The sequence below is a fragment of the Lissotriton vulgaris genome, chromosome 2_1, assembly GCF_964263255.1.
Source record: "Lissotriton vulgaris chromosome 2_1, aLisVul1.2, whole genome shotgun sequence".
NCBI lineage: Eukaryota > Metazoa > Chordata > Amphibia > Caudata > Salamandridae > Lissotriton > Lissotriton vulgaris.
The window spans coordinates 1,603,592,158-1,603,664,246 of record NC_141687.1 but is presented as its reverse complement, the minus strand read 5'-3'; positions in this window follow the sequence as shown (position 1 = coordinate 1,603,664,246).

Here is a 72,089-nt window from a genome sequence, read left to right as displayed (position 1 = left end):
ACACATGTTTAGCCTAGGGACAGCTTGTAGGTACATGTTTTGCAGCTTGCCTTGAGCTAATGCCCTCACTGAGGTGCGTTTACTGCCAGCAGAGCCACAGCACCACTTTGTACAGTTGGTTCAAGGCAACCTGCCTCTCGTATCTCCTTGCTTTGCCAGGATTAAGACTTCAGTGTTGTACACCTGTTCAACCATTTATACAATTATTTTTCCTTTCAATAAATGTGTTTTTTGTGGAAGAGCTGGAATTAGAATCATAATCACAGATATCATGCCCCAAAAAAGATTATTTATCCATGTGCTTTGTTTCTTTCTATTGAAAATATATCTCATTTGGCGGAGTATGACTTTTATTTGTAACTTGGGACCCATTCATGCAAAAGGTACTCGGAAAATATTTACATATACTATACTACAGGTTTGAACTATAAAGAATAAACAAAAAAAGAATAAACTTTTTTTATTTTTTAAATTTTTATATTTTTTGGGGGTTTTTATTTTTTATAACTGTTACTTACTCAACCTACAACTACTTCAAATAAACTGCAAACACTGAAATATTTAAAATAGTAATATAGTAATGATAATGTAAAATATTATGATAGTTATGAAGAAAAATGTAAGGCAACAAAAAGCTAGTTCTGTTCCTCCTGAACACTAGGAGAGCGATGACAGTGACTTAACTGGGGATAACATTGCTCATGAACACCAAGTTTACAGGCAGGGCACCAGTGGCGGGACCTTTTTCTCCCTCCAGGCTGACTCCTATCAGAGCACACAGCACAGTCTCTCTCTTTTCGCCCGGGCAACAGCGCAAAGCCGTGATCCTCACTACAAAGAGAAAGTAGTGGTGTTGTAGATATTTGTTCTTGAGAGACACCATCGTGCCGTAGACAAAGTGCCTCTACAAGACTCACTATAAAACTGTGGCGACTCTGAACATTGCATGGATCAGTATTCAATTTATACAATTCGTAAGCATTCATGATCGACACATCAATCAGATTACGCCAAACCTTGGACCAGTATCTGTCTCTCTGCTGCGAATTCGTATATTTTGCGGTCGCTTACATCAACCCCACCCATTCCTTTATTGTAGTCTAGAATGACTTGAGGTTTGATGATTGACTTCCCAGACCTTGTCTGTACAGTCACATCATCTGCTAGGCTAGAGGTGGACAGCAGTAGAACAGGCTTGCGTTGGCTTTTCTTTTCTCTAAAGGCGCATGCCAATACCCCTTTCTTTCTCATATACTTAGACATTTCTGCCTGCAATTTGGCCCTTGCAATCTCTGGAGGTAGCCCTTTAGAGTTTGCCCGCACTGTGCCTGTTAATAGAGTTTTGTTCTCTAGTAGCGCCTCCGCTAGACTGACACTTGTGTAATAGTTGTCAGTCATTAGATGATACCCTTTACCAAGTAAATCACATGAGCGGAGAAGACTCATCACCTTGTTGAACACAAACCCCTTTTCTGTTCCTATTGTTTTATCCTTCCCAGAATATAAATCTACATGAAGGACATAACTGTTACTGCTGTCACATACCTCAAATTTCTTAATGCCAAACCTAGCATGCCTTTTATTCGGCATGTATTGAATGTAAGCCACCCTATTTTTCATGCCAATCATTGATTCATCAATACAAATCACCTGATGTGGCACATAGTACCGCTTGAAAGCATGGTTCAATGAATCAAGTACTGGCCTAATCTTATGCCACGGGTCATAACCTTCAACTCCCCTCACCTTTGCAGTGGCATTGTCATTTATGTGAAGCATTCTTGTGACAATAAGGTATTGCCACAATGGCATGACTTGCCCAAAGAAAGGTGTGGCCTGAGAAGGGTGTGACAAATCCCAGTAATGTTTCACGTTACGTTTCTTTATGAGGCCCATGTTAATAGATAAACCAATCCATTTTTTCAAGAGGCCTACAGTCAAGCCCCCATTCGTCCATCGACGTAGCCGTGAATGGGGATGCTCACTGTTCCAGTTTGCCATTTTGTCCAGCAAATCTCTTGCATACTTGTTTGTTTCACGAACTATGTGTACAAGCAGTTCCATAGTTAAAAACAATTGCAAATATTGAACTGGGGGGGAATTTCTTGGTGGAACTTTCCGGACTCCTGGATTCCTCACAATAAAGTCAATACCATAATTGTTATTATCAATCCCTGGTACAATTTCATCCCAGACAGTCTCATACAGATCTTCTTGAGATAAATCTTCTTCTTCACCTCCACACTCACCAAAGTCCTCATCACCTTCACTCTCTTTCCCACTGCTGGACTCCAGACCCTCCCCAGAATCCACCTCAATGTCACTGTCACCCTCTGAATAAATATCTGGAGCTTCATCCAAACATTTGAACAAAGATTCCTCTGTGTCAATCTTAAATCGTTTGGTGTTCATGTTCTTAATTTGAAAAAATGCACGGGTGAAAAAATTAGCACCCTCCCTCACAAGCCTTAGTTGTGTAACTTCTGTGAGGTAAAAATGATTAACCAACACGTCCTACTCCCCAAAAATTGGTGAGGACTATGGTTAATGTAAAAAAAAACCAAACAGAAAAACAATCCAAACCCTCCTTCACACTGCCCAAGTTTTACTTAAAATAATTGAAAAATGAATTCTAACACACCCTATATATTCACAAAAAAAGAATCTGTAGCATTGAAAAAACAAAACAATTATAGATTAGTAATTCTCTCACAAGCTCCTAAAAACCCAACCACTCTCCAGCACACCCAAATCCCTGTCAGAGAAATTTCTGTCAGTGAGGGGGCTAATGTATCTTTTTGGCTGCTCATGGCAGGAGTACGCAGACAGAGAAGAAGGACAAGCAGACATAGTGCACCTTTCAGTGGAAAGAGTCGGCCATTTTGTATTAACTGTTTGAGGTAATTTTTCAAAAGCATCGCAGCCATACATATTTTTCTCAAACTGAAAAAGATAGCCTAAAACAAATTTGATATTACCAACATGACTTATTTTTCTTCTGCTAATTCTGCTTATAGCGAAATAGGTATTTACATATATTTTCACTGTTAGTTTTGAATAGCTGATAATACTTTCAATACTGGTGACTGAATTTGTTTGTAATGTTAACCTCTACTGTAATGATGATCTAATTTTCCAATTCCTGATAGTTAATCGCTTTGAATCTCTCCATTGTATCCAGCTTTACTTTTCTTTCTCTGACTGCACAGTGAGAGGAGTTTTTAAAGTGGCTGCATTTCTGTGGCTGGACTGGTGCAACCCATACATAGTAGTGATGGAGGCTAAAGACCGGTCTATTCTTGACATTTCAAGTGTAAGTGTAATTTTAATTGCACTTATTTGGCATTTACTATCCCTGACCAGACGTCAAATCACTTTTATTTTCCTCCGGAACCCAAAAAGGATTAGTGGTGAATTAGTATGGTGAAATGTGAAAGTAATTTGAGTGGTGGGCATGTTAGTCAGTTATTACAGCACCCCTTTGTACAGTTGGTTCTAGGTGCCCTGCCTCTCCTTTTTTCTCCTCGCTCTGCTATGAATGTTTTAAACAGGGACAGGTTGAGGGCACACTCCCTCTCTCTTTTTCTGCTTCTCGTGGACTAGAACTTTCCTTGAGCTAATGCCCTCACTGAGTTGCGTTTACTGCCAGCAGAGCCACAGCACCACTTTTACAGTTGGTTCAAGGCAACCTCGCTCTTGTTTTGTCTCTCCTGTATCTCTCCTGCCAAGAATGTTATTTTTTTAACATATCTTTATTTTACAAAATACATTCGAATCATATATTCATAGCACTTCACAAGGATTTAATCAATCACCTTACAGTTATCCCCAGTATTTCAACATGTGTCCATGGGATACTTAGTCTGCCTGTCTGAAGTATTCATCCAGATACCTTAATGGTAGTCATTTATTCTCCCTGTGTGCAGAATACCTCTAAGGGAGTTTCCAGGATACCAGGAAACTGTATAAGATGTTTAACCATTTTGCAGTGCTCCACATGTGTCTAAGATAGGAACTATTGCAGTGGCTGTTCAACAAAACAAAAAGTAAACTTATAACAACAAACCATCCCAGCAGTGTTCTTTCTGGGCTGTATAGTGGGTTCCCAGCTGTTTGTCGTATAAATCACTTACAACACTCCAGGACCACAGACAACAGAATCCCGTGCCGTGGAACATCAGCCTTTCAAGCCAGAAGCTTCTCTAGTAATGCTTCTTGAGGAGTAAATCTACCCGTCAGGCCTGTTTAGTCCTGGCTGGAACCAGCTGGCCACTGTGCCACCCACTGTAGTTTGTCAGATAAATAATAACATGCGAAGTCAGGGGCTCCCAAGTCTTCGTCAATAGGAGAGCATCGAAGAGTCTCCATTGGCAACCTGTGTTGACCACCATCCCACACCGGCTCACAAGAAATGTGCCAGGCCATACTGGTCTAACTAGTCTGGTCGTCCATATAAGGATTCATAGAATATTTGGAAAGGTCAGCTAGGGCAAAGGGTAAGGAGAGTTCCAAAACTGCACCACCAGTGGCACCGGGGCAGCTTGGTGCAGAGGTCAAAGTCGGAGGTTGGCCCAATGCTTTCAAATGGAGACTGGGAATGCCTAGAGCTACACTGCTTGCAGAGAAGTAGATTGGTTGCAGGTGCCAAGCTTTGGGGGTTAGCACAAGCACAGGGGGGGGGGGGCTTCAGAGCAGAAACAAACATACACCACCAGGGGCACAGGGGTGGCCAAGTGCAGGATGCCAATTAAGTTCCAGGCGCCCAATGCTTCTCAATAGAGTTCCTTCTTTTGCCAAAAAGTCTGCAGGCGTAGCACCGGAGGTTGCAGGCGAGAGACCAATGATAGCAGAGGTAAGTAGAGGTGTAGAGGGTAATATGGGCAGGAAGGATCCAGCCGTAATGCATTAATGACATTCAAAGACTTAGAAAAGTGTAATTAAAGGTCAAAGGTCAACAGACATGATCCCCAACACCAATGAAACCAATGAAAGCACAAGTATTTATCAAGACAATTACAATAATGCAACACTAGTAACACATTATGCAAGGGTAGTGTGCAATAACGACCTTGATACACCTAAACAAGTATAAATAGAGGTCAAAGGTCATAAAGCATAACCTCCTCCAACACAGTAACTAAGGAGGATACAGGTACTCATCATTACAATTCCAATAATGCCTCAATTGTAACAAATGATCTAACAGTAATGGATTAAAGACCATGAAACACTTAGAACAGTGTAAATAGAGGTCAAAGGTCAAACCACATGACCCCCCTCTCACCAATTTATTGAAAAAATGTAAGTAATTATCATTACAATTCAAACACTGCAACACTTGTAAACAATGGTCTCACCGTAATGGAATAAACTCCGTAAACATCAGACACTGAGGTAATATAAATTTTATGGTCAAGTTATGTTCCCTAGCGCGTACCCCACCGACTCCATGTACGAGTTAAGGTGCATGTAACTTCCCTCCTGTACCAGCTATGAAGACGCAAATACATTTGCGTCCAACGTTAACTTGTCCTCTTTCAGACCCACCATGAATGGGTTGGATGGTCCGTTCCTAAGTATGCTATGCCAACGTCTTTTTGAAGTGTACTCCTACGTTTTTCAGCCTGGCTGAAAGTAGGCCCTGAATCTCTGCCACCGAGCCTCTTTTCTGGCTTCTGACTGCGAGGGCCCCTGCCCAAGCAGCCCCCGTACCCGTGAACTCTGACTTACTTCTAGCGCGGCCCTCCGTGCTCAGCCTGCTGCCTGCCAAGATTGACTATAACCTTCGAGTTATCTGTTTCCCTCCCCGAAAATACATTCCAGCCTACTAGTTTCCGTAAACATCCTTCCTCAGCTGCAGGGCTAAAGGGCCGACCTGTCTCTATGCAAGTAATTCATAGCCTCCGTTGCCATGCTTTCATGGAAGGCCCCTCGCCCCACGCTTCTCATACAGACACTCAGGCGCTTATACACGCACTCACAGCAAGTATAGAATAGCTTCTGCTCTAGAGACCTTTCTGCCCAGATAGCTTAGTTCCTAAACATCAGATATCAGATATGATAGAAGCACGAGTTGATCTGACATGCCAGACTTCTGTCTCTTTCCGTCAGTACAAATGTCAAGCCCCCTGCACCCCGTCAATCACACGTCATGCAGCTGCGCGCGCATCCAAGCTTCCGATTTCTGCTGACATTGCAACATTCTGTTAGCACCACCCCTTGGTGCCACCCACTTGCGTCACCTATCAGTGACGTTTCTAGCACTCACCTCTAGTTCACGCCTAGTTTACGCCTAGTTTACGCCTCTTGATGATGTACTAGTACCACGTGTATACTGTTATCTCGTCTTCTCTCAGCTGTTACGCCTCTTACATTGAACATTATGATGTAAATCAAGTATATAAGCTATGTATTGTCAATAAACGAGAGCGCGCTCATCTATCCCTTCTGACACCCTGTGTGGTGGTCAGAACATGATATCCTGATTCCTTTATGAGGAATAAAACCCTTAGAAACTCTTACACCACGGACTCTGTTTTCCTTCATTCTGATTGAGTTATTATTGATTAAGTACTTATCTGCATAAAAATTAAGAGAGTAAATTAATTATTTACGTCATTTTGGCGCCCGAATAGGGACCCCTCCCCCACCTCACGCGCCGGTTGGCGCGTTGCATACTGTGTCCCCTGCCATCAGTTAGATGGAATACACGTGTACTGGCAGGATTTCCTGCATCTCCCTCTGACCCACGGAGGTGACGAAGACTGCAATCAGTGCCCAGACGAGGCGGTGAGGAGTGCGGAGGATCCCGACCAGAGCCCAGCCGAAAGAAGCAAGGTCCGAGGTGTGAAGAGGCCCACCAGTTTTCCGAAGTTTTCCGAAGTTTTCCGAAGTTCCGAGCCGAGTCCAGTCGAGTTTTCCGAGGCCTTCTGTTCTCCGTGCTTCCCGGTGAGTACCATTGCTGGGTCGTATCTAGACGGGTTTGGGTACGCAAGTCCGGTCTGCACTGTTTTTAGGCAGTGTATCTGTACTGTTTAGCAGTATATCTAGTATTCCGAATTTCTGAAATTCTGCACTGTCACAACAGTGTATCTGTACTGTTGAACAGTACATCTAGTATAGAGGGGTAGTCACCTATGTTTTAAATGTTTTTGTAATTAATGTCGTGGTATGAATGTGATTGTTTTTGTGCATTATTGTGTTTTCTTGTATAAATAGTTACAGTCGACATTGAGTATCAAGGATCAAGCATTTCAGTATCAAGTAGGCACAATGCCGTTTTTCAACAAGTTAAGGCAGATAGGGACTAGGAAAGGGATGTTAGAGGAAGAGATTCCAATCCCCCCTAGGGACACTCCAGGTAATTTTATGTACAATAAACATGGCATAGACGCCATTCTGTATCTAGAGTTATGGACCGATTATACCAAGCACCTAGAGGAAAGATACCGATGGCCAGTTAACGGAACATGGGATGCCGAGTGCATCATAAAGGTAGAAGAAATATTACGGAAAAAGAAAGCCAGACAATCTCAGAAAGACGCCATAGAATTTTGGCGTAAGGAATCACGTAAGCGTGCTGAAAGAGCACTCCGTAGAGAAGACAGACTTCAAGAATCAGAAAAGGCCCAAGAAAACAAATTAGTTACTGAGGGAATTCGAGTAAAATTAGAACAAATAGATCGTACCCAAAATAGCCAAGTGAACAACATGTATCTTTTGGCCGAAGGTACCCCTGACGCCATTTCAGAAATACCGAAAAATTTGCCGTCACCATTGGTTCCAACTAAAGTAATGCACAAGACTACTAAAGACATATTCCTAAATTCCTATCTAGATGATGTAGCACCAGCTTACACCAATCTGCCTGTTCGTGCCCTGCCTGCAGACAGGGACGGGGGTGGTACTCCACCCCCAGGTCACGTTCCGCCGGTACCGCAACAGACTTCTCCTGTTCCGCCAGCCCCGCCACTTCCCCTACTCAAAACTGACCTACCGAAACAACGTTTGCCTGATCCACCTAAACGACAAGTTCACGTTCAGATACAGACTCCGCGGAGAGATAATGCCCAAGCATCCGCCTCAGGAGGTGCGACAGCGGGTCTACAGACCCCGCCACCGACACACAGATTGCATTTAAAAGACACACAGAATCCTTTCCAGTATCCTTTCCAGTCTCCCCACTTCCAGTCTCCCCACTACTCATCCCGGCTTGAGGCATTGAAAGATAGGATGTCGTTCTGCAGATATGATCCAGTACCCGGAACAGACGATCTAATGGTATTAGCATCACTGCGCTTAAGATCTGCCACCGACAGCTTGTTATGTTGTGTGGGAATGCAGGAAGCCCTCGACAGACTATACAAATTCATACAGACAGGGAAAGACCCCGACAGTGTCCAAGCTGCCATGTATAAACAGAAAGTTGACATTCAAAAACAGATATTACGATTCTTCATTAATTGTGTAATAAGAGAACGAGACAGGCCCGGAACAGATCAGAGTGAATTAGACGTATTGAACAAGTGGGGCCAAAATATAGCAGAAGCAAAACATGACAAGGGGACTTGCATAGCCGCTATGTCCCAGAAAATAAGAAAGGCAGTATTAACTGCACACCAGGAAGAAACTGATAAAACTTCCTCCGAGGAAGAAAATGAAGATGAGACATCAGGAAAGTCTACAGACACTATAGCATATGTAGGTAGGGGAAACTACCTTAGGAAAGGTGTCCGTCCGGAGAGCAAGAGAGTTTTCTTCTCTGCCTTAACAAATCCGAATTCTGCTGAGCATCAGTTCCAGGAAACTGATAAACGGCTTCGAGATCGAGTTGGGTACCATGTACTCAATTCTATGGATGAACAAGAACTAGCCCGATCAGCTGTATCATGGGCCGAGAATGCAGACATATATAATGATGATACCGTAGCACAGACATTTTTGAACCTCTCCCCCGACGAACAGAAATTAGCAGGTGTATACATGATTCAGCACCTTCTCATTAAATACAGAAAACATTATTCCGATCCAGGTCCCTTACACGAGACACTAGAAGCACTACTGATGGATAGATGGAGAGGCTTAAGTACCAAATTAATTCAAATAATTCTAGAACAACGACGCAGATATGATACCTTTGTAAGTTCTGAATATGTTCCCGCCCCACCTCCAGAGAGGAAAATGTACCATATGCAGTGCGGGGGTGGTATTGAAAGTCAGAACCCCTTACGAGAAGTACACCCTGTAATGGGTGAGGATAAGGTTTTGAAACGCGTGTATGTACACACGCCTCTGACTAAATTAGAACTGTTAGAAATGAAGAAATTAGTCCCGTGCCATGATAAAGACCCTGCAGGTTTTCATAGAGAGCTCAAAGATATGTTACTGATGGGAGACTACACGTATGATGATATCATGAAAATGTTGAAGGTATTACTGCCCACGGGTATATTCGAGAAACTGAAGGAAAAGGAATGGGAGGTGGGAGACACAAAGATTGCCTGGGCAGAAATAGAAGAAGAAGAGAAAAAACGGGTTCCAGGGTTAGGCCTTGGGGACAAAACTAAAGCATTACCAGGTTTGATAGTACAGGTCTTGCCCAGATTATTGACAACTAGAAAAGAAGATTGGGACGCAATCTCGTCCTGTAAACAGAAACAAGATGAAGATACTAGCGACTTTTATTCAAGATTCGAGAAATGTTTTATTATCAATAGTGGCCTCCAGCCAAGTAGCGAGTCGTACCCACATCTTTTTGTATCAAAGTTAGTCGAGAATTCTCTACCGTTAGTTAAAAATAGAGTGTATAAAGTCGAGAGTACATGGCAAGCAAATACGCCATCCCAGATGTTACAAATGTTACAATATCACCAGAATAGAATTAGGGAAGAACAAGATCAGGAACAGAAACGTATGAAAGACACGAAAATGAAAATGTTAGTAGCTCAGACGGTCCCATCCGACAGTCACAGAAAAGGTACGACCCAGACAAGTCACACTGCAGCTCCTGTTAAAGGGACATGCAATTATTGCAAGCAGCCAGGTCACTACGTACACGAATGCCCAGTTCTGAAACATAACATAGCGACAGGTAAAACTAAAGAAAGACCGCATCCGCCTAGACAAGACCATAACCAGCATCAGTCTACACAGAATACACAGCCTATGCATGCATCCGCACAGACAGCACAGACCGTAGCAGTACCACAGCCACAGCCCATTGCTGCAACTCAGCAAGTCTCACAACATATGTACCAGTATGCCCAGTCTGCTTACCCCGAATACTCCCGATATACATGAAACAGCCTAGAGAGGGAAGGTGGCTTGCCTCTTATTGAGATTCCTGTAGATCAAGAAGGTCCTTATGTACACAGTCAAGTATTGGGGAAAGACAGAAAGTTTTTAATTGACACAGGGGCAAGTCGCACTACAATAAGTCATGACGAAGTTCCAGGGGCACCCCTCTCAGGCTCACAAAATGTTTCCCTTGGTTTTTCAGGACAGCCTATTGTGAATGAAGTATCAGAACCAGTTCCCCTGGCTGTGGGTCCATTATCACGCGTTACAGACCTGTTACTAACAAAATCATGTCCGGAAAATCTGTTAGGAATTAAAACATTGAAGGCTCTAGGAGCCATAATTTGCTGTTCCCCGGAGGGAGTCAGACTCTTTCTGCGGGATTTCAAGGGTCATTACGTTCTTCGTGAGTTTGACGTCAGATTGAAAAATGTACCTGATTACTTATGGGCAAAAGGCCCAACTGACGTAGGATGTATGCACATTACACCATACCGCGTTACACTCAAGGCAGGTGTTGTATTACCCAGAATCAGACAATACAAGTTACCACCCGATGCTGTAGTGGCTTTACTGAAAATCATTGAAGAGCTCATTGCCCAAGGAGTGGTCGTCGAAACCGACTCCAATATCTGTAATTCACCCATCATTACGATTCTTAAACGTACTGATCCCAATGCCCCGCCAGTATACCGGCTGGTGATTGATCTTCGAGAATTGAATAAATGCATTATCCCACAGTATCCTGTGGTCCCCGATATATCATCTCTATTGACTGCTATTGATTCAGAAGCAACGTTCTTTACTGTAATTGATCTCAAGAACGCCTTCTTCAGCGTGCCTATTGATCCAGAGAGCCAATATCTCTTCGGATTCTGTTTAAATGGACGCAGTTTCAAATTTTCGCGCGCACCTCAAGGATTCACAGAAAGCCCCAGCATCTATAGTCAAGCACTGAAGAGACAACTAGATTGTATTCAAATGCCAGTTAACACCGCTTTACTACAATACGTCGATGATCTGCTGATCACCGCACGAAGTGAGCCCGAATGTGAAAAAGCATCACTGACAGTTTTACATTTCCTGGCCGACAAGGGACACAAGGTGTCTCCTTCGAAGCTACAATTCTGTGTTCAGCAAGTTGTGTACTTGGGTCACTTGCTGTCCAAAGTGGGGAGACAGCTCACTCCCGATCGCATTCAGTTAATTGCAAATATGCCACAACCCCAGACACAAAAGGAAGTGCGGGCCTTAATAGGCCTCACCTCGTACTGCAGACAATGGATTCCCCAGTATGCATTTCTAGCTAAACCACTCATCCAGTTAACGACACAGGAGGCAGCGACTTCGACTGCCCTCCCTTGGACTCAGGAACATACACAAGCTTTTGAAGACTTAAAGAAAGCCTTATGCCAAGCACCAGTTTTAGCAACACCATGTTACAGCAAACCGTTTACACTTTTTGTTACAGAACGTGATGGCACAGCGTTGTCTGTCCTCACTCAAGATCAAGCAGGTTCACATAAGCCTTGTGCTTATTTTTCTAGTACATTGGATTCAGTAGCTCAAGCACTCCCTGCGTGCTTAAAGTCAGTAGCAGCAACAGCGTTAGCAATCAGACAGAGTGATTCAATTGTTTTAGGTCATCAGTTAACAGTACAAGTTCCACATTCTGTAGAGGTTTTGTTAAACAGAACCCAGACTCAACACTTAACTATAGCACGACTGACAGGTTATGAATTAACACTATTCCAGCCACACATAGAAATCAGACGTTGCAGCATCCTGAATCCAGCAACACTGTTACCTACAGTTATGACAGATCCAGCTCCACATGATTGTATAGAAATAATTAATGCAGTAACTAAGCCTAGACGAGACTTAACAGATGTCCCATTGACAAATCCAGACCTGACACTTTATGTGGACGGTTCATGCATGAGAACAAGTACAGGAGAATTAGTGGCCGCGTATGCCGTGACCACTGAAACTGAAATTAAAGAAACACATCGTATTGACACACTGTCTGCTCAAGCAGCAGAGCTCATCGCTCTGACCCGAGCTTGCATTCTAGCCAAGAACAGAAATGTTAACATATACACAGATTCCCGCTATGCCTTCGGAGTTGTACACGACTTCGGAGTCCTCTGGCAAGAACGAGGTTTTCTGACCTCTCATGGGGCCAAGATACAACATGGCCCCCTCATTCAAGCACTGTTAGAAGCAATACATTTGCCCTCGGGCATATCAGTCATGAAGTGTAAGGCACATACTAAAGTCACAGATTCTGTTTCCCAGGGTAACGACCTGGCAGACCAGACAGCAAAACATACAGCACTGACTCACACCCAGACTACTGATGTGACAAAGACAATAGTACAGACACAGTGTATGGCAGTTAGAGATCCCGCCCTAGACGTAATTGATATCCAGACACATGCTACTCCAGAGGAGATAAAGAAATGGACTGAACTAGGAGGGATTCAGACAGATCAAGGTTGGGTGACGAAGGGAAAATCTATATGGTTTCTCCCCGACTCAATGGTTCAGGTCATGATAAATACAGCACATAGCCCGGCCCATCTAGGAGAAAAGGCGATGTTAGACAGTTTACAGAATCTCTGGTACAACAAACACTTACGAGCAGCAGCAAAACAGAAAGTGCGTACTTGCATGATCTGTTGTCAGTTCAATCCAGGTAAAAGCGTCCCTGTTGAGCAAGGTGGATTCCATCCTCCCGATCACCCTTTTGAAGTCCTCCAGATGGATTATATCCAGATGAATAGCTGTAGAGGATTTAAGTATGTCCTTGTAATTGTTTGTGCTCTGTCCCGTTGGACCGAAGCATACCCAGTCCCAGACTACACTGCTCCGACCACTGCCAGACAGTTGGTTCGTGAATTCTTCCCACGGTACGGTTTGCCCCGTGTCGTGTATTCAGATAACGGACAGCCGTTCTCGTCCGAGTTGATGAGACAAGTTTCCCTCTTGCTAGGATATCAGTGGAGGTTCCACTGTGTCCGACATCCCGAAGCAGCTGGCCTTGTAGAAAGGCATAATCAGACACTAAAAATACGTCTTGCCAAGATCTGTCAGGAAAAAGGAGTCGACTGGATAGTCGCCCTGCCCGTGGCACTATTCTATATGAGAATGGTCGCCCACTCAAGATCAGGGCTATCCCCGTACGAAGTAGTTTTTGGTAGACCACCGAATATGTGGGGGACGCCCATTCCGAAAAAGATCACTGATGTTGATTGTAACATGTTGACAGATTACCTTGCCTCCTTGATGTCTGCACTCCAATCATGTCGTTCACAGGTTGCCGCAGCCTTCCCTGACAATACCGATGTAAAGGCGCATGAGGTCCGTCCAGGGGACCTGGTTCTCGTCCGGAATTTCGACCGGAAAAGTCCGCTGGAGCCCCGCTGGAAGTCTCCGAAGACCGTCCTCCTTACCACAAGGACCGCTGTGAAGATCGAGGGGAGAAAGGGGTGGGTCCACACGAGTCACATCAAACTATGCAATGAACTAAAAAACGGACTGAAACAGGACTCTGACTCGTCCACCCCCACCAAAGACTGTGTTGGAGCACAAGACGTTACCGTCCCTAAAAAGAGAAAAGACTCCCCAAGAACTCTACCGAATGAAACTCCGATCTAGCAAGTCAGACAGTTTAATTGTTTAAGTCCTCCCCTAGGTGAATCGGTTAAATAGTTTCTGACATGTATCCCCTAGATCGAGATAGAGAGAGAGAGAGAGAAGAAAAGAAACGTACATACTGTAAATCACTGCGTAGTCACTGCATAGTGACGTTGTTAATAATGTTTTTTCTAAGTATTCTAATTATTATTGCCAGCATTCTGCTACCTATATATTGGCCTATTTTCAGGCGTGAACAATCTGCTTACAATGTCTCTGCTGAACACACTTTTAGTGAACTTCCTGCACATGAACTCTCTTACAGACTTGCGCTGCGCAACAATACATTCATTAGTATGTTACACCACTCCCATCAGACAAACAATGCTACCGACTGCTGGATATGTGGCCGACTCCCTCCCTACCAGAATTACAAGGGAGCTCTGCCCCTCTTTCCGTACCCATTCACTCACAATGGCTCCTGTGGAGCATGGTTTAAAATAATTAATTCCTTAGATCCTGATATTGCTGTTTTCGATGGGGGCTGGGTTTGGGGAAACTTGAACTTAGTCCTGCTCCACGTCTGTTATCCTGATAAAGAAGGACTTCCCACTCGAATAGGAACTGATCTAGAAAACGAAGTATATGGATTAGGTAATTACACAATTAGCCTTATGATCCTTACTGTTGAATCTGAAGCTGCTCCAGTTTTGCCCCATATGTTAGTATTACCAGTCACAGGTGAATTATGTGTTAGCAAGAAAGGTTCAGTACACGTAGGTCATAGTAAATGCACTACTGTGGTCGAGTTCAGTGACCATGGTAAATCGTCCTTTAAAGCTACCAGTCATTCTTACTTTGTTTGTGGTCATACCGCATACATTAGCCTACCTCCAGATTGGGATGGTACCTGTTACATTGCATTCCTTCTGCCACCTGTTTTTCTAGCTCCCCCTGATTACCATAGAAATACGAATCTAGCACCGAATAGACCCAAAAGAGATATTCCCCTTGTCGACTACACAGAAACGGCATGGGAACAGTACACTGATTTTAATAAAGGATTCTTTTTCTTCCTAGGACCTGTCCAAAACAGTAAATTAATACGCAGATTAACGAGAACACTTGAAGCAGTAGTACATGAAACTGCCTCCGCTTTAGGTAACTTAACAGAGGAGCAATCTGCTATGCGGGTTGTTGTCCTTCAAAATCGTCTTGTGATTGACGTCATCTTGGCAGATAGAGGTGGAGCCTGTAAGGTCATCGGGTCAAGTTGCTGTGTTTTCATTCCACAAAATGCACCATCTGTCTATCAAGCTATTACCCGTCTACATAAAATTGCAAATCAGATACATCAGAATCCAGGCACCTGGACTTGGTCCGGTTGGTTCTGGACAACGTTAACCGCTTGGGGATGGAAGATCTTATCATTCCTAGGCATTGGCCTTGTTATAGTATTCAGTTGCTGCCTGTGCCTACAGTGTGGGCCAGCGATATGTGGACTGTGTGCCACATCCTGCATTGAGCATTCCAGTTGTCTCTCAAACAGTCAAAGAAAGAAAGATGAACATATAATGTTACAAGAACAGACTGATAGATTCATGAGGATTGATATATCATGAAGGGTCCGTAGGGAACAAGGAGGGAATGAGGTAATATAAATTTTATGGTCAAGTTATGTTCCCTAGCGCGTACCCCACCGACTCCATGTACGAGTTAAGGTGCATGTAACTTCCCTCCTGTACCAGCTATGAAGACGCAAATACATTTGCGTCCAACGTTAACTTGTCCTCTTTCAGACCCACCATGAATGGGTTGGATGGTCCGTTCCTAAGTATGCTATGCCAACGTCTTTTTGAAGTGTACTCCTACGTTTTTCAGCCTGGCTGAAAGTAGGCCCTGAATCTCTGCCACCGAGCCTCTTTTCTGGCTTCTGACTGCGAGGGCCCCTGCCCAAGCAGCCCCCGTACCCGTGAACTCTGACTTACTTCTAGCGCGGCCCTCCGTGCTCAGCTCAGCCTGCTGCCTGCCAAGATTGACTATAACCTTCGAGTTATCTGTTTCCCTCCCCGAAAATACATTCCAGCCTACTAGTTTCCGTAAACATCCTTCCTCAGCTGCAGGGCTAAAGGGCCGACCTGTCTCTATGCAAGTAATTCATAGCCTCCGTTGCCATGCTTTCATGGAAGGCCCCTCGCCCCACGCTTCTCATACAGACACTCAGGCGCTTATACACGCACTCACAGCAAGTATAGAATAGCTTCTGCTCTAGAGACCTTTCTGCCCAGATAGCTTAGTTCCTAAACATCAGATATCAGATATGATAGAAGCACGAGTTGATCTGACATGCCAGACTTCTGTCTCTTTCCGTCAGTACAAATGTCAAGCCCCCTGCACCCCGTCAATCACACGTCATGCAGCTGCGCGCGCATCCAAGCTTCCGATTTCTGCTGACATTGCAACATTCTGTTAGCACCACCCCTTGGTGCCACCCACTTGCGTCACCTATCAGTGACGTTTCTAGCACTCTCCTCTAGTTCACGCCTAGTTTACGCCTAGTTTACGCCTCTTGATGATGTACTAGTACCACGTGTATACTGTTATCTCGTCTTCTCTCAGCTGTTACGCCTCTTACATTGAACATTATGATGTAAATCAAGTATATAAGCTATGTATTGTCAATAAACGAGAGCGCGCTCATCTATCCCTTCTGACACCCTGTGTGGTGGTCAGAACATGATATCCTGATTCCTTTATGAGGAATAAAACCCTTAGAAACTCTTACACCACGGACTCTGTTTTCCTTCATTCTGATTGAGTTATTATTGATTAAGTACTTATCTGCATAGAAATTAAGAGAGTAAATTAATTATTTACGTCAGCAATAAGGGCAAATAGAGGTCAAAGGTCACATTTTATGACCTCTACAATAATTTGAACAAGGGAAAAAATGGTACTTTGCATGCCGAGTCCAATAATGCCACACTTGTTGAAATTGATCCAAGGGTAACAGAATAAACAGAAAAAAGGTTTAAAAAAATGTGTATTTAGGGGTCAAAGGTCACGTTCTTTTCACCTCTTATAAAATTTGACTAGTTGACCTGTGAGATCAGACAATGACCTTTACAAAGATACCTCACTTTGCAAAAACAATTTCACTGTTACAAAGATATATCCTTTGCACACTTCCAGTAGCTACCATTTAGGGTCAAAGGTCAAGGACTGTGACCTTCAGGAGTTATATGCATGAAATCATATGCCAACCATTCACAATATATGCATCACTACTGTGCATAAAAGTCAGAAAATATATTTTGAGATGTTGAACATATGTCCAATAACAAGACTGCGATCATTATATGAAAAACCCCAACAGACGAAACAGCATGTCGGCCATTTTGTAGCATGTAAAGTGCTGTCAAAAGCAGCAAAAATATGTATTTTCATAAATTTACTAATGGTAGTCTCTGAACCATCTAATTTACTTCTGTGAACCAATTCTGCTAGGCTTATAAGTTTAGATTCTGCACAACAATAGAAAAACATGACAAATGTTTGTGCCTTATATCTATGTCATAGTGTGACAAAGAGCCATAAAAAACACCAAAAAACAAAATCAAAATCAAAATCTGCCCTATTACCATTGAGCAAACGGACTAGTAAATATTTCTGAGTATCTGATTTTGGAAAACACTATTTTTTTTATTACCCTACCAACGCGGTCATTTACACTTATCATTTTCACAGTCACCTGGCGGCCATCTTGAATTGTGTCATGTGACTTCAGGGTGTTTTATAAATGTAAGTTTTATATGCAAAATAATAGGTCAAGAAGTACTGAAACCAAAAATGTATAGTTTCCCAACATTATAATCATAATTACACAAACTACAGCATGTTAAAGCAAAGCACTCCAAAAAGTCATTAAATGGCTTAGCACTGAAGGATTTTCAATGGGCACTAATAGGGTTAAAGTGATGCATCAGCTGCACAAGGCAATCATAAAAAAGGGCCAAATGCAAATACCAATCAATTGCACCCAAAAATCGTTTTTTGAATAACATTTAAGAAACACTGCGCAGAACCTATGTACAACCACTCAATATCAGCAAACAAAGTCAGGGCCTTATTTATGAAGGTCTTGCGCCACAAGAGTGTCACTTATTTCCCATGTATAAAGTGATGCACCAGTTGCATAAGGCAATCATAAATAAGGGCCAAATGAAAATACCATTCATTTGCACCCAAAATCGTTTTTTGAATAACATTTAAAAAACACTGCGCAGAACCTATGTACAAGCACAGAATATCACTTTTGAAACGTCACTGTCTCCCCAAATACAAATCCTCTATCTTTCAAATGTTGATATCAAGCATTATCAAAAATCCCAAAACAAATCAACAGCAAACAAAGTCAGGGCCTTATTTATGAAGGCCTTGCGCCACCAGTGCGTCACTTATTACCCATGTTTAAAGTGATGCATCAGCTGCACAAGGCAATCATAAAAAAGGGCCAAATGCAAATACCAATCAATTGCACCCAAAAATCGTTTTTTGAATAACATTTAAGAAACACTGCGCAGAACCTATGTACAACCACTCAATATCAGCAAACAAAGTCAGGGCCTTATTTATGAAGGTCTTGCGCCACAAGAGTGTCACTTATTTCCCATGTATAAAGTGATGCACCAGTTGCATAAGGCAATCATAAATAAGGGCCAAATGAAAATACCATTCATTTGCACCCAAAATCGTTTTTTGAATAACATTTAAAAAACACTGCGCAGAACCTATGTACAAGCACAGAATATCACTTTTGAAACGTCACTGTCTCCCCAAATACAAATCCTCTATCTTTCAAATGTTGATATCAAGCATTATCAAAAATCCCAAAACAAATCAACAGCAAACAAAGTCAGGGCCTTATTTATGAATGCCTTGCGCCACCAGTGCGTCACTTATTACCCTTGTTTAAAGTGATGCATCAGCTGCACAAGGCAATCATAAAAAAGGGCCAAATGCATATACCAATCAATTGCACCCAAAAATCGTTTTTTGAATAACATTTAAGAAACACTGCGCAGAACCTATGTACAACCACTCAATATCAGCAAACAAAGTCAGGGCCTTATTTATGAAGGTCTTGCGCCACAAGAGTGTCACTTATTTCCCATGTATAAAGTGATGCACCAGTTGCATAAGGCAATCATAAATAAGGGCCAAATGAAAATATCATTCATTTGCACCCAAAATCGTTTTTTGAATAACATTTAAAAAACACTGCGCAGAACCTATGTACAAGCACAGAATATCACTTTTGAAACGTCACTGTTTCCCCAAATACAAATCCTCTATCTTTCAAATGTTGATATCAAGCATTATCAAAAATCCAAAAACAAATCAACAGCAAACAAAGTCAGGGCCTTATTTATGAAGGCCTTGCGCCACCAGTGCGTCACTTATTACCCATGTTTAAAGTGATGCATCAGCTGCACAAGGCAATCATAAAAAAGGGCCAAATGCAAATACCAATCAATTGCATCCAAAAATCGTGTTTTGAATAACATGTAAGAAACACTGCGCAGAACCTATGTACAACCACTCAATATCAGCAAACAAAGTCATGGCCTTATTTATGAAGGTCTTGTGCCACAAGAGTGTCACTTATTTCCCATGTATAAAGTGGTGCACCAGTTGCATAAGGCAATCATAAATAAGGGCCAAATGAAAATACCATTCATTTGCACCCAAAATCGTTTTTTGAATAACATTTAAAAAACACTGCGCAGAACCTATGTACAAGCACAGAATATCACTTTTGAAACGTCACTGTTTCCCCAAATACAAATCCTCTATCTTTCAAATGTTGATATCAAGCATTATCAAAAATCCAAAAACAAATCAACAGCAAACAAAGTCAGGGCCTTATTTATGAAGGCCTTGCGCCACCAGTGCGTCACTTATTACCCATGTTTAAAGTGATGCATCAGCTGCACAAGGCAATCATAAAAAAGGGCCAAATGCAAATACCAATCAATTGCACCCAAATATCGTTTTTTGAATAACATTTAAGAAACACTGCGCAGAACCTATGTACAACCACTCAATATCAGCAAACAAAGTCAGGGCCTTATTTATGAAGGTCTTGCGCCACAAGAGTGTCACTTATTTCCCATGTATAAAGTGATGCACCAGTTGCATAAGGCAATCATAAATAAGGGCCAAATGAAAATACCATTCATTTGCACCCAAAATCGTTTTTTGAATAACATTTAAAAAACACTGCGCAGAACCTATGTACAAGCACAGAATATCACTTTTGAAACGTCACTGTTTCCCCAAATACAAATCCTCTATCTTTCAAATGTTGATATCAAGCATTATCAAAAATCCAAAAACAAATCAACAGCAAACAAAGTCAGGGCCTTATTTATGAAGGCCTTGCGCCACCAGTGCGTCACTTATTACCCATGTTTAAAGTAATGCATCAGCTGCACAAGGCAATCATAAAAAAGGGCCAAATGCAAATACCAATCAATTGCACCCAAAAATCGTTTTTTGAATAACATTTAAGAAACACTGCGCAGAACCTATGTACAACCACTCAATATCAGCAAACAAAGTCAGGGCCTTATTTATGAAGGTCTTGCGCCACAAGAGTGTCACTTATTTACATGTATAAAGTGATGCACCGTTGCATAAGGCAATCATAAATAAGGGTCAAATGAAAATACCATTCATTTGCACCCAAAAATCGTTTTTTGAATAACATTTAAGAAACACCGCGCAGAACCTATGTACAACCACTCAATATCAGCTTTGAAAGATCACTGTGTCCCAAAATACAAATCCACTATCTTGCATATGTTCATAATAAGTATTATCAAAAAGCAAATAACAAATCAACAGCCAACAAACTCAGGGTCTTATTTATGAAGGCCTTGCGCCACAAGAGCGTCACTTATTTCCCATGTACAAAGTGATGCACCAGTTGCACAAGGCAATCATAAAAAAGGGCCAAATGAAAATACCATTCATTTGCACCCAAAATCGTTTTTTGTATAACATTTTAGAAACACAACACAGGACTTATATACTAGCATACAATTTGACTTCTGAAACATAGCTATCTGCTTCCAAATATTCTCCATGGAGCAAACAAGTCTCTATCTAAATTAAATAAATCATTACTTACCTTTACAAATGCTTTGGGAGATTGAAAACAGTGTCAGACACACACACCAATTTCTCTTTAGCAGAGCAAAAAGTGTGCACTCAATACACTGAAACCAAGACTGGCATAGAAAATCTCTAACTTTGTACACATATGCCTTCATTCAACCAATCAAAAGTCTTCCCTCACTATTTTCAAACCAACACCCTTCCCCCTCTCAGATCTTTCTATCTGTTACCATAGCAACACCCTCCTAACTGAACTCTCAGGTTCAAAAGTTTATTGTACAATGTTGCAAATTAACTCAGCAAGGATGTTTGACCTCTCAATACACCAGCTTATCCAGGGTATTTTAGCTTTTAGTGACTTTTTTTAACCATTCAAATTGCTTCTTTCACACAACACAACCATGCACCCTAACTTTCAGTTTTCAACTATCTGAATCCACCAATCATTGCTTGTGATACAAGAGCAGTGAAACTCCACAATTATATTTTTGTAAACTCCTACTGTTCCAACTGCCATTTCATTCCTACCCTTCATCTGACTGCACCAGCACCTTCTCACATCATGTATTCTGTATGGATTATAGGACATAGCTACATCCACTGGGCTCAAAGGTATGCAGCAAGCAGAAATTATCACAACCTTGATTTATCAAATGTGGAAATCAAGTGGATTGGCCAGAGAGGATTAAAATGTCATCAATTGATACAATTGGTGAAAACCTTTTTCCATCTGCCAAGCCCTGACCTCTTAATAGTGCACTGTGGTGGAAATGATTTGGGCACCATGACTGGGGTTGGTCTGGAAATGCTCTTAAAGGACACCTTTCATCAATTGATGACACTTTTTCCACAAACTGCCTTGGTATATTCAAATATATGCCAAAGACAGAAATGGAACTGTTCAAACCAATTTTGTCCACAATTTGAGAAAGCACGGAAACATGTGAATAAATCTGTTTCTGCTTACATGAGAGACTGTGGAATGGGTTCAATATACAATAACAACTTGCGTTACAACATGCAAGACATCTACAGAGGAGATGGTGTGCACTTCTCAGATGAGGGAAATAGAATATTCCTCCTGAATTTAAGACTTGTAGGTACCTAACTCAACCACAGAACCCAAAAGCTCTTTTCAGAGCTACCCTACCTCTGATCATTCAAAACGTTTATCTTTTTCTAACTTTTTTCACTATTTTTCACCAAAGTACGCTTCCCGGTACGCATACCAGGCGCTTCCCCCGCGAAAAATTGCAGATTTTTTAAAATTTTTTTACGTTCATGAGCCTCCTAAGCCCCCCTCAGAAAACCTAGAGGGTCAAGAAGTCTCTACTGTGCCCCCTTCTAGCCATACCGAACATTGTTTGCCCTCCATCTTGTGTCTCGATTGTACCGAAACACAAAATGGAGGACTCCCGTTACGCTGCCGGTGCGCGTACCGGAGCGCACACCGGTAAGCGCACCATAAAAAAAGGTGGGAAAGTAATTTTCAGAAAAACCACTGGAGACACTTTCATCAAATGTAGAATAGGCCCTACTACATAGCAGTCCCTACCATTTGCCCAAATTTGGTGTAATTCCAAAGAGACATTTAGGCTACAGGCCTGTCTAAATATCCTGAGGTAAATTACATGACAAAAACACATATGAAATGTTAGAATTTACAACCAATTAAAAAGTTTCTTTCATTTTCTATGATTATTTCCTGACATTTGATTGGTTATGTACAAAAATATATATAAAAGAAGAGAGGGAAACACAGCCATTTTGACTACTGCTTCAAGAAGTACATTTGAAAACAAATAACACTGACAACTTCAACTGATTTCTCCAAGGTAAGTTGTTATTTTGGAAGTATGTTGTACACTTTAAGTTAATTTCAGAAAAAATATTCTGTTAGTTATATACTATCCCTCTGTAATAGTTATAGATTGAGATAGACTTCTCTGTAATAGTTATAGATTGAGTTACGCTTCTCTGGTATACAGTACCCTAACTCTACTAATATAGTTAATTTGTATGCAATTTTCAGAAAGAAAATGGAAGGAGAAAATCAAGCAAATGTTACTTCTATCGAAGTAAAGGTGGAAAAACCAGAAGAGCAAAAAGATGAAGTTGATTTCATGGATGACTCTTTGGATCAACAGTTTATAGAATGTTTGGAACAAATGGAATCATGTACTTATAATTATGAGGAAATACCGGACAATATTATGTTACAAGTTTTATTAAATCATGAAAAAGAATCAGAGGAATAAATTTATATTTAATAATTTTAAATTGTTTGAGACAATATTCATTTTTATATGTAATTCATAAAGTATTACCAAAATAATTATATTATAAAATGAGACTTATAGTATACGGTGCAACTTTTTTTCTGTTACATACTAAGTTTACTCATAGTTACTACCTTTCTCCCACTATATTATCTCCTATGTATATTTTACACCTCTTTTTCATCAAAAGGGATCAGGATAGACTACCCATGATCCCCTAGAAAATCTCACGGAGTGCTTAAAAGATCTGTTTCTGCTTTCCTGACAGACTATGTTATGGATTCCATATACCACAAAAACTTCAATAACAACATGCAAGATATCTACAGAAGAGATGGTATACATTAAATTTAAGTCTCTGCATTGGTACCTACATGTAGGTACTTACATAAGATAAAAAAAACAAACAAAAAAAAATTGATAAACATAAAAAAAATTTAAAGTGATTATTTTTCCCATAGTACGCTCTCCGGTGCGCTCCCCGGTGCGCGTACCGGGCGCTTCCCCCGCGAAAATCTAAAAAAAAATAAAAAATGAGACCCCGCGGGGCCCTTTAATGGCCCCCACATCAAACCTAGGGGGACAGGGGGTGTCCACTCTTCCCCCTTATGGTCTTTTACCCCTTTGTTTTGGCCACCTCTCATGTCTCGATCCTACCGAGACACAAGATGGCGGCCGTTCCGGACTGTTTAGAATGTTTACAGACAACCGACAGCCAATCAGCTTTCCGTGCGCAAGTCGCGTGTCGCGCCCGGTGCGCTCTCCGGTGCGCGCACCGGAGCGCGCCTATAGATATATATATTTTTTTTAACCTAAATTACTCAAAATCCACTGGAGCACATATCTTGAGACATAGCAAAGGCACATCGGGCTACCAGTCCCTACAATTTTGCCAAGTTTGGTGGAAATCCATTCAGCCGTTCGGGCTAAAAGTGAAATCGACCGCCCTATGGAAATTAACATGGGGAAAACGCGTTTTGGGACCCCCCTTTTATCTCGGGCCCCCGCTTTACGTATCCCCCCCAAACTTTCAGGGAAGGACCGGAGCGCCGCGAGGCCATTTTCAGGAAATTTTCAGGCAGATTCATCAACCGGCGCCAAAGTTATTCCAAATAGAATTTTGGGATTTAACATTGACAAAAATCCTAACTATAACTACCTACTGGCGACCGCCAGTAGGTAATATATATACACATACACATATATCTTCAAACGCCGGTTCCCGGTTTCCCGACCATTAAGCGCTCAATGTGGGTGCAATCCCTACGGCAGAACCTCGCCGTTACTTATTTCACACTCCTTCGTCTTTCGAACGAAAGTAATGGGCGCACTCCCTTTTAGTTCCACAAGTTGATTTATTGCAATCCTTCAGCCATGATAACAGACTCGATCTACGCGTTTCAGTGCTACAAGCACCTTGCTCACGATCACTTTCACAAGTTTTTTCACATTATTTAAAGCGACCTTAGTGTTTGATGTTACATCACATCCTGTTGTAGTTCGCTAGGTATTCTGGTATTTGTGGTTTTTTGCAATTAATTTTATTTTAAAAAAGGGGAGTTTCTCTAAGTGAAATTAAACCATTTAACAAGAGAAATTAATCAAACTTTTGCCTCAACCTTATATTTACAGTATTGTTGGCTGACATTATAATTATGCATCATTATTATTTTTGTCAATTATTTTTGCCAACTGTTTATGTCCTTACAATCCCTCCAGTGGGATTAGTTCACTATTTGTGACACATAAGATAGTGATTGACATTTAATTTTCATGTCCACATTTGTCCTTTTCCATCCCTCAAGTGGGATTAGTCAACTAATTGGTGAGGCTAACTTCTTTGAACATCCAGTCTTGTTGTGGGGTGGTTTTCAAATTCAGCAATTCACTCATTTTGTCTCTACTTTTGTCCATATTAGAGATGAATATATAACTCTTCCGATTGGTTCAGGCCATGAGGACTTAAAGTTTTGAAATTTAGGATGTGGCGTGACTCCTTTTGTCTAAGAATTTTTTCGCGATCTCCACCACGTGTATTTTTTGGGATAGTTTCTATTCCAAAGAATTTCAATTTGAGCCAATCTCCATTGTGCTTTAGCTCCATATGCTTTGCCACTGCGTTGGCTCTGTCCTTATGTACTGTGGCTCTCACATGTTCCATTATTCGTTTTTTTAGCTCTCCTTTTGTGCTGCCCACGTACATGAGGGGACATGGACATTCTATCCCGTAGACTGTAAATTCAGTTTTACATGAGATTAGTTGTCGTATCTGCCATTTTTTGTTGTTGCGTAATGGTATTTCTTTGGTTTGTTTGGCAATTTGGCACATTTTGCAACTATAACATTTCACAAAACCAGTGGTTTTCAGCCAGTCTTTCCTTTTGTTTGGTTTGCAGTGACTGTGAATCAACCGATCCTTCAAGTTTGGTGCTCTCCTGTGTGTTACAACTGGGTGTTGTCCCACTAGTTTACCTAAAGTGTCATCCAGATGTAGGATCTTCCAATTTTTTCTCATGATTTGAACAAGTTTCTTACTGTTTTCTGAGTAGTCAGTGATAAGTCTAATAGGTTCTTGATCATTTTTGTCTTTGTTTGATCGTTTTAGACATTCCTGTCTGGGTTTTTCGTTAGCTCTATTCCAACATTTTTCTATGTTCCCTTGATTGTATTTGCGATCTTTGAATCTTCTTTTTGTTGTGGCGCTATGTTTTTGCCATTCAGAGTCTTCGCTGCATATTCTTCGAATGCGAAGAAACTCCCCATACGGGATGCTTGAGATCAGGGAAGCCTGGTGGAAACTGGTCGCTTCCAACGTTGCATTGGTTGCTGTTTCTTTTCTGTGCAGCGTCGTGTGGATCTGATTATCTTTGATATAGATACGGGTGTCCAGGAATGTAACTTCTTCGTTGTTAATTTCGTATGTAAAGGTTAACCATGTCATACTGCTGTTAATGATCTTGTAGTAGTCCTGGAATTGTTCTTTGGTTCCGTCCCAGATGATCAAAAGATCATCTGTAAATCTGATCCAACACATGATTTTGCAGGTGAATTGATCATATTCAGGTGCCCAGGCTATTTCCTTTTCCCAGTATCCCATGGTGAGACACGCATAATTTGGGCTAAATGAAAAACCCATTGCAGTTCCACTGGATTGTCTATATAACTCTTCACCAAACAGAAAAATATTCTGAGATAAGCATAGTTCAATCATGTCTAGCAACATTAGGTTGTGATTTTTATATTTGATGTCTCTGTGTTGCAAGAAATGAAGGCAGTTGACTATTTCTTGCAACACAGAGACATCAAATATAAAAATCACAACCTAATGTTGCTAGACATGATTGAACTATGCTTATCTCAGAATATTTTTCTGTTTGGTGAAGAGTTATATAGACAATCCAGTGGAACTGCAATGGGTTTTTCATTTAGCCCAAATTATGCGTGTCTCACCATGGGATACTGGGAAAAGGAAATAGCCTGGGCACCTGAATATGATCAATTCACCTGCAAAATCATGTGTTGGATCAGATTTATAGATGATCTTTTGATCATCTGGGACGGAACCAAAGAACAATTCCAGGACTACTACAAGATCATTAACAGCAGTATGACAGGGTTAAACTTTACATACGAAATTAACAACGAAGAAGTTACATTCCTGGACACCCGTATCTTTATCAAAGATAATCAGATCCACACGACGCTGCACAGAAAAGAAACAGCAACCAATGCAACGTTGGAAGCAACCAGTTTCCACCAGGCTTCCCTGATCTCAAGCATCCCGTATGGGGAGTTTCTTCGCATTCGAAGAATATGCAGCGAAGACTCTGAATGGCAAAAACATAGCGCCACAACAAAAAGAAGATTCAAAGATCGCAAATACAATCAAGGGAACATAGAAAAATGTTGGAATAGAGCTAACGAAAAACCCAGACAGGAATGTCTAAAACGATCAAACAAAGACAAAAATGATCAAGAACCTATTAGACTTATCACTGACTACTCAGAAAACAGTAAGAAACTTGTTCAAATCATGAGAAAAAATTGGAAGATCCTACATCTGGATGACACTTTAGGTAAACTAGTGGGACAACACCCAGTTGTAACATACAGGAGAGCACCAAACTTGAAGGATCGGTTGATTCACAGTCACTGCAAACCAAACAAAAGGAAAGACTGGCTGAAAACCACTGGTTTTGTGAAATGTTATAGTTGCAAAATGTGCCAAATTGCCAAACAAACCAAAGAAATACCATTACGCAACAACAAAAAATGGCAGATACGACAACTAATCTCATGTAAAACTGAATTTAAAGTCTACGGGATAGAATGTCCATGTCCCCTCATGTACGTGGGCAGCACAAAAGGAGAGCTAAAAAAACGAATAATGGAACATGTGAGAGCCACAGTACATAAGGACAGAGCCAACGCAGTGGCAAAGCATATGGAGCTAAAGCACAATGGAGATTGGCTCAAATTGAAATTCTTTGGAATAGAAACTATCCCAAAAAATACACGTGGTGGAGATCGCGAAAAAATTCTTGGACAAAAGGAGTCACGCCACATCCTAAATTTCAGAACTTTAAGTCCTCATGGCCTGAACCAATCGGAAGAGTTATATATTCATCTCTAATATGGACAAAAGTAGAGACAAAATGAGTGAATTGCTGAATTTGAAAACCACCCCACAACAAGACTGGATGTTCAAAGAAGTTAGCCTCACCAATTAGTTGACTAATCCCACTTGAGGGATGGAAAAGGACAAATGTGGACATGAAAATTAAATGTCAATCACTATCTTATGTGTCACAAATAGTGAACTAATCCCACTGGAGGGATTGTAAGGACATAAACAGTTGGCAAAAATAATTGACAAAAATAATAATGATGCATAATTATAATGTCAGCCAACAATACTGTAAATATAAGGTTGAGGCAAAAGTTTGATTAATTTCTCTTGTTAAATGGTTTAATTTCACTTAGAGAAACTCCCCTTTTTTTAAATAAAATTAAATTGCAAAAAACCACAAATACCAGAATGCCTAGCGAACTACAACAGGATGTGATGTAACATCAAACACTAAGGTCGCTTTAAATAATGTGAAAAAACTTGTGAAAGTGATCGTGAGCAAGGTGCTTGTAGCACTGAAACGCGTAAATCGAGTCTGTTATCATGGCTGAAGGATTGCAATAAATCAACTTGTGGAACTAAAAGGGAGTGCGCCCATTACTTTCGTTCGAAAGACGAAGGAGTGTGAAAAAAAAAAAAAAAAAAACATACACATATATATATAATATTTTTATTAGAGTGAGGCCTTGCCTATCGTTTTATGTGTAGAGACTCCACACTCGTAAAGATACTACTCGTAAATCCCTAGCAAAAAATTGTAAACTAACACGCAAGTGTACATTTTCCTTTGTGAATTAGGGAGCTACAGACAGATCTCATTACTCCATTACTTGCCACCATTTATGGAGACTCATGTGGCTCAGCATCTATGCTTCTTTTTGGAGGAGTCTAATTTCCTCAACCCCCATCATTTTTGCTGTCCTCCAGCTCACTCAACGGAAACTGTCATTCTAACTGTTATTGACGATATGAGAAAAGAAGCTAAAAGAGTCATCACATCGGTGCTGATCCTATTAGATTTATCAACAGCCTTTGATACAGTTGATCATACTATTCTGATCGACCAAATCAGGACAGCAGGGATGCAGGGTACTGCCCTTGACTGGATGGAGCCTTTCTCAGGGACTGCTCTCAATCAGTCCATCTTTTCATCTTCTGTTCACCTAAGATCTATTTGAATTGTGGAGTGTCTCAGGGATCTTCTTTATACCCTCATCTTTTCGATCTTTATATTCATCCACTGATATATTCTCTCTCCGGCAGCAGAAGGTGAAAACATACAACTATGCTGATGATATGCAGTTGATTTTTGCCATTGACAATACCACAGAATCCAAAGAGGTTTTCTGATACACTAGGGGGCATATTAACAAGCCCCTAATGCTACCGAAGTGTTACTTTTTCAGATGCTCCAGTGGCGTTGCTTCAACCCAATATTTACAAGGTGGCGTTGAGCCACTTAGCACCTTAACTGCTGGGCCGTCCCCCCCCCCCTCAGTGCGGAGCCGTTTTTGGCTATTTGGGGTAGTTCACAATTATGCCCCTGTAATTTTCTGACCACATAAGGTATACACGCCAAATTTGGGTCCTTTTCTTACAACATCATGTGGAATCTAAAGGTATGGATGGTTTGAAAATTCCACTGGAGGGGACCCAAAAATTAACCAAAATACAGCTAAATGTGGTTCTTTTTTGGCAAAAAATGAGGAAAAAGTGCTGCAAATGAAAGCGCCTGTTTTTTTTCACTGCAAATGGTATCAACAAAGTGTTTGTGGGGCTGAATCACAATTTTCTCCGCTTTTAGCGACTGGCAGAATTTTGTCAGAAAATCAAAATATTTTACACAATGTTGGCATTTTACTGGCTTATAGCCTATTTTTGCTATTTTTTGTGCTTTCAACCTTCTTCTAGGTAATGGTAGAAATGGGTATAAAAACAATAATGGATCCTGGAAAGCTATACATTTTATAAAAGTACACAACATTCTGAATTCAGCAAGGGGTGTTTGTGTAGATCCTTCAAGGTTTCTTTTTAGAAACTAACAGTTGAATAAAGGAAAAATTGAAAATTAGTTCAGTAAACAGCCATTTGTGCCAAAGTTTTCAACTCTAACTTCTTCAAAATGTGGCTGCTGTTTTAAAGCAATATACTATTACATCTGATGGACCTTTCTGGTTGTGGGGATATTTAGGACTTGTAGGTTCACTGAGAACCCGACGAACGCAGAGCCAATAACTGAGCAGTGTCTTGCAATGGTTTTTCATTATGTACCGGGTATATAGCAATTAATTTGGGAAAAAATATACATGTAAAATTCGGTATGAAAGACACCTACGTATTTCTGGAATTGGAACATAGAGTTTAGAAACAGTAGATATTTGCACACTTCCGAAATTATGAGTACCCATACTAGCATGAGAATTATAGGTTATTTTTCAAAAGGACTTCTATTTTATACATTATCTTTCATTTGGAAGGCAGAAATGCATTGAAAGTCAATAGGTATTAACAGTTGCTCTACAAATCTCTGTTAACCTACCTCACTTGTGTGAGTAGGCCTAGTGCCCGCGACAGGAAACAGCTCAAAAGACAACGTGGACACACTTTATTTTTACAGTGAAAATAGTTCCCATTTTTTTGCAAAGTGCCTAGCTGTAGATTTTAAACCCTAGCTCTGCCAGCACCTAGGGAAACCTAGAAAATCTAGACATTTTTTAAAATTAGACACCCAGGGGAATCATGGATTGGTGACTTGACTGGCTCTTACTAGGTTCTGGTCCCAGAATCCCTTGCAAACTAAGAAATGTATAAAAAAAAAAAATTCCTCACATTTCTGTGGTAGAAAGTTCTGGAACATGAGGGGATCAACAAAATTCCACCCACCCAGAATTCCCCAAAGTGTTTCAAGAAAAATGGTACCTGACTTGTGTGGGTAGACCTAGTGCCCGTGACAGGAAACGGCCCAAAACGCAACGTGGACACACCACATTTTCACATTGAAAACTAACCCTTTTTTTGCCTAGCTATAGATTTTGAACCCTAGCACTGCCGGTAACAGGGAAACCTAGCAAACCTAAACTTTTTTGAAAAAAAGACACCCAGGGGAATCCTGGATGGGTGACTTGGCTGGCTCTCACTAGGTTCTGGTCCCAGAATCCCTTGCAAACTAAAAAATGTGCCCAAAAAACCCACATTTTCCTCACATTTCTGTGGTGGAAAGTTCTGGAATGTGCGGGGATCCACAAAATTCCACACACCCAGAATTACCCAAAATCTTCCAAGAAAAATGGTACCTCACTTGTGTGGTTGGGCCTAGTGCCCATGACAGGAAACGGCCCAAAACGCAACGCTGACACACCACATTTTCACAGTGAAAAAGGACCCTTTTTTTGCCAAGTGCCTAGCTATAGATTTTGAACCCTAGCTCTGCTGGCACCTAGGGAAACCTAGCAAACCTATACTTTTTTGAAAACTAGACACCCAGGGGAATCCTGGATGGGTGACTTGATTGGCTCTCACTAGGTTCTGGTCCCAGAATCCCTTGCAAACTAAAAAATGTGTCAAAAAAACCCACATTTTCCTCCCATTTCTGTGGTGGAAAGTTCTGGAATATGCAGGGATCCACAAAATTCCACCCACCCAGAATTTCCCAAAGTCTTCCAAGATAAATTCTACCTCACTTGTGTGGGTATACCCAGTGCCCGTGAGAGGAAATGGCCTAAAACGCAACACGGACACACCACATTTTCACAGTGAAAACTGACCCTTTTTTTGCCAAGTGCCTAGCTATAGATTTTGAACCCTAGCTCTGCCGGTACCTAGGGAAACCTAGAAAACCCATACTTTTTTTCAAAACTAGACACCCAGGGGAATCCAGGATGGGGTGACTTGACTGGCTCTCATCAGGTTCTGGTTCCCAGAATTTTTTGCAAACCTAAAAAGTTGTCCAAAAAAACAAATTTTCCTCACATTTCTGAGGTCGAAAGTTCTGGAATCTGCGTGGATCCACACAATTCCACCCACCACGCGTTCCCCAAATTCTTCAGAGAAAAATGGTACCTTGCTTGTGTGGGTAGGCCTAGTGCCCACGACAGGAAATGGCCCAAAATGCAACGTGGACACACCACATTTTAACAGTAAAAACAGACCCTTTTTTTGCAGAATGCCAAGCTGTGAATTTTGAAACCTAGCTCTGCCGGCACCAAGGGAAACATAGCAAACATATACATTTTTGTCAACAAGACACCCAGGGAAATCCAGGATGGGGTGATTTGACTGGCTCTCTCAAGGTTCTATTACCCAGAATTCCTTCCAAACCTAAAAATGTTTCAAATAAACCACATTTTCCTCACATTTCTGTGGTGGAAAGTTCTGAAATCTGCATGGATTCACAAAATGCCACCCACCCAACATTCCCCAAAGTCTTCCAAGAAAAATGGCACCTCACCTGTGTGGGTTGACCTAGTGCCTGTGACAGGAAACAACCAAAAACACAACGTAAACACACCACATTTTCACAGTGAAAACTGACCCTTTTTCTGCAAAGTGCCTAGCTGTAGATTGTGTACCCTAGCTCTGCCAGAACCTAGGGCAACCTAGCAAACCTATACATTTTTTAAACTAAACACCCAGGAATATCCAGGATGGGGTGACTTGACTGGCTCCCACCAGGTTCTGGTCCCAGAATCCTTGCAAACTTAAAATTATGTCAAAGAAAAACACATTTTCCTTCACATTTCTGTGGTGGATAGTTCTGGAATCTGTGAGGATCCACAAAATTCTACCCACCCAGCGTTCCCCAAAGTCTTCCTAGAAAAATGGCACCTCACTTGTGTGGGTAGGCCTAGTGCCCGCACCAGGAAATGGCCCAAAACGCAATGTGGACACACCACATTTTAACAGTAAAAACAGACCATTTTTTTGCAGAGTGCCTAGTTGTAGATTTTGAACTCTAGCTCTGCTCGCACCTAGGGAAACCTAGCAAACCTATACGTTCATGAAAACTAGAAACCCAGGGGAATCTAGGATTGGGTGACTTGACTGGCTCTCACCCAGTTATGGTCCCAGAATCTCTTGCAAACCTAACAATGTGTCAAAAAAACACATTTTCCTCACATTTCTGTGGTGGAAAGTTCTGGAATCTGCATAGATGCACAACATTCTACCCACCCTGTATTTCCCAAAGTATTCTGAGCAAAAGAGTGCTGTTTGGGGAGGCCTAGTGCCCGCGACAGGAAACGGCCCAAAACGCAACGTGGACACACCACATTTTCACAGTGAAAATGGACCCTTTTTTTGCCAAGTGCCTAACTATAGATTTTGAACCCTACTTCTGCCAGCACCTAGAGAAATCTAGAAAAACTATACATTTTTTAAACCTAGACAGCCAGGGAAATCCAGGATAGGGTGACTTGATTGGCTCTATCAAGGTTCAGTTACCCAGAATCCCTTGCAAACCGAAACATTTTTCACATAAACTTCATTTTTCTCACATTTCTGTGGTGGAAAGTTCTGGAATCTGCTTGGATTCCCCACAAAACACACACCCAGCGTATCCCAAAGTCTTCCGAAAAAAATGGCACCTCACTTGTGTGGGTCGGCCTAGTGCCCTTGAAAGGAAATGACCCAAAACGCAACGTAGACACGCCACATTTTCACAGTGAAAACAGACCCTTTTTTTGGAAAGTGCGTGGCTGTAGATTTTGAACCCTAGCTCTGACGGCACCTATGGAAACCTAGTAAACCTATACATTTTTTAAAACTAGACACCCAGGGAAATCCAGGATAGGGTGACTTCACTGGCTCTCACCAGGTTCTGGTTCCAAGAAACCACTGCGACCTAAAAAGTTGTCCAAAAAAACACATTTTCCTCAAATTTCAGTGGTGGAAAGTTCTGGTATCTGAGTGGATCTACACAATTCCACCCACCACACATTCCCCAAAGTCTTCCAAGAAAAATGGTTCCTCACTTGTGTGGGTAGGCCTAGTGAACGTGACAGGAAACAGTCCAAAACACAACGTGGACACACCACATTTTCACCGTAAAAACCGACCCTTTTATTTCAAAGTGCCTATCTGTAGATTTTGAACCATAGGTTTGCCGGCAACTAGGGAAACCGGGCAATGATATACATTTTTAAAAACTAGAGACCCAGCGGAAACCAGGATGGGGTGACTTGATGGGCTCTCTCAAGGTTCAGTTACCCAGAATCCCTTGCAAACCTAAAAAGTATTCAAATACCAGCTGGTCTCCGGAGCTGCAATCCTGCCTAGGGGGATCTCGGATCACTCGCCTGTGTCCCTCCGTCTCGGTCCCCTTCCGCGGGTGCGCGAGCAGCCTGGCGACTGAACGCCTGGTTTCTGCAGGACTCTAAGCTTGTCGACTCAATTGAGCGGGAACTCTGTCACTATTACACCACTAATACAGGCTCGGTTCCCTCGCCGGGGACGCTGTGGGAGGCTGGCAAGGTAGTGGTTCGGGGAGTGGCTAGGGGTCTGGTTCATGTGAAACGGCCAGACCAGACAGCCCACCTGGTGCGGTTGGAGGCCCATGCAGACCAGTTGGAAAGACTCCAACTGGAGGATGGTCGTGGGGAGGTCCGTGAGGAGATTCGCTGAATCTCATTAGAATCCGCGAAGATGCTCTGGCGTTCATCGGTGGCACAGATCTACAGATGGGGCGACAAGAATGGTAAGCTCCTACACAACCTAGTGTCTTACCCCAAGATCAACCGCGTAATCCCTGAGATCTGTTCGGCTACCGGGGCCCTCCAAGTGACATCCTCTGCCATAGCACAAACTTTTGCGGACTATTATGCGAACGTATACACTGCTTGCCCCCCTGGTGTTCTGCTGGTAGAATGGCTGGAGGGGACTGGGGCCTGGCTGCCGTGTCTCCCCCGGGAGACTGCGGAGGCGTTGGACCACCCCTTCACCCCAGAGAAGATTCGCGAGGCGATATCGCTCCTGCACCCTGGTAAGACACCTGGTCCGGACGGTTATCCCCAGGAGTACTACGCGACCTTTCGCGAGATCCTTGTCCCCCATTTAGTGGCTTTATTCAACCATGTGACTGACACGGGTTCCTTCCCACCAGAAACTGATATAGCCACCATAGTGGTCATTCCGAAAACGAAGCCACCCTCCCTGGACTGTGCGTACTATCGCCCGATCTCGCTGCTCAACACGGAGCTCAAGATCTTCGCTACCGTGCTAGCCCAGAGACTCAGACCCCTCCTACAGGAGTTGGTCCATCCCAACCAGTGCGGGTTCATGCCTGTTAGGGGCACTCGTCACTGCATCTGCCGCCTCCACTTGGCTATGGCCTACTGCGATCGTCTAACCCGTATCTGGCATTGCTTTTCATTGACTTTGAGAAGGCTTTCGATACGGTGGATTGGACGTACCTTGACGATGTGCTTCGGACTTCCCTTCCGCCACCTGGTCAGGGCCCTCTACACCAACCCCAGGACCCGTGTTCTCATCAACGGGGAGCTTTCCGAGACCTTCCCGATTCGGAGGGATACGCGACAAGGGTGCCCGCTTTTAACCTTGCTGTTCGCGCTGGTAATGGAACCGCTGGCGGCGCTCGTTCGGCATGACCCTCTCATCAGAGGCTGGGCCTGGTACTCGAGTCAGGTTGACAAGATTGCCCTTTATGCGGACAATGTCCTGCTCTACTTGGTGGACCTGGACATTTCTGGGCCCTGATGTCTGGAGGTCCTCTCCACTTTCGAGTGGGTCTCTGGGCTCCGGTTAAAACCGGCGAAATCGACCCTGGTCCCTCTACATCCCTCCTGGGCCTGCTTTGACTGGCAGGCGAATATCCCCTCACGGAGGCAATCGTTCAAATATTTGGGTTTCTGGATCACCCTTCTGCCAGAGCTCGACTGGGCCTTAAACGTCGCGCCTTTAGTCACCCGGATGAAGTCCGACCTCAAGAAGTGGCAGGTCCTCCCCCTTAACCCCTTGGGCAGAAGCGCGCTCTTCAAAATGATGATTCACCCCGGCTTCCTTTATATCTTGCAGAATATCACCGCCCACCTCCAGGGGAGTTGGTTCCGGGAACAAGACGGCATCCTTACCCGTTTTCTCTGGGGAGGAGGGAGGCATCGCCTATCTCTGGTGCACTGTCCTATCCCCCCCTTCGATGTGGGTATGGGAGTGACTACTCTCCACCGCTACTACCTCGCCACGAGACTTATTGTGATCCACGATCAGTTTGCAGGTGGCTGGTCCGACCCGGCATACCGCGTTGAACTTGCCATGGTAGATTTTGCGCAGATTCAGTCCTTCTTATAGGGCAGCCCAGTGCCGCAGGCCCTACCCCCGGTCACGAGAGCGGTACTCATGGCCTGGTGCACAGCTTTGCGCCATGTGCATTGGAACCGCACATACACTCGTCAGACGCCGATCTGGTGCGGAACCTGGCTGGGCGAGGTCTCGTCCCTGCAGGGGTTTCGCCGATGGGATCTTGTGGGAATCTTGCTGCTTGGAGAAATATGGGTGGGGGATCATATTCGTTCCTTCACCGAACTGCGCAACGACATGCACTCCATCATTCCCAATTCTATAAATATTTGCAACTTAGACATCCCCTTCATGCACATATCCCTTCCCCTGCCACTCTTCCGGAGTTTAACCCGCTTGAGGCCCAGGTGATGATGGGGAATCTGGGGAGGGGGGGTGTCCCGCATATACCGGTCACTAGTTAATAATGGCCCGCATCTCTGGACAGGCTCAGAACACGATGGGAGGGATGGTTGGGCACCTTAGAAGACGCGGATTGGCATGTCGCCCTTATGACACCCAAAACCCTGACCACATCCTCTAAGCTGCGCCTGGTACAACTATAATATTTGCATGCAGCCTATCTTACATTACTGCGCCTTTTTCGGGCCCGCTTGAGGCCATCCCCAGCCTGCCCGGGCTGCAACACCGTGCCAGCGTACTTTTACCACATAGTATGGCGTTGCCCAGCTTTGGGGCCATTCTGGAAGGGGATTGAATGTGATCTTACACATATCCTGGGATTGGATGTTCCCCATGACCCAAGACGTATGCTCCTGGGGGAGTTTGACGGCCTAGATGGCTCCAGGGCGGATAAGCGCTTTCTGGGGACGGCGTTGGCAGTGGCAAAAAGAGACATTGCAGCGCTTTGGTCTCAGGCAAAGGCACCGACGGTGCAAAAGTGGTGGAAGGGAGTGGACTGGTGTGGCTTGCAGGAAGAACCTCTCTTTGAGGCCAGGGGCTGCACGGAGTTATTCGGGAAAGTGTGGGGTAAGTGGTTCAACTTGTTGCCACCGTGATGACCTGTTTATCTTCTGTCTCTCTGTATTGCAATCCCAGCCTGCTGTGCCCGATTTGACCAGGTACCCCATGTGTTATTGACTTTGATTACCTGTATGTATACTCCAACTGTGTTTGAATTGCTGCCACTGAATTTCTTGAGTTCTGGAAAATTCAATAAAGATGATTATGAAAAATAAAAATTATTCAAATAAACTACATTTTCCTCATATTTCTGTGGTGGAAAGTTCTGGAATCTGCGAGGATCCACAAAATTCCACACACCCTGATTTCCCCAAAGTCTTCTGAGCAAAATAGTGCCTCATTTGTTTGGATAGGCCTAGTGCCCATGACAGGAAAAGGCCCAAAACGCAATGTGGACACTCCACATTTTCACCGTGAAAACTGATAGTTTTCTTGCAAAGTGCATATCTGTAGACTTTGAACCCTAGTTCTGCCAGCACCTAGGGAAATCTAGAAAAAATATACATTTTTGAAACCTAGACACTCAGGGAAATCCAGGATAGGGTGACTTGATTGGATCTCTCAAGGTTGGCTGGCAACTAGGCACACGTAGCAATCATATACATTTTTGGAAACTAGACACCCGGGGGTATGGAGGATGGGGTGACTTGATTGGCTCGCGCAAGGTCCAGTTACCCAGAATCCCTTGCAAACCTAATAATTTTTCTCACATTTCTGTGGTGGAAAGTTCTGGAATCTGTGTGGATTCACAAAATGCCACCCACCCAGCATTCCCTAAAGTCTTCTGAGAAAAATGGCACCTCACTTGTGTGGGTAGGCCCAGCCCCCGTGACAGGAAATGACCCAAAACGCAACGTGGACACACCACATTTTCACAGTGAAAACAGACCAATTTTGCAAAGTGCCGGCACCTAGGGAAACCTAGTAAATCTATACATTTTAGAAAACTAGACATCCAGGGGACTCCAGGATTGGGTGACCTGACTGGCTCTCACCAGGTTCTGGTAACTAGAATCCCTTGCAAACCTAAAAATGTATCCCAAATACCCATTTTCCTCAGATTTCTGTGGTGGAAAGTTCATGAATCTGGGTGGATCCACACAATTCCACCCGCTCCGCATTCTCCAAAGTCTTCTGAGCAAAATAGTGCCTCACTTGTGTGGGTAGGCCTAGTGCCCACGACAGGAAATGGCCCAAAACCAATGTGGACACACCACATTTTCACAGTGAAAACAGACCCTTTTACTGCCAAGTGCCTAACTATAGATTTTGAACTCTAGCTCAGCCGGCACCTAAGAAAAACCTAACAAACCTATACATTTTTGAAAACTAGACACCCAGGGAAATCCAGGATGGGGTGACTTCATTGCCTCTCTCAAGGTTCTGCTACCCAGAATCCCTTGCAAACTTAAAATGTTTTCAAATAAACTTCATTTTCCTCACATTTCTTTTTTTTTTATAAACTTTATTTTTGTGCAGGCATGAAAAGAATACAGGTGTGCCAAGCCCACACCAGCACGTCAAACTTACATTGTGTTACTAATCCACAGCCATTATGCCCACAACCCTGGGGCCGGGCGGCAACACAGTTCTCTTCCAGTAGTTTGCAATTATTTCCAGTTTTACGAGCTCCACATGGAACCCCACAATCCTGCTTTTGTCGTTTTCTCCCACAACTCCCCCCCCTCCCCCTCACACCTTCCTACAAAACTGGTAGCATGTCCCCCTCAATGGGTATTAGTCAACTCACATGTCCATCAATCTATGTGTCACTAATCCATCAGTTTCATTCGTGCATAATATACTGATGATTGTCCCCCCTCCCACACCACCATATAGCATCTCATATGTGCGGAGTCTCTGAATGATTCACTGTCTCTGCCTTGTACGGGCACTCGTCGTTATCAGGTGGTCTCCTTCTCCCACCCCCGCCGTCTACCCCTCTATGTGTCGCCTCCTATATGCCCCACTTCTAGGCCATGGTATTGTCTCCATTTACTCCATATCCTTCGGAATTTTTTGGGACAGCCTCTAGCTTTGTATGTCACTCGTTCTGCGGCCATATAGAGGTCCAGACCTCTCCTCCATTCCTCTATCTCTGGCCTCTCCGCCACCCCCCAATATTTCGCAATGTCGCTTTTCGCTACCACCAGTGCCAACACCAGGAAAATGATATGTGGGCGTGTCAGGTCTACTTCGGTCACCATTCCTAGTAATGCCAGTTTCGGGTCTAGTGTTAGCTCTGTTCCCAGCACCTCCCCCAATTCCATGAAGATGTGAGACCAATACGTTTGAATCTTGTCACAGGACCATATAGTGTGGTAAAAATCCCCCTGTTCAGAATTGCACCGAAGACACGTGGCGTCTGCTATCCTACCCATCTTGAGGAGACGCCTCCGATCGAAGTATGTCCTGTGTAGCACATTTAGTTGGATCAGCCTCAGCCGTGACTTAATGGCCACTTCTCGGGGGTGCATCAGTATCAGCTCCCAATCTAAGTCCTCTAATTGCCCCACTTCCGCCTCCCATATACCTCTGAGTTTCGCCAAATTTCCCAACATATTGTTTGTGAGGGTTTTATATGTGAGAGACACTGCCTGGTGTACCATCTGCTCCTGTAGGAGTCTCCCTTCTAGAGGTGAATATTCCGGTATGTCCTGTAGTGATATCTGCTGCGCATTCCAGGCATGTACTAGCTGCAGGTGTTTGTATCGTTGTGTGTGGTGTAATCTAAACTCTGCCTGTAGCATCGCGAATGTCTTCAGCTCACCTTTCCTAATCACATCCCCAATAGTAGAAATCCCTATGTCATCCCATCTTTGGAAGCCTTTCAGTTTTTGGAGTTCCGTGAACCATTTGCAGTGCCATAGTGGTGTCTGACGTGTTGGCCTCCCTTCCCACCCCGTGGATCTCGTGGCTCGTGTCCATGCACGAATCGTAATCCTACTAGCGGGCAAGAGTGTTCTCCCTGCCTTCCCCCCATACAGATAGTGAAGTACGTTGTGCGTGGACAATTTATGCCTTTCTAATGCATATGTCGGGTGGTCTGCTGGTGCGTGTAACCAGTCATTAATGGGGGTCAGGTGTTCCGCCCAATAGTATGCCTCCAGGTTCGGTAATGAAATCCCTCCACTATATTGATGTCGTTGGAGTGTTTGGAGCGCAATGCGTGGTTGTTTGCCTAGCCATAGGAAGGATCGTAGGTCTGCGTGGATTCTGGTGATAGTGTTAGCCGGGAGCGGATAGTACTCATTTTGAGGTGCGTAGAGGAATTTGGGCAGGGTAATCATCTTATACATCGCCGCCCTTCCCAGTAGGGTGAGCGGCAACTGTCTCCATCTCGTCATGTCTTCTACTGCCTCTTTCATTATACGTTCCACATTTCTCTGGAACGAGAGCTTTTTGTCCAGAGTGACATAGATCCCGAGGTACTGGAACCCCTCCGAGGTGGTGAGTAGACGGTCTGGCAACGCTACTCCCTGCACTGCTCCCCTCGGCGTATACAAGACTGATTTATGCCAGTTGATGGTGTGGCCTGCCATTGCCCCAAAGCCCTCTAACTCTCTGAACAACGTCCCTACGGAGACCTCGGGGTTCGTAATATACAACAGTACATCGTCGGCATATAATGAAACTTTTTCCTGAGTATCCCCTGACTCAGTACACGTGAAGCCATGATTCTCTGGGTTCTGTCGAATTTTGGCCGCCAGTATTTCTATGGTGAGAGTGAAGAGTAGAGGGGACAGCGGGCATCCTTGTCTGGTGCCCCTCTCCACACGGAATTCGCGTGATAAGCACCCATTCACTCGTACCCGCGCCTTCGGTGCAGATAATAGCAGCCCTATCCATTTCTGAAAGTGTGGACCAAAACCAAACCGCCGCAACACTGCCATGAGAAAAGGCCAATGTACTGCGTCGAACGCTTTTTCAGCGTCCAAGGACAGGAACCAGTGCGGCTCCGTTCTATCTTGTATTTCTTGAAGCCAGTTGTGTGTCTGTCGGAGGTTGAGCTTTGTCGCTCTGTCCGGCAAAAACCCGGGTTGGTCTGTGTGTATAAGGTCTGGAACTACTGTCCGTAGGCGCGCCGCTAGAATTGTGGCCAGTACTTTCACCTCCATATTCAGGAGTGAGATGGAGCGGTACGAGGCACAATCCTCCTCCGGCTTGCCCTGTTTGTATATCGGCACTATGGTTGCTAATGCTAGATCTCGTGGGAGTCTCCCTAGCTTGTAGGCTTCAACATATAGAGCCAATAGGTGAGGCGTCAATAGGTCGGCCGTCTTTTTAAAGAATTCCGCCAGGAACCCGTTGGGCCCTGGTGTTTTCCCCGTTTTTAATTTATTGATGGCTGTGGAGATCTCCTCCAGTGAGTTTCCCGCCTCTAGTGGGGTGCTGAGTTCTTCATCCAATACTGGGATGTCCACATTTTCCATATATTGTAAGGCCCCGTCTACTGACCCGAGGTCTCTGCCTCTATAGAAGTTCTCATAGTGAAATGCGAAGGCTTCTGCTATGCCCCTGTCGGTAGTTTCCAGGCCTCCCCCATCCTTCCTGATTCTTTCCACCCACCTTGCAGCTGGTTCTTTCCTGCTAAGCCATGCCAGGAGCTTGCCTGACTTGTCGCCTACATCATATAGGCGGTGTAACGTCGCTAGCGCTTGCGTCTTTGCCTCATTAGAGACCAATTCCCTATACTCCCTTTGTTTGTCATGCAACTGCCGTAGTATACCTTCCTCTTGGTTTACAAGGTAGTGCCTTTCTAGGGTCAGGATTTCAAGTTCTAACGCTGTCGCCTCCCTGTGCTGTTTGCGTCTCTCGTCTCTCAGTCTCCCTCTAAGTCTATCTCTCAACACAGGCTTCATGGCCTCCCAGAAGATAATGTTGGAGTCCACTGAACCCTTGTTCTCCGCTACGTATACTTTTATGTCTGCCCTCAGACCCCGTACTATCTCAGGGGTTTGAATATCCCAGGCTGCCAAGCGCCATTCCGTCTCTCGCCTTTCCGTGTTCTTCCCTAATATCGCATATAGGGGTGAGTGATCTGATATTCCCCTTGCCTTGTACGTGAACTCATCTCCCTCTGACAGGTACTGCCTTGCAACAAAAATATAGTCCAGCCTGGAGAATGTTTTATGGGCCCCTGAGTAAAAGGAGAACGTCTCCTGCGTCGGGTGTCGCCATCGCCACGCGTCAGTGAGTCCCATGTCTGCCACGAATTTCGCAAGGGCTGTTTGTGTCCCCCCTCTGCGCGTTGCTCCCGAACGATCCAATTCCTCCGACATGACGTCATTGAAGCCCCCCCCCCCACTATTTGCATCGTGTCCGCCGTTTCCAGTTGGATGGACGCTACCTCTCTGAACGTGCGTGGTTGGAGTTTTGGCGGGGCATATACTGAGATAACTGTAATGCGTATTCTGTTCCACGATCCCTGTACTCCCACATATGTACCTGTGGATCCCTCCATGTGCGTGTTACGGTAAAGGGGTGCATTTTGTTAATTAGTATTGCGACTCCCCTGGCGCCCGACGTGTAGCCCGCGTGATTCAAGACTTTGTATCTCCCCCTCGCTATGAATGTACATTTTCCCGCCCTAAGGTGAGTTTCCTGCAGAAGGATGAGGTCCGGGGCGGTCCTCACATTTCTGTGGTGGAAAGTTCTGGAATCTGTGTGGATTCACAAAATGCCACCCACCCACTGTTCCCCAAAGTCTTCTGAGAAAAATGGTTCCTCAGTTGTGTGGGTAGGCCTAGTGCCCGCCACAGGAAAGGGCTCAAAATGCAACATGGACCCACCACATTTTCACCATGAAAATGGACCCTTTTTTTGCAAAGTGCCTAGCAGTAGATTTTGAACCCTAGCTCTGCCGGCACCTAGGGAAACCTAGCAAACCTACACATTTATGAAAACTAGACACCCACGGGAATCCAGGATGGAATGACTTGTCTGGCTCTCACCAGGTTATGTTACCAGGGATCCCTTGCAAACCTCAAATGTAGCTGAAAAAAATCACTTTTTCCACAACCAGCATTCCCCCAGGTCTCCCAATAAGAATGGTGCCTCACTCACTGCTCCTCAGATTTGCAACCACCAATAATCTGATGACCTTGCCCTCTTCAGTCTTCTGAGGGGAGGTTTGCAACTTGTTTAATAAGCTGTACACCTACACAATCACCAATAAAGTGGAGGTTAATCTGAAGAAGACAAAGGTGGTCACATTTGCCAGGAAAGGGTACCAGGAAGGTGCTGGATCATTCATAAAAGTATCTGGAGGGACACATTGATGCCAAGGGTTCCTTTATTAAACGCCAGAAAGAAATTGCAGCAAAACCTGGGGCCCTCTAAGCAACCCTATCCAAACTTTCATAATTACTACTAGGCCCAAGCCTTTCCCCAATGCTAGAAGTCATGCAAGCCAAGGTCTCTCCAACATTATCTTAAGGTTCTGAAATCCTTCTGAGTAAGGAAAGCAACTCACTGAATAAACTTTTCACAAGAATCTATAAATGTGTTCTGCGGCTACCGAAGTCTTCGACCACTGACCCGATCAGACTGGATCTTGGCCTTCTTGACCAACAGGTGGTGAGTGCCGGTCCCTTCCTGAATCTGTACCACAAGCTGTGAAGGGCCACAGCTGGTTCTCTGGAGTCCCTGTTATGGACCGACATCAGCACCTGCGGTCCTACTGGGTCACAGCACCCATTCTTAAAGGACTATGAACAGCTTCTGTCTGTGAATGTACTGTAAGAACTAAACCCAAGTCAATCTGCATTTAAACTGAGTATTAAAAAACGCATCTGTCCGCCGCGCCTCGGCCTTCTACATGTGTTGGACAGGGTGGGGGGTAATCTCTACAAGAGACAATTATTGTTGCTTGTGCTTACAGTGGCCAGGAGAGACATTGCCAGGGCGTGGAGGGACCCAAGGGCCCCGTCCCTAATAGCGTGGAAGAGGAGTCCAGACTTTTGCATGGGGCTGGAGAAGCCCAAATTTCTAGCCCGGTGATGCCCTCGCAAACACTATAAAATCTGGCGGCGGTGAGCCGACTTCAGGGGGTTGTGGCTCGACCCTTCGCCAGAACAAGACCCAATACCAGATCTATGAGAGTGCTGTGTTGATGGATGACTGTATATTGATTGCCAAGAAGCTAGTAACCGTGCAAGGGGGGGGCGTATTATGGGAGGGGTGGGGGGTGGGACAGCTGGGGGGGAGGGGGCGGGCTGTTAATGGTTTTGATTATGTTCATCTGTCTCCTATGCAAAAGCCTGGATGGATTGCGATGTCATATATGTGTATATTTGCCTGGCAGACATCTCTGGGGTACAGAGCTCTGCGATTTCTCTGTGATCTGTCAATAAAAATTGTTTTTAAAAAAACGCATCTATCTTTGGTCAAACCACTAAGATACAGCAATCCTGGCCAAAAGCAAGCACACATGGGCGGTTATCAGCCCTTATCAGCCTGCCTCACCCGCCTCATACCTTGCCTGCACATATTTCAATCACTTGAAGCCAAGATTCATGGCTCTCAGGCTGGGTAAGTACCTTTTTTGTAAGCACGTTGCCCGCTGGCACCGGAAGTAACTACATGAAGGGGCTGTAGCCAGTGTGAAGAATCCCTCAATCATGTTCTGTGCCTTTGCCCAGCCATTTTGAATGAGCACAAATTAAGTCTCTGGGGTGATTTGGATCATGTCAGCAGGGCACTATAACTGCACTTAAGCCAGAAAAGACTGCCTTAAACATCTGACTGACTAAATTTGTCCATCTTGAATACAAAAGGTTTAGACCCTCATTTGGCTCACTGGGTGGCTCTGTATTTCCATAATTTATGCTCTCTGTTAGCGTGCTGCAAAAACAGCAGTTGATGGACAGAATGCAGAAAAATGTCATACATTCACCCCAGTACAGAGATCTGGGCCTAAATCCATCGTTGTTTTACACTCCACACCACCCCAGTTCAGACATGGCCATATGAAAATCAGTCTTGACACTGTGCCTCATGGGAACAGTCCAGCCTGAACTGCTAAGCCATGTCTTTCCTGGACCGGAATCAAGCATCCTAGAACCGGTTTCTGTAATGGGGTAAATGCATGACATTGTTCTGCATTCTGTCCATCAACTGTTGTTTTTGCCTCTTTTAGCGTGCTGTCACCCGGTCCACCTTCAATGCCTGGCATCAACAACCCATAGGTCTCTCCCTCCAGGAAGTGGCACTGTTATCTGTTACCTGCATGCTTACTCATTGTTCAGAGGTGTGCTCTGTGAAGAAGTGGGCAGAACCAATTTGCTGCCTCTTTGCAATGGGGTGCTTTTAAAGGTTATGATCACTTATTACCAACGAAGAATTAGCTGCTATACTTAAGCACCTGCACTTTCTTAAAGCTGTAACCAATTTGCTGCTAGCAGTTGAAGGCATCTGTTAAATCTTTCTGTATTCATGTATTTATTCCTTTATTCATTTTTTAACCGGATCTTTTATACTGTCCTAGTATTTTGTCTACTTTTCTAAAATGAATTGGTAGTATTGGTATTGTACATTGTAAAGGTTTTAATTAACCATATACAATTAAGATTATTAATACACTGGAATATCAGAGTAGTGAATTTGTATTCATTGTATTCTCTGAAACTACAATATCAGAGAAGTATATCAGAGTAGAAATAATCTTTCATGTGATATATTTTTTTTAAATAGCACAGTCCCCACTGAAAGGATAAATGGTAAACGTCTTCAAACTCTGCTCTCAACTGCAAGCACACACGCTAATGTATCATTTAGGGAACGTAGGTGCATGTGGTCTCAGTAACTAATGTATCTTCTATTTTCAAAACCTGTGAACTTGATGTTCAAAGAAACCGGAGTAATCCTTCTGATATTATGCCCCCATTATAAAAAAAGAAAACTAGAGTCTCGTGTTATCGAATACCTAAACCAGGAGCTAAAACCGCATTTGGAACATGCACATCAATGTAATATTCAGTAGCATTTCACATTGTCGCTGCTTAAAACACCCGCCCTCTCACCTGTAAATTTACAGTGAAAAGCACCTCCTGTTTAAGCCTTGTCTCCTTGCCTCACAGACTGAATACATATGTTGAAATCTATGTTTAAACTGTTGTGCTATTGGGTAGGCAGGGGCGCAACTAGACTGGACCTTTGGGGTGGTGGGTGCTGAAACACCAAGCAATAGTGGCGCTAATCCTTCAAACAACTGGGTGCAGACTTATCCTCAGAGCCAATACAACAGAAAAGTGACAAACTGTGAATTTTAAACATACTGGAATAACCCAATTCCATGATTGTTTGGATTTGACGTTTATAGACTACTTACACAGAACTTTAAAGGAGGGATTGAGAGAAATGAAGTAACAAGCATTAGCGGCTTGTGGAGGGACTGGGTTTGCTACACTATTTGCAGACTGTTGAGGGGCTATTGTAATGGGAGCATGTTCTTGTAGCCTTCCCTGATGACCAGCCGGGGTTTTCAGACTGCCTAATGTGGCCTCCAAAATGGTCAGTCTGATCTCAATCTTTTTTATACTCTCGCTAATCGGAAGCAATAGAGACCTTAACAGGAACTCCAAGTTTCCAAGCGGGACAACCGAGAGGGGGACATTGGCGATACCAGTTCCTGTGTCTTTTATCGAGGCGGGAGCTAAATCTACCTGAGCAATGGGTTTGGGGTGTGATTCAGCCAGTGGTTTCGCTGCTAATACGGGGGGTTTTGAAGATTTCCCAAAATCCGAACAAGAAATCTTCGGTTTGCTCCTTCCCTGTACTCCCTTCGATTTCCTCCTACGTTTATTAGGGGGGGGGGGGGGGCCGAATACTCCTTGTGTGGTGACTGGCTTGGGTTTAGCTTTCCTGGCCTTAGGGGCTGGAGGGGGTTGGGAGACTAAGTCAATGGTCACCCTAGTAGGGCTTGGACTGATAGCTGGAGCTGTACTCATGACTGCAACTGGTGGGGTATTTGTACAATCTCTCAGCAGGAGTGGGACATCCTCTATTAGAGACAACTCCTCCCTTGGCGTTATGGGTTGATCTTCCAGGGGGGTGTTTTTCAAGTTATCTATTGAGCGTCTCCGTTCCGCCCTTAACCGAGATAGGTTACACTCTTTGTCCCCCTCCCCCACTGCCCGTGAGAAATAATTCTCTAGAGTCCTATTTTTGATTCCTCCCGGCTTCAGTGGGGTACTCTCCCTTACCGGGGACGGCATAATGTGAGTGATGAGTTAATCAGCAGGGGCCTCTAACAGTAGATATAACCAGAGTTTGGTTGAGCAGCCCAAGAGAGTAGGCCCAGCCCGGCCTACTCCGGCCTATGACGGCCTTAGACGGTCCCGCCCTTGTCCCGGGCTTCTCCCGGCGCCCTCCCGCGCGCTCCCGCGCAGCGGGTAAAGCAACTCCTAATGAGGGAAGGAGGTGTTCAGGGGGCGGGGCAAGCAGGGAGAGCGTCCAGGTGCAGGTGATGATGTCAGCGCAGGGACTCCTGGGCAATGGAGTCCCTGAACCTCACCTGGCGCTCGCAGCCCTGCTCCCCGCAGTTCCAAAAGTTCCCTCTCACGGCAGCAGAACAGCAATGGTGAGCCCAAGCACACGGGCGAAGCGGGACCCGCGAAGCGGGTTCCGCGAGGTCAGATGCGATGAAAGGCAGCCCAGCAGGAAGGACCTCACAAGGACAGAGCTCGTGCTCAGCAGCAATCAGCAAATGTCTCCCACCGCACAGGGAGCAAACCGGCACTTTTCAGCGATGCTCAGGGGGCGGAGCAAGCAGGGAGAGCATCCAGGTGCAGGTGATGATGTCAGCGCAGGGACTCCTGGGCAATGGAGTCCCTGAACCTCACCTGGCGCTCGCAGCCCTGCTCCCCGCAGTTCCAAAAGTTCCCTCTCACGGCAGCAGAACAGCAATGGTGAGCCCAAGCACACGGGCGAAGCGGGACCCGCGAAGCGGGTTCCACGAGGTCAGATGCGATGAAAGGCAGCCCAGCAGGAAGGACCTCACAAGGACAGAGCTCGCGCTCAGCAGCAATCAGCAAATGTCTCCTCCTAACTTTACTACTACTAAATTGAGAAAAATCGTAATTTTAGGACTTTCGGTATTCACAGAAGGCATTTAGGAGTCCTAAAGTTAGTAGTCCTAACTTTACTACTACTAAATTGAGAAAAATCGTAATTTTAGGACTTTCGGTATTCACAGAAGGCATTTAGGAGTTCTAAAGTCAGGAGTCCTAACTTTACTACTACTAAATTGAGAAAAATCGTAATTTTAGGACTTTCGGTATTCACAGAATTCATTTAGGAGTCCTAAAGTTAGTAGTCCTAACTTTACTACTACTAAATTGAGAAAAATCGTAATTTTAGGACTTTCGGTATTCACAGAAGGCATTTAGGAGTCCTAACTTTACTACTACTAAATTGAGAAAATCCGAATTTTAAGACTTTCAGTATTCACAGAAGGCATTTAGGAGTCCTAAAGTTAGGAGTCCTAACTTCTGTGAATACCGAAATGAGTAAGTTCATTCTGTGAATACCAAAAGTAGTAAGTGCATTTTGTGAATGCTAAAAGTAGTAAGTTCATTCTGTGAATACCTAAAGTGGTAAGTGCAATCTGTGAATACCAAAACAGTAGTAATTTTAGGATTGAGTCTTAAGTTCATTCTGTGAATCGGGCCCATGATTCCTATAAGTAAATTTATTAATCATATCTTCTCTGACTTTCCAAATATGTAAGCCACAAGTCATCTTTAAGTTTATTCAGACATTCTCTCATTTTAGGGAGTTTCAGGGCCCTGCCAGGAGGATGTCTATCCTTTTTGGGGTCCAATAATATGTTAAAATCTCCACCTAACCCAACCACCGATAAAGAGATATCACCCGACTTTATGTTGGCTTTAGCCCATCTACCTCTTGAATCTACAGTCTCCCCTAGTCAAGTTAAGTTTGCTGACTTTTTTATGATAATTGCTACTCCTTTGATTTTACAGGATTGATTTGTGCAGATGCTCTCTCCAACCCAATTTTCACGTTTTATAATTTCGAGCCACTCTAATTTAAGAAGGTGGGTTTCTTGGAATATGATTATATCGCAATATTTTAACTTTGAATACTCATAAAAATGTTGTTGCCTACCACTTGTTCTTAGCCCATTCATATTCCATGTCACTAACTTTAGATCGCCCATCTAGCTAAGAGTTTGTCTCTCCGCCACACATATTGGCCCTGTTTGCTATTGATTTTGGATATCGCACAATTATTTTTTGATTTTTTTCCCAGATGCTCCCCACCCATTTATAGTGCTAAAAAAAGATAAAACCCCTAAAACTACCCCTACCCTGGAGAATCCTCCCTACCATCATTGAGCAGACCTGTGTGCCCTATTTGAGATCCGCAGTCGGAAACTCTTTTTTTTAAAAATAAAAGTTACCAGTCATGGCTCGATTGATTCTTACTGCTTTTTGTTGTATATTCTCATTTGCTCTAGGAGCGACTCCACTTCTTTCGGCTCTCTAATGTTATATGTTTTATTATTTCACATTATTCGCAAGAGAGCTGGGAATTTCAATTGAACAATTGCACCTTCAGTCCTCAAATCCTGCATATATTTTCCCAGGGCCCACTGCAGGTCTGCCGTTTCTTTAGAAATATCGAAGCGGATGCTGTAGTTGAAACCATCTTTTGTGAGAGTGCCAGACTTCAAGGCCTTGTTCAAAATGTTTTCCTTTAGGGAATAGGATTTAAAATTGACAAGCTCTCTACCGGGATTTTTCCTGTCCTTATTTAGCCTAATTTGTAAGTCTTTGTCAAGAGCTTTTTCATCCAAGTCGGGAGTGAACTCCTTTAATAGGTTAACTATGAAACCCCTTACATTCTGTCCTTCTTGTCCTTGCGGAATATTCAACAGTCGTAAGTTATTTCTTCTTGAATTATTTTCCAGGGTCTCGACTTTGTCCCTAAGTTTTTTTCGGTTTGTGACAGCTTATCAATGTCTATCTCACCGAGTTTCACTTCCTCCCTAGTCTGTTCCAAGGCAGTCTCAACTGCCGTGACTCTGTCGACTAAAGCATTAACCTTGGATTCCAAGGCTTCGCAGGGGGCCTGAATTTTTTCTACGTTTTTCTCAGATTTTTCAAAACTGAGTTTCATCTCCTTAAAGAGCGAGCCCTTCAAATCACCGATCTCTGCCTGTGTAGATATTTCTAAATCTTGATCCTTGTTTTTTGTGCATTGTAGCTGGTTATCTTCTCTCTCAGGGGCTCCTCAACTTCAATATTTTCAGTCTGATTCTCCTCATTAACTCCCGTGTCTATAGTCATGAGTGCCTGGTATCTAATATGGGATTCCATTATTGCTAGCATTGACGGGGACCCTACCAATTGACTACTCTCAGTGACACTCTCGATGACACTCTCCAATTTGGGAGACCCGTGGCTTCTACTGCACCTTAAAAAAGAGCAAACTGAGGGAGTCACTTTCAAGTTAGATCCTTTCTTTTGCTCGTTGAGACTACTGCTGCTGTTCTCCCCTTGACTTTCTGAACTCTCTGTTTCCTATTCGTGGGTCTACCTGTGTCGCCTGTCTTGTGTCGTAAATAACTCCTTGACTGAATTCTGTTCTCTTATTACCACAGTTTCTGCTGGGGGGTTGATATCTGAGGGGACCGGGTCCTGGCTTAAGCGCTTATCCCTTGAAGCATGCCCAGCTTCTTTAGGTTCAGTAGGTCTACCATTAATATCTTTAATTACCTTAATGTCCACTGGAGTGTGAGGCAGAGGTGTTACCTTATCTTGGCAGGGCAATGATTGTAGCGAGGTAAACTCTTGCAAAGAAACCCCCAGGTTAGTGTCTAAAGTAGAGACCCCTCTAGGTCTGCCTCTGCCCTTTTTCTTTGTAGAATTCATACAGATAGCGTCATTTATTCCTGCACTATCTATACACACGCCAAAATGAAAGCCACCTTCAGGTACAAAGTTCCCTTTGACAATCCCTTTCTGAGAATTTGTGGCGTTATCCCAGGACAGTTTCCTAACTTTGCTACCTGTTTTTAAAGTTGCAGAGAATAGCCGGGAAAAACAAGGAGAGTTGCACATGGGATCCCTGAAACTTACTCTCAGTGTAGCTCCACGCAGATGTTGAAACTATATTGAGGCGGTTCCCCAGAAGTCTCCTGCCCTCTCCAGCGCTGTGAAACCATCCGTCTTTTGGCTCCAGGCAAGACACGCCTCCATATTCAGCACCGATCCAGACCACTTCTCCAGCACCCCCTTTGTCCTGCCGTGCTCGGCAGCCTCGAACGCCGCCACCACCCCTTCAACACAACAAACACTCCTGCGACCACTCCTCCAGTTCGGAAGGAAGAAAACATAGCCCCCAAAAGCCTCTGAACAGTTCCACAAAAGTTTTTAAATTTGACAAAGGACACACTCCTCACAGCTTCATATACGAGCCGTTTTTAGCGTTCCACTCTATGTCCTGACTGCTGTGCTCGCGACTCAGGCTCTTAGCCGGCCCCCATGTTCCCCCCCTCAATCATTATGTATTTATTGTTGCATGTATAGAAAGATGCTCTTGCCCGATTGCTGGCCAAAGGTATGTTTATAGTCTGCTCATCAGGATCATGCAAAAAATGCTAGTTAGAGGCTGCACTCATGCACAGGTCTAATAAAACTGAGCTTAGTGTGGGAACACACCTGGTTGGAGTGTATGACTAGCATGTGACAGGTTTGATTCCTGATTTGTCGTTCATTCCTCCTGAAATAGACTGAATACCACCCAGTTAGCAATATTATACAATATTATTTGCCCTGCCATGAGTCTGCACTACCTTAAGTATAACATAATTGTTGTTAATACCCAACATTGAGCAGTTATCATATGCAATGCAAGATAGTGCTTCATCCATGCAGTAAGCCACCAAGCTGGTGCTTTGTCCTGTGTCTACGTCACAACACCTACAGTATCAAAACCACTAGAATATAACTCTTGAATTGGCAACATGCTTGATAAAATTCGTAATTTGTTGCTAATTTCTACAGAACTCCTTCTGAGAGAATAACTGTAGTCTCTGTTAAGGTGGTTCTTAAATGTTTTTTAGTAAATGCAGGAAAAGTGTGATGTAAACATTGAAACATTGGAGCGTGTTCTGCACAAAGAAGTGTGTAAGGCTTTTGTATTGGTAACCTAGTATGCTCAGAGTTATGCTGCATTTGACAGCTCCTGGGTTAGTTTGACAGCAGATGGTGGGAGGACACAGACACAACAGAGATGGGTTGAATCCGTAACAAAATCTCTTAAAAACAAAAAATAACATACGTTTGTTAGCGCAGCACAACTCAAAATATGAAAATATGAAAATTCAAAAATCAATTTGGTAAGAAATTGATTTTTCATATATATGCAAACATATATCTACTGCTCGTTAAGGTAATATGCCTTTATAAGCTAGCCTACATACCCAATGAGCAGCTCAACTACAGACATCCAAACATCAAGGCAACCTGATCATATGAGACTTAAAAGTTTGAAAGAGTCTGTTTTTCAAACACCACTTTGTATTATAAATGTATCAAGATTGTATTAAAGTAGTAGTTATATTTATATTTAATTCCCATATTTCTAGCATTCATATTTATTAAAATAATAGTGGGTAACTTAGATCCTGTATACAGTGTGATATTTCAATCCTCTGTTTTCTACCTTTTTGTACGTTGTATATAACATTCACTCTTGTAATTTTGTCAAACTGCTATTAAATAAAGACATCAATATAGTGAATTTCTGTTCTGGGCTTAAGAAACCAGGCGACTTTTTAAGTATTAATTAAAAAATGAAAGATAACCAATTTGAAATTTGTGTAGTATAGCTCTCTAATCACTGTTGTCTGGAAAGTTGCTTTCTCACAGGAAGCGAAAAGTGTCACAAATAGAAGTTGTAGCAGTCGAAGTCGGCAGCAGAGCAGGTGCTGGATTCACCTTAATTGAAATTATACGAAGTGTTCCTTGCAAACATTTATTTGCAGGTTGCTGATAGAACAGATGTAACAGACGTGGTGACATGGTATAAATCACTGGTGGCTGACAGAGGTGATGAGGTGCAATTGTGCATCAGCAAAATTGTACCACACCCGCACCGTGGGAGACACCACCCACGTTTTTTTCCAAGGTACTCTAAGGTTGTCATTATCACTTGTTTAAAAATCCTACCACTATTAAGAAATGTTTTATAAATAGTGTACTCCACGTAAACAGAAAAACAGTTAGGCAGTTTCTTACTTTAGTTAGTAAACTATTATGTACATTTCAAAAGAACAGTCTGCAAACACGATTTTATTTTAATCTTCTGCAGGATATTGCTGGTTTGTTCGGGAAATTCTAAATAATTTCCCTGGCATAGTTTTCATTTTTATCACTAATTACTAACATTTGTAAAAGCACTTCTCTAAATAGCGTTTTTTCGCTTCATTATTAAAAAGTTGCACACGCACTACATATTCTTATCTAATATAAGGTATGTATAATAATTATAGGGTGCATTTCACAATGAAAACAATGGATATAAATTAGCATCTGGAAACGCACGACGACCATACTGCATAAATGCACAAATTACAGAGAGTTTCAAATAGGTGAAGATGGATTTCTGACTGGCATGAAGATTTTCCCATCCTCCCATAAGACTAAGGGATGGATTTACTATTAGTTGTTGCCAGTATTACTTCATAAAAGCGATCCAAACTGCAGCAAAATGCAGTGGCGGCTCGCACAGGCAACGCTGTGTGGCGGAGAGGCGGGCGGGGGAGGGACTAGGTGGGAGGTAGTAGAGTTTGTCTAGGATGGGACAGCGGAGTGCAAATAAATAATTAAATAAAAGCACTTACTTTGAGCTGGTCAAAGAATAGGCATTAGCTTATAAACAAAATATCTGGTGCTCTGATTGAGACCCGCCTTGGCTTTAACAATACATAATTTCTTTGGCAAATATACTGTAATATTTTAACTTGTTCTTCTCAGCAGGTCTCATCCAACAGGTTGCCATGTTGGAGAAGTGTGGCTCACTGGTTAGAGGAGGCAGACCTAGAAGCAAAGGTCAGCCCGGGACCAGGGTTCAATTCCCGGCTTGGTGGGGTCTTGAGTCCTAAAATGTCCATGGACTTGACAATTTTCGCTCCGGTGCCTCCTCGATTCACGGGTTCACACTCTGCGACTCTGGGTAATAGCTTGCTTAATCTCCACAACGGCCCCTCGCTGCGGGATGCCTGGCTTTCACCTGGTGGACACCCTGCCGGGGTTATCTCACAGGAGAATGCCATGACAGGTTCCCTAAGCAAGCGCTTAGAGACCGGTTGGTGATTTGCGCTATATAAATACCTGTACATTTACATATTCACTCTTTTGAATGGGAAGTACTTCGAAATTCATTTGATGAGCATTGTATGCGTTCAATTTCTCAGGTCAGGGTGGTTGTAAAGCGTATACCATCTGCGCAGTTTATAGCCCCAACAAAGACCAACAGTTACTGGATATGTTACAATATGAACTAGCATGTTAGGCCAGAGAATTCTTGATTGTTGGCCATTTTAAATGTGCCATGAGTTACTAGCAGGATACAAGAAATAGAACCGCTATTCCACATACAATTACAATAAGGCAGTATATCACGGAAGTAGTTAGGCTGCATGGCTTAGTAGATCTGTGGAGGACATTTCACCAGGCCGCACCTGGGTAAATACACTAGTCTGCGCCCCATGGCCACAATATTAGGATTGACATGGTCCTTGCCTTGCAAGGCTTGGGTAGTAAATACAGAATTGAGCTGTGTCCCAAGATTATTTCAGATCATAAACCCTTATTCCTGACTCTTCAAGTCTGAGATTGTCAAAAACAATTGCGAAGATGTACCTTTTCTACATCATTATTATCAAGCTCTGAGTATATGAAAATAATGAATGTTGTGGTAACAGAATTTGTATCCATCAACTTGGGTTATTCTGCTCCTAATATTGTCTGGTTTCCTCTGAAAGCTTTTGTGTAGGCAGCTACCACACAGTTTATTCTTGAACAGAGTAAGCTTAAGGCCAAGTGTTTTTACTGTACTCTGAATTACAAAGGTGGGATTGGAAACATGCTAAACAGTATTAGAGAAAGACTCTAATGAGTTGAAAATACAATTTAGAGGATGGAGCAGCTCATAAGGCTGGTAGGTTGTAAGTATTTGAATATGGGGAGAGAGTTGGGAGGGTGCTGGCTTATAAAATTGCCCAACATAGACACCAGAATATGGTTAAATGTAGGACAAGGAGGGCAATAAGTACTATGATTCACAGGGTATGCTCACTCAGTTTATGATCTTTAATCAATAATTTTGCAACGAAACCCAGGCACCAACAATGGGGGAAATGGAAGGATACACACTAGAAGACAATACGCAGACCGAGATCATCGAATCTAGAGTCACTCTAGGATGAGATCACTCTGGAAGAGCTAAAAGGCATTACAAGTTCTCTTCCTTCATGAAATTCGGCTGTGGATGATGCCTTACCCATGTAGTTTTATAAAGCATTCATAGATATATTGGTACCAGTGCTACTCAGTGTTATTCTGTATATTATTCAAGGTGGTGATAGTCCAGATACTTGAAATAACAGTAATATTGTAATCGCCCTGATGAAGAATAAGCCGGCTGAAGAAAGGTGGTAATACCGACCAATAACTTTAAAAGTTATGCAAAAGCGCTGGCCTTGAAGATGGCCATCTGTATTCAAGACCTTGGTTGCCTGCAGCAGCATGGTTTCATTCTGGGCAAGGATACCACCAATCATATAAATACTGCTATAGGACAATTTGGTGTAGCTAATACTCTGAGGAGACAGGTCGTAATTGTTAGAAATTGGGTTTCTGGTTGGCAAAGGTATGCAGCCTGTCTAAGTAGAATCCACAATCCTAGTCAGGGTAAGCCAGATGCACACTAAAAGATAACCTGTGCTCACCCTCTGGTAGCTTTGCAGAGAGCAGACAGGCTTATCTGAAGAGGTAATGTGTAATGTATTTGAGCAACACACATACAGAGTAACACAAAAGACGCCGCACAGGTTTATAAAAAAAAATAGTGTATTATATTAAACAAAAAAATACCAGAATTACATAAATCCAATGTATGGCAGTTGATTTATTGAATTTTAAAAGAATAAATGCAGTAAAGAGCTAAAAAGCAAGTAGCTCTAAAAAGGGTCATTCTATGCCGATCTGTACCAGGGCAAAGTCAAAGTTCAGGCCGACCTCATGGAAAGCCCAGGCCAGTCGAAAGGACCAACATTGGACCTTGTGAACAAAGTACATTTCCTGGTGGAAAACAGCGAGGTGCTTTGATCTTCTCCACTCAGTAAAGGTGATTTATCAATTCTGCAGATAGATGTTGGAGTCGAAAGTCATTGAGTGATGCACTAGATTCTGCCATGCACTCGAGTGAATTTGTCAACTTCATCAAGATGCTGTGGTGGTGATACGCTTTTGGACGTGTTGATCTCTGGAGGCAAAGCGCTGATTTTACTCCAACAACCGGGTTCATGCACTGGTTCTGTTACACACAGACAGGAGATGCATCAAAATAAGTGTTGCAAGTTCTGGGGCCACGTCCAGTGAGCCAGGCATAAGAGCAGGAGTAGATACGTTGATTTCCCGGAATCTCAAGCAACAAGAAGCCAGCCACCACACCCTTGAAAAAAACTTGGAGTGAAGGCAGTCTCCAGCTCTCCTTCAGCTGAGTCAGAGAGCAGCAGCCAGAAGGGCAAGTCTTCAGTCCAAAGATGAGACTTTTAAACAGCACAGCAGTCATTTTGACAGAGGTTCAGTTCAAGATCAAGAAGTGTCTGATTTGGGGATTCAGAGACCTAGTACTTATACCCTAAAGTGTGGGGTATGACTTCAAAGCAGCTTTCTGAAAAGCACAAGTTCCCCTTTCTGCCAAGTCCTGACTGGCAGACTATCTATGGTGGGTAAATCAGCGATTTGTGCGGGGACAGGACACTACCTATTGAAGTGAGGTGTTAGCCCCTCCCTTCAATCCTGCCCAGGCAAGGCCATCAGAATGCAGATGTATGTAGACGATTAAACAGACACACCTATCCTTCTGTGTTGTGGCTTCCTAGAGGAAATGCATAAAGTGCAGCTGTCACCCAGTCCAGACATGTATTTGAAGACAGGCTGTCAAGCACACAGAGCAGTAATGCAGAGAAATATCTACTTTCTAAAAGTGGAATTTCTAAAACAGTAATGTTGAATCCAACTTCAGCAGAAAGGAGGATTTATCATTACCATTCCAAAGATATGGAACATGAAAAAGTTACTCCTCTTTGATCAGGAACTACAGCTTAAAAGTATATTAAGGAACTCCCAATGCTAACCTATGAGAGGAGTAGGCCTCACAGTAGCGAAAAACGAAATAGGCTTTGTGTCACTACAAGGCCATAAAAAGCATAACAGTAAAGGTTGTACAATTAACTTACATAGCACCCTGTGCTCAGGGCTACCGAGGGCCTACCTTAGGTGATACGTATATGTAATAAAAGGGGAGTTTAAGGCTTGTCACATAGTTTTAAATGCCAAGTCAAAGTGGCAGTAAACTGCACACACATTCACTGCAGTGGCAGGCCTGAGACATGTTTCAAAGACTTTTTCTGTGGGTGGCCCAATCAGTGCTGCAGGCCCACTAGTACCATTTAATTTACAGGCCCGGGGTATATGGTATATGGTATAAACCAATTACACACATGTTTAGGGAAGAAGCACATGCACTTTAGACCTGATTAGCAGTGGTAAAAGACTCTGAGTCCTCAGGCCAACAAAAAGATTTAATAAAATGTGGAGGAAAAAAGCAAAAAAATTGGAGTACGACCACCCTAAGGCTGAAAGGTTTAACAGGAATAATTTTATTAGATGGAGGCGAGGCATTTGAAAGAGTGTCATGGGCTTACTTGTGGTCAATTTAGCAGATTATGGACATCAGTGATAGGTATCTAAACCGGGTTCAGTGTTTTGACCAGATTCCAATGATATCTTGTGGAACTCAGCAGGGATGCCCATCATCCTTGCTACTGCTTCGCCTTTATTTGAAACCCTATATGTGGCATTTAATCAAAAATGAAGGAATAGCTCTGGTTACTCTGAATGGAGTTGAGATTAAGATTAGCGCTTATGCGGACAATATAGCTGTGTACTCATTGGAGATTATTAAAGCTATTCAACAATTGCCAATGAGGCAAAGGCATTTGAGGTGTTTTCAGGGTATCGTGTTAACCTCCACAAATTACACACAGTCCTAAATTTTGCACTTACTGTCAAAGACCAAGTTCTAGTTCTAGTTTATTTAGGAATTAAGGTTACCTCTTCCATTAATCACATCACAGAATAGGATTATGAGCAACTGTTGCACCAATCTATAGCTAAAACGAATGTAGGGAACCAACTACCGATGGGCATTATCGGTCGTTGTAATGTAGTAAAGAGTAATATTTTTCTAACATTTCTCTATCTCTTCCACGCTATCCCTTTGCGAGTACCAGTCATTTTTTGGGTGGCTTGACTGAGCAATTGGTGGTTTTATATGGGGATATAAGAGGGCTTGGTAGGCTATTCGATTTTTTAAACTGCCTCCAATACGGGGGGGGGGGGGGAATTTCAGCTTTTAAGATTTCTTTTTTGGCTGCATTTTGATCTTGATTACAGTGACTCCTCGCAGACTGTCAACTGGGTTGCAATACGTTTAAGTATCAAGTAGTAGTTGGGGAAGAGTGGAAGGTTTTACTATGTAGACAGTATGAAACTAAGTACTTTAAGAGGGTACATTTCGAGCTAGTCACTGATGCCCATGAAATTTAAGGCTATATCTGATTATTTTTTCAAATTAATTTTTTGCCCTTCTATACAACTCTTGGGGCAACCCATTTTTACTGTCTATATTTCAGGATACAATTTCCAGGTCTTGGCGTTATAGTGGAATTAAACCAGCCAGGGGTACTTTAGAATCATCAAGGCTTTAGTGGTTTTGCTGTCCCACAAGTAATGTATGGTCTCCCCCATACTACATTCTTCAAGTATTTACAGGTATGGAACTTTTTATGGTACAACGTTTCTTTAAATAATATCAGGGATGACTCAGAGCTGCTGTTATACATATACTCTGGAGATGGTAAATTAACTATTTGGTATCCTTACTGAATAATGACTGAACATACGGAGGATGATACACATATTTTTGCCATTTTGGCACCCTCCTCAGTGATGACACCCGAGGCGGCCTGCTCCCACTGCAACCCCCTTCTTACGCCACTGGGCACTAAGCACAAAAAACCCATCATGTTACATTGACTCCAAAAATGTCATTTTGAATTTTTACCATTTTGTTTAGTAGATAGCATGTACAATAAACCCAGGGTCAGATGTAAAAAAAAAAAGGTTACAAAAAGTGGTTGAAAATTGCCCAATAACTTTTGCAATCTGCATCTGATTTTGCAATGCAAACTTTGGGCTGAACAAACCAAAAATGTAACAAAATGTTGAGGGCTCATAGTAACTAGCAATCATCAATCAGGCATGTCACTATTGTAAGTCACTGTGATATAATACAAATACAGGGATGGTGGCCTGCAATGAACAGCAGACCACTATCACTGTGTTAACATTCCCAAATGAAAAAAAAAAACCTTTTTTATAAAAAGACAACCCATGTTCCTTAAAAGGACCAGTGCGCTAAATAACATATTCAATATTTGCCACCTGCCAAATAACACACATTCAGTGGCATATCTACAAGGAGTTAATGCCGCGTTAACAGCACTTTTCTGCTGCTAATGAGGCTATATTTTTATCACCGTATGTACAAGCTGCCACTAAATTCTGTTAGCTACAGTTTTCCAGCAAAAACGTCCATTTTAAAGAGCGCTGCTTCAGCTAGCGATAATGGCATGCAAGGGAGGCGTTCCCATGCAAAAACTGCTGCTAAACCCACTTCGCGATATGTAAAAGGGGATTCCTGAACTTTGGAGCACTGAAAAAATTGCCTCTAACTGCAGTCAGAGGCAGTTTTTTAAGACCAGAAAATAGCTGGTCTTAAAAATCGAGATAACCTTTGGGGCCTCATTTCAGTAGGTTTTGTTGCTGGACCATGCTGCAAGCAATCTTGCTGCGCTGCCCTGCGACAAAACTACAGGGTAGGACTGCACACCATCAATAAGATAGTGAGCATTCCTGGGCCTCACTTAAAGTGTATTGCAGCACTACAGCAAGACAGAGTTGCAACACTTTTCACGACCCCCTTCTTGTATTTATTGGACAGCGTAACAACAGATACTTCTGGAATCCTGACGTATCTGTCTGTCCTAAAGTCACCCATTGCTGCAGTCGCATCACAACCATGGTGCAACTCCAGCAATGCATGGGGCCAGTCTATCCCTGTGGCACTGTGTTACACTTACACCTGCCATCATGCAGGTGTGAGTTACTGATGCAGTGCCATTATTGAGGGCTGTCTGAGTGGCGGCGCAGTTGGAGAACCATCACTGGAGGTTGCGCGGTGCAGTGTCATCGTCTGTAAGTGTTGTAGGAATGGTGGTGCTAGGAGAGTGGCCTTGATCCAGCTGCTAAGGAGGCGTTGATGGTGGTTGTGTACTGTGGGCATGGTGAAGCTGTGATGTATACAATGTTGGTTTGTCCAGGAAAGTCGGGTGGTGTGGCTGTAGTTGAAGGTCCCGATGGTGGAGAAGACATGCTCGACCGTTTGTCCTGCTATGTGGCTTGCAGCAGTGACTAGCTGCATTAGTCTGATGTTGGGGAGCTACCCCAGGAGGAGGTAGTGTTCTGGTCACTGGGGTTGTCCAGGTGGAACTTGAGTTCGCCGAGTAGGATGCCGTCGGTGAATGTGAGAGACTGGCCTGCAATGAGGTCTACAATGGTGTTGGAGAATTGATGTCCATGGCCTAGGGGGCCCTGCAGAAGAGGGTGCCAAATAGGATGGGGTTGGGGTTGGTCCGGATCTGGAAGTTGAGGTGTTCCATGGTCACCGTTGGGTCATTAGAGTCCATGGTCAATCAGGTAATTTAGTAGCCGTCAGTGATGGTGATGGCGATGTCCGGTCCGGTCTGGAGCAGATGTTGGTCCTGGCAGGCAATGTGGCATCCATGGTTGATGGCGAGGTGGGTGCTGGCACCGTAGGGGTGGAGTGTCTGAGAGGAAGGGTCCTTGGTGCTTAGCACGATCCAGGGGCAGATGGACACAGACAGGTTTGCCGAAGGCCTGCCTTTGGCACAGGAGACATCCATTACAATGCAGGCATTACATCATAATGCCTTTGTAGTGTAGTTCCTATATTCCCAATATGCTCTGTGCATTGGAATAACATATACCATAGTTTAGACGTAAGACTGAAGTAGACTAGGTCTCGATCGTATATATTAGACTTAATTGTGAGTGCCAGCTAGCTCAGAGGTCACTAGAAACTTTCTCGAATAAACAAGAAGGGATTGGTCTCTGACAACCATATAACATGACAACTTTGTTTCCCCAGAATGAAACGTAGAGTCGCGGAAACAATAGACAGCTATTTCACTCAGTCATTCGTGCATGCTTCGTTTCACGAGTTGCTTAGAAATAGAGAGACGGGCATTTTCAATAAAAGTATTTATTGAACAGTCTTTTTTCTTAAGCATAAGAAATGCACTGCTACAATTGAAATGCTAATTAGGAAGCACGAGGCATATAATACGAATAGTATTATAAAATAGTACTGTAAAAGCATGATATGGTTTCTAAGCCATAAACATAGAATACATAAAATGCATAAAATACATACAGTGATAAAATAATGGCTAAAAGTACTCAACTGGTGCTTCTATAATCCGCCTACCCCGGTGTACCTAACCTAAGTTTAGTACGAGGGAGGAGTAAGTGTGGTGTAGGTTAAGTCTAGTAATTTTTATGACAAAAATCTGTTCCAAGAATTCTCTAAGGGTCTAATCAGCTCCGTACCTTGGTTTTAGAATGATAGAGGTCTTGTATCTCTCTCTCAGAACTCGAGCTCCCAGCAACCCGCAAGGGTAGCCTGGAAACACCGGAGCTGGATTTCTCAGCAAGAGAAAAGACAGAGTCTTCTCAGTGCGTCAGTTGGAGGGTCGGCTTCCTTCGGCACTTCCAGCAGCAGGGCGTCTGGCAAGTAGTTAGTCGATCTGCTCCTAAACCACCGTGTGTTTGACTGGGCAAATGTAGGCATATTTATACTTTGAAGGTGCCAAGTTTGACGTAAGATTGGACATAATATCGTCACTAGTGTCTCAGTTCCTTGAAAACTCCATGAGTTCTTGGATAAATTAGTATTCAAGCAGGGGGAGGTACCTTACTGCTGAAGGCTGGTTTTTCCAAGAAATCGTTGTGAATTCTCTGAGTTTAGTGGAAGTAGCCATGCCCTATTTGGGCTGCACAGGCTAAGACTAAATAAGGTAATGATTCCTTATACCTATATAAGGATTGGGTGAATTATACCTATATATGGGTATGAAGCGGGAAAATGTCACTAGGATCCTAGATTCCCACATAACACCTTTAGAATACAAATCCAACAACGCAGGTGCCTTTACATCACATTCCATTACAACGCATTGTGAGGTTAGTAATGGGGTCTCTTTCATTTTTATGGTGGGTATGGGTTTTGGGTGTCAGTGATGAAATGTTGGGTGTATTATGGGTTAAAATGTGAAATTTGGGGTGTGCATTTGGGTCAAATATGAAATTTCGAGGTGCATTTGGGTTAAATATGAAATTTGTTGTGTGCATTTGTGGGCTAAAAGATGATTTTTAGGGATAAGGGTTTGCTTTGGGATGCAAGGGTCAGTTTTAGGGTTGCACCCATTGAAGTCGGAATAGTAATGTTTACATCTCCGCAATCCAACACCTTCCCTACTGTTGCAAAATACCTAGTATTAGAATGGATTTTAATTTAATGCGATATAATTGGTATGCGTCGTAACTCCATATATACCTTTGGTACACCAGTGGTATGCCCGCTGCAAATGGCAGCACAGCGGCCGCCATTGAGAAGTGCTGTGGGGGAAACTGGACAGCTGGAAGGTGGGAAACGCCAGAAAAAACACTGGATGGGGTGTGAAGGCGGGGGTGTGTGTGTGAGTAGGTGTTGTAAATATTTAAATGAGAGAAATCTTACCTTGAGGCCGGGTCCCATGTCTTTGTTGCTTCTTCTATCCTGAGTCTGCTTCCAGGAACAGGAACTAGGCAGCCAGGCTCCCTCCTCTAAGCCAATCACAATGCTGCAATGCAGCATTGAGATTGGTCATTGGCGCCGGGACGAGGCATTCAGCCAGGGGCTGGAGGTGTGGGCATCTTCTCCATGCAGGCTGTAATGCAACCTGCATTGCGACCAGGAAGGTGCGCATGGCTGCTTTGTGCGGCCTGAGCGGGCTGATCAAACAGTCGCTGCACACTTGAGTGGGCATGACCCTCTGCCCCTACCCTGCTCCATGAGTGGTGCAGTCCTACTCACCCTCCCGCCTGCAGAGGAAACATGGCACGATAACATCAGGAAGTTATCATGTGATGATTGTTCCTCTCCTTGCACTGCTTTGAAGCAGTGGGGCGACCCTCTACCACCATAGCTGATGAGCCAGCACTGGGGGTGCATCATCTACTGGTGCTAGGCCTGGGCGACTTAACCACCGGGCCTCATCCGGTATGTGTTCCAACTTCTCCTTACCTGGACATTGACACCGTGGCTCAATCCGCTAAACTCTCCCCAAATCTGTGACTCAGCCTGCAGAAGCCTCAGCCAGGTGACATTTCATAGCGTGGGTACAGCAGTCATCACCAAGTCCACTGGTGAACTTCCTCATGCAGTTGATGCAGCAGGGCACCCTTAGGTGTGAACTTGCAGCGCTCATGCAACACAAGTTTGGCGCAACTCAGGGGCCTCACCCTCCACAGCATCCGGCCAGCGCAACCTCATCCGGCCTATGATGCAAAGAGGTGCCGCCCGCCATTGGTAATCCTCTCTGTGACCCCCGGTGTAGTGGTGGATCATAGTATGCGAAGCAGACCTCCCTACATTGGTGCACCGGAGCACCTCTACCATTCATAGCTCCAAGGGGTGCAAGGCGGTCTTCTCAAACAGGTCAGCAACGTTTCTCCATGCAACTGGCCAGACTTCATAACCAGGTAGGGGCGATCGCCATGCCTCAATGTCTACGACCACAGCTCATCGACTCCACATCTCCTCCGCATCCCATTCCAAGCTCCAGATGCAGTTCCAGCGAGGCATCCAGGCTCAGGACACAGGTATGCGAGGCCTCCAGGCTCCAGACGCAGGTCCAGCGAGGCATTCAAGCTCCAGGCGCAGGTCCTGCAATGCATCCAGGCTCCAGACGCAGACCCAGTGATGCATCCAGGCTCCAGACACAGGTCCAGCGATGCATCTAGGCTCCAGACGCAGGTCCAGCGACACATCCAGGCTCCAGAGGCAGGTCCAGCGACGCACCCAGGCTCTCATCCTGGATATTGGGTGGCTTGAGGGGGTTGTTCATGTGTGCTGCACTTGGACCTGGCTGCTCCATTCTGCATTTCATTGTTTTGCCTATTTTCTATTGGGGGTTGACTGATCTCCTATTTTTTTCATTAGAGGCAAAAAAAAATCACGTTAGGCTGACCAACTTGTGTTTTTGCCTCTAATGGGCCTTTTGTTGGTTTTTGCCCGCTAACGCCGGAATTCCTAACACCATCACGCTAATGTTAGCAGCAGTTTTCTCCGCTGATCGCTGAAGCTATCACCATGTAGCGAAGTCTTGTACATACGTTGCTAACAAGGTGATACTTTTCAGCAGTACACAGCGTTAAGAAAACTGCTGCTAACTAGCGTTAGCAGTAGTTTTCGACAGTCATTATACATCTGCCCCTCAGTATTTAACACAAGTGCTAAGTGATGTTTCCGGATTGCATGGTAAAAACTCATAACCCGTGTTATTTAACTTGTGCTATTTACCAAAACCCAGGGGTATGTATTCTATGTGCAAGCTTTGTGGCTTTTATCAACAAACACACAATTGAGGCCTAAGCGTCTTATTGAGAGTACAGATGACAGGATACTCCATCACACATTTGGCCGACGTCTCACCTGCAGTATTACAAGTGCAGTATATCCTATTGACCTTATATTACGGCGAATACGGTATTTTTCACATCTTGACATAGCTTTCCTTCATCAAATTTCCAAAAAAAGCACCAATTTCCTTGCATATCTTCAATTCAGAAAAATAATTATCACTATGAATAAGAACAATAATGTATTATTATCTGAATTATGGTGGATCTATGCTTTTGTCAGAGTGATGAAGTTAAGTTGGGTGAAGAGGGCCATTATAGTTGGACCTAATGGCACAGAAATGGTCAGTTAGACATTCGATACAAAATATTATGGGGCAGATTTATGTTGGTAATGCGCCACGTTTGCGTCACGCAACTGCGGCGTAAACGTGGCGCATCCCTACGACCCATTTACAACGTGACGCATCTAGGCAGATGCGTCACGTTGTAAAGCCCTGCGCCACTTGTGGGCGGTCCGGCACAGGGTGGGCGTTCCGGGGCAGGAGCGCCTCGCAAAAGTGGCTGAGTGAAATCTATAAGATTTCACTCAGTCACTTTCAGGCCAATGCTGCGTCAAAACCCTGCGCCTGCTTGAAGCAGGCGTAAGGCTTGACGCAGCATTGCACAGATAGGGCACCCCCGAGTCTTGCTGGAGCTGCGTCGCGCTTGCGACGCAACTCCAGCAATGCGTCACTTTTACGGCATAGATGCGTCAGGCATCTGTGCCGTTTTTGCCCCATGGTGCGCCGCATTGTAAATGCGGCGAACCATGGGTGGCGGAGCAGCGGCGCAAAATAACTGGCGCATCCCTGGGGATGCGCCAGTTAACATAAATCTGCCCCTTAGACTGTACTTTTAATTACGTGAAATATGTGTTTGCCACAGGAAAAAAGTCAAATTAGCCAGAGGAGTTACGTGTTTAGATTTGTATTTATTCTAAAGAAGACTAAGAAAACAGGGCATTGTAATGCTAGGGCACTTAACCTGCAATAATTTATAAATCCTCCACACTATTTCAGGGGCGCACATGGAACAACAAAAGAAAGACAATTAATTGCAAACTGTTCACACAAAAGCTATTCTGCAAGTTCGTTGAAAAAAAAAATGTTTCAGCGGAAAACACTCCACCCATAACAAAATAAAATATTAAGTAGAGCGTTATTTTCCACATCAAATCTTAAATGTATCATTAGAGAAAAACTAACCAGCCAAGAACAAAGTGTTAGACTTCAGTCTCAATTCAAATCAGATCTTTTACAGTGGTCCCTCGTGGCACCGTGATTTCAATATCTCGAAAAAATTGCTTTTATCTTTGCTTGTGTCGATTTAGAAAGCTTTGTTAAAAAAGGGTAAAATGCCAGAAACAAAGCTGCGCCATATGCAGTGCTGATTGACTCCCCGAACTCTCCTGTGAATGATCAGGATTTAGAAATTAACTTTCTGTGTTTTGAATATAATGTCTTTCAATTATTGTATTGCTAAATATGTAATGCAATAAAAACAATTGCTAATATTTGATACAAGGCTATACCAGTGAAACACCCACGCGTCTACCAAATGGGGCTTGCATGTGTAACATCAAATTTGCAGAAGACGGCTGACTGTAGGGTTATTGACGGTAACACCTTTAAACAAACCGGGTGGATCAGGAGGCCTCATTTATGAAAAGTGACGCATCGCTGCGTGAAAACAGCGATGCGTCACTTTTCACTACGCACTCCTTACGACACCAATGATGCGTCATATTTAATGTATGACGCATCATGTCGCAAGGAGTTACAGATACGTCAGTATTTCTGACGTAACTGTAAGCGCAAAAGTGACGCATTGCTGGAGTCTGTCACAAAAGTGACGCAACTCCAGCAATGCGTTCTTTCACTTGGGGAAAGCCCCATGTGAAAGGGCTTGCGTCAGTCTTACGCCTGCTGTGAGGCAGGCGCAAGATTTTGACGCAACAGCGTCCTAAAAGTGACGCAGTTAAATCTCATAGATTTCACTGCATCACTATTACGAGGCTTTTTGCGGGGGAACGCCCCCTCTGCATACATTATACCTGACGCAGGTATAATGTGGCGCAGGGGTTTAAAAAGTGACGCATCTACCTAGATGCGTCACTTTTTAAATATGGCGCAACGAGGCACATTTTTTACACCGCTGTTGCGTCACAAAAAGTGACGCACCGGCGGCGCAAAACTGACGCAAGGCCTCATAAATAAGGGCCAGGGAGTTTAACAGTGGACACTGAGGAACATGAGGATCTGCATCTAATGATGAAATACTGGACTCCCAGCCAGCCGGGCTTTGACCCTCCACTGCACTAACCTGGTGGTGATCTTTGTTTTGGATGATTTGCAGAGAGGTTCAGGTGTCTGGATGCTCCTGGACCTCTAAGCATCCTTGGATAATGTCCGCCACAATGTTCTCAATACTAGACAATCACAGAACAGCATCAGAGAGGAGATTCTTTCACAAGATTTCTCAGAAATGTTCTGTTGGAACGTAGCCAGATCATTTCTATCCCCTCTCTCATCGCACCCGACAAAGCTGGCCTGCCGCGTCCATCAGGGTTCTATTCTATCCCTGTTACTTTTCAGTATCCAGATGCTTCCCTTGGCATGCATTTTACTTCCAATGAAAGCACATTTTGTTTACCTGTGCCGATGTTATGCAGTAAATCTTTGATGCATCTTCAAAATCTTGCAACAATCCACATTTTTTAATGACAGACCGCAAATTGCTGGTGTATGTCAATGAACCCTTTAAAACGAAACCCCAGCAAAACAGAACTGCTTCTTACTTCATCCACTTTTAATTTAACACATCTTTACTGACCAACAGAGTTAAACCCTCCAGCGTCCCCTACCTCCAATGCCTAGACCTTCATTTGGGACTTGTTCCCGTTTGAGGAGTGTCGCAGACCTTGCTTTCATCATCAGGAACGACCACCCTTCATTATGCCATATATTAATGATTTAAAAATACTGGTGGTTCAAGAATTTATTGTGAAAATGCTGTTTTCCTTGGTGACCATAAATATGTAATTTTCCTTCTCCATCCAATCTAATATGTGACAGTTGGTCCGCTCCTTGACTTAAAGACATTTGGGGCCAGATGTAGGTAGCCAAATACCGGTTGGTAATGGCCGAAAATACCGAATTTCACCCGTTACCGACCAGTATTTGGCTTTTGAGATGTAGGCGGACAAAATATACCGATTCGGTAAATAAGAGTCGGTAATTTCCCGAATCAGAATTTACCGATTTCTTATTTACCGAATCCTTATTTACCGAATCGGTATTTAATAAATGGTAAAAAATGCGTTTTGAGATGTAGGAAACCTCAAAAATACTGAATTTCATGAAATTCGGTATTTAAGAGTTGGTATTTACCATGGAGTGAAAGCAGCTGGTAAACCAGGTGCAGACTATAAAAAAGGCCCCAAAATGCAACAGTGTGACCAGAATGGTGGCATTCTATGTCATTGCAAGGCGGCTACGGATACAGGCAGCAGGAGAGGGTCTTGAGAACGGAGGAGCAAGTCTACAGGCAGAGGATTACGCTCTTCCAACTCACTGAGCCAGAGATATTACAAAGGTACAGGCTACACACCCAAACCATCCTGAACTTGATCAGGGACCTGCACCCACTCCTGGAGCACCCAACACCAAGGGCGCACGCCATCCCACCCCATGTGCAGGTGCTGTGTAGCCTACACCTGCTTGCATCTGGGAGTTACCAGAGTGTGATTGCTGCGGTAGGTGGTGTATCCCAGAGCTGCCTGTTCCGTTTCTTCAGGAAGTTCCTGGAGGCTATGATATAGAGAATGCATCATTACATCAGCTTCCCTGACACACATACAGAACTGCTGAAGACCAAAACAGAATTTTATCAACTGGCACACTTCACTCATGTCATAGGCTGTGTAGATGGCACCCACATCCCAATCTGCCCACCTTTATCCACAGAATGCATATACAGGAACCGAAAGTCAACCCACTCTATCAATGTGCAGGTGGTATGCAACGCTGGCAACATCATAACAGACATTGTGGCCAAATTCCCTGGGAGCACTCACGACTCCTACATATTCCTGAACAGTGGGATCTACACACGCCTTGCTGCTGGTGATTGTGGGGAAGGATACCTGCTAGGTAAATAACTGTGACACACCCTGATAGTCACTTCAGATGAATGTATTTTGAGTATGTAACCAATGGCACTCTCTTTTCCACCTAGGTGCCAGTGCTTATGCTCTGCGGTCCTTTGTTCTCACCCCCTACCTGAATCCATCTACTAGGAGTGAGAGGTGTTACAATGTGGCACACAGAGCAACACGCAACGTTGTTGAATGCACATTTGAACTTCTAAAAAGCAGGTTCCGCTGCCTCCACAAGAGCGGAGGTGCACGGCAGTACACTCCCATCATCTGCTGCAAAATCATTGCGACCTGTGCCATGCTGCACAACTTTGCCACTAAGAAAGGCACAGAAGTGGAAATAACACATCATGAGGACATTGATGATGAAACAGAACAGCTCGAGCCCTATGCAGCAGGAGCAGTGCCAGCAATAGATGGGAGACTTAGATGGGGAGAGATCACACAGAGCTTTTTCTAAGTAAGTATGGAGACACAGCCAGGCATTGGATATGAATGATGTAGTTTAATGGGCACTACAGTAAATTAGTAAAGGCACACCATGGTACTCCAATGTCTTATGACCACACTGGGTGGCAGAGGTTACTTCACCCTGACATGTCCAGTGTATTGTGGGCAGCATTTTTGTTTGCGCCCACACACAACAGTGCGGGATGCCCAAGGCAGCGTTACAACAGTGGCTGTTGATCCAGGGTCAACAGATTGGCGCCTGCTGCTTCTTCTAATGTCTGGTGTGGGTGTGCTAGTGCAGCTCCTGCTGGTGGAGTCCTCAGTGTCCCCCACACCTAGTCCCCCAGCGTTGGCTGACTGGTTTGTCAGTAGCAGCTCCATGGCAGATTGCACTCTCCCCATTTCCCTAGACACATCTGTGCAGCAGTGCACAAGGCCCTCTTGCATGCCCACACAGCGCCAACATAGTAGGGAGGTGGCTGTTGCAAGACGGTTCATAGCTTTTGTATTTTGCTGGATGCACTGCCTCTCACGGCGCCTCTGTGTGCGCTCAGACTTTAGGGTTTCACAGAGAGCCATCATGGCCTGCGACATGTCCCTCATTCCCTCTGCCATGTCTTTCATACTCTCTGCCATGGAGCTAATGCCCCGGTCTATGTTGCCCATCTTGGTGTTTAAGTTGCACACCTGTCTCTGAACTGCTGATATTCCTTTCGCCTGCAGGTGCTGCACCTTAACATTGTGGCCTCCAGCCCACAGAAGACCCCCTCTCCATCCTGAGTTGAGCTTCTCTTCCGTACCCTATGGCGTCTGGCACCGGTACGTACAACATCAGATATGGACTGCTGCCCAGCGTTCTCTGCCTCCAGTGGAGCCGTTTCGGTGTCACCCTCCCTTTCATCTTCATCGGACGAATCAAAGATTCTGAGAGGGGGCACATCATGCCTCCTTGGCCTTACCAGTTCAGAGGTATTTGTAGGTGGTGTGGGAGAGAGTGCTGCTGGTTCCTGCTATGGTGAGTCATACAGCAGAGGAGAACAAGGCTGTGCTGTGGTGGGTCGCTCTGGTGTTGATCCTGCCTGTGCTGTGGGTGTGGGTTGCGGCTCTGTGCTTTGCTCTGCACTCGTGCCTGCGTCCTCCCTCCTTTCAGTTTGGGGTGCCCTCTTCTGTGGAGAAGTGTGACTCAATGGTTAGAGTGGCAGTCCCTGATGCAGAAGTCTGGCCTGGGACCAGGGTTCAATTCCCACCTCGGCGGTTCTTGGGCTCAATTTCCTTGGACCTGATAATTCTCGCCTCGGTGCCTATTCTAATCATGAGTCCCACTCTGAAACTCTGGGCAATAGTTTGCTTAATCTCCACAATGGCCCCAACAACGCTAAGATGCCTGGCTTCACCTTGGGGGTTCACAGGGAAAGGCCAGGAAGGGTTCCTTAGCGGTATTCGTACAAGCCCCGAGATGTCTCCGGGTAGTCGTGCGCTATGCAAGTACGTAATTATCATTTTATCTTCTCCCTTTCCAGTGCTGTCCTGCGCGATGACTCTCCTGTGGACAGACATGGACATTGGCTCAGTGGTGCTGTACACCTGTGTGTCATTATTAAATCACATTCCTGTCACACACTTGTAAAGTCCTCAACTGCTTATGGATGTAGTGTGTGGCATGCCTTGCTGTTTTTTCTGATGAATGTAGTGATGTGTGTTACTATGACTACGTCTCCCATGATGCATTGCAGGTATTTCCTAAAACCTGTACTGGTGACAGGGAAAGGTGGAGGGTTGAAGTCCATGCAGCTTACCCTGTTTTGATGCAGCTCTGGCTGAGCTGTCGGCATCCCCTATCCCATGGACACTCTCTGGCTCCAGGGTGGACTCCACCATCTGCTCCAGGTCTGTTAATGCAGGTGCCTTGCTCCTTCCTCCCCCGGTGGCACTGGATTCCTTTTTTTTAGCTGCTAGGTTTTTTTGTTTGTTGATGATCCTAAGATCATACACTGTTTTTTAAGGTCATCAATTTCACGTGATGTGACCCCGATGGCATTCACTTTGGACTGAATCCC